The following is a 69,585-nucleotide window of genomic DNA, read 5'->3' on the forward strand; positions in this document are numbered from 1 at the left end:
CAAGGCACACGGCATCCCAGGAGAACCCTTAGGGTATCGCGACACCTCCCTGATGCCGCCCGCCCTGTCACGTTTCAATCCCAGGAAGCTGCTTCTTGACCAGTCAGGGCCTCCAGGGGCACTGGGCATCCACCAGTGATGACTCAGTCCAGCCCTGACTTCCTCACCCCCCACCCCGTGCCCTCCTGCCCCTGTGTCCAGGTGGCACCCAAGCACAAGAGTGAGGCCTTGAGCCTGGCATTCCCTGAGCGTCTTCTGCACTCCAGTTTGGGAAGAAGACCCCTGAGCAATGAGCAACTTCACTTTTATTAACAAGATACCACAACAGAGGCCAGGTGTCATTTAGGAATAAACACATTCAGAGAAAGCCTCTGGGTCACACAGAGGGTTGGTCATCTGGAAAAGAGGAATGAAAGCAAATATTTATCTGCAAACAGAATTTTAAAGAATACGTACCTAAAGGTCACAAATCGCCTGAGATTAAGTTGAGTAAAACTAGAAAAGTGAGATAGCCAATTCATTGCTAAGTAAATATTACCACTAGAATCAGTTTCTTCAGTGTGTCTTTCAGGTCCTGGTTCCTCATGCTGTAGATGAGGGGGTTCACTGCTGTAGGTACTACTACATATAAAACTGCCAGCAGCAGGTCCACGGATGGGGAGGAGATGGAGGGGGGCTTCAGGTAGACAACCATGGCAGTGCTGACAAACAGGGAGAGCACGGCCAGGTGAGGGAGGCACGTGGAAAAGGCTTTGTGCCGGCCCTCCTCAGAGGGGATCTTCAACACTGCCCTGAAGATCTGCACATAGGAAAAAACAGGTCAGCGGGTGGTGAACAATTGCACTGTGCATCACTTGTTTCGTAGACATTATTAATAATTATTTTAATTATTATTTTCCTGTCTTAATAAACTGTCTTTAACTGAACTCACAGGCTTCACTTTCCCGTTTCTCTCCCCCATCCCAGAGAGGGAGGGGGGAGGGTGGGCAAACATCAGTGTGGTGTTAGCTGCTGGCTGGGTTAAACCACAACAGATGCTCTTTGAAATCTTCCTCCTTAACTACACCATGAAAGCTCCCCAAATAGCTCTACAAGTCTTGAAGAAACTGTGGGAGAAATATGGCTGCTTAGGACTTTCTCCGTTTTAATGAAATCCATGGTGTATTTTAGTGCTGAGTCAATGAAACTTGGGTACTGAGAGGAGAATGATGCAACTGCTTGAGAAAGTAAAGTCAGGAGGAAAAGTTGAAGTGACTTGGAGTATTAATGGGCCCCATTGAGGGCTGTTACTAACAAAGTCTCCCCAGGGACTTGTTAGGGCAGATAATTGGAGGCCATGATTGCAGACAGGCAAAGCGCTGTGCTGAGAAAAGTCTTGGTTGGTTTTGGTGAAGCAGAAGGGCCAAGGCCTGACCCCAGCCACTGGGAGGGGAGATCCTGCACCCCCACGTCTGGCTCAGGGCTCTTCTTGGGGTCTGTATGATGTGGTGGGCAGTGTGATGCCACGGGAAGAACTTCATCATGACACCTCCCCACCCCTGCACAGGGTATCAAGGAAGCAAAGAGGCCCCATTGCAATGACTATATCTCGTCTCCTCAGAAGCTCTAGCCAAAGGGACAAAAATGTCAGGGCTGTTGGGGCCTTCCATTCTTGCCAGCACCCTCTGCCTTCTCTGCAGGCTTTCCTATGCTGTTCCACTCTTTGCACTATTTTCTTGAAGTCTGCAGACACCCATCTCTGTTCACCACCTTGCTCTCATCCCGGCATTTCCATCATTTCACCAATGTCTCATCAACCCTCACCAGCTGTTCCTTGAAACACAAAGCTAGAGTCTGATCATAGATACTCACCAGCATCTTCCAAGGCCTGGGCCTGCTGCTGGCCTTGCAGCTTCTTGGCTAGACACAGCCAAGCCTTGTGCCTCCTGCTGTGCAGTCCTGGCCTCAACAGAAGGGACAGCCCAACCCTTCTGCGGGCCTTCTTTCTGTCTGGGTCCTCCTGGGGATGGAGGCAGAGGGGATCCCACAGGCAGCATGCCAAGCAGGGGCCTTCTGCTGGCCTAGCAGGGCCACTGGCAGATGTCAGCCCCAAAGTGCCGATCCCAGGGAGAAGCCAAGGCTGACCTGCCACCTCCAGACACAAGGGACCTCACAGTCCCTTTGCGTGACACGTTCCTGCTGCTGCCCTATCAGCTGCAGAGATAGAAGTGACCTCCCAGTCACTGCCCCAGTCACATTCCTCCTGGTGGGGCAGGAGTTCCTGAGGCTGAGCTGACCTCTCTCTAGTCCCCTGGGGACTTGGTTTTCAATTTCTCGGTTGAAGTTTAAGCAAAGTTATAGTGGCAGGGTTCCAGAGCAACTAGGGCTCACCTTTCTGGGTTAGAGAGTGAAGAAAACTTCTGAAGTGACCTCACAGTCACTGCCCCAGTCACATTCCTCCTGCTGGGGCAGGAGATCCTGAGGCAGAGCTGAGCTCATCAGAGCATTCCCACCCATCTCGTCCTTGTGGCCCACAAGCTGATCAGATCCATGGCCCCTCACATCCATCTCTGAATGCCATGTGACTGCACCACCATCTCACGGTTCCTGCCCTGCCCCAAGGGGCCAAGAACCTAACATTAAGGGTTAGGAGAGGGGCTGAAGGTGAGGAGGTTAATGCACAAGAGGACAGGGTTTGGATGTTAGTTGTTCATGTATGGCATTAGGGAATATGGCGAACATTTCTGGGTGAGAGCTTAAGCAACTATTGAGTGGGAGGGTTTGGTGTTGTGCTTGGGGTGTCAGGTCTGTGGTTAGGGTATGTGCAAGCTCTTTGGTTTAGCCTTTTGTTTAGGTCTGCAAGAAGAGTTGGGTTAAATAGAGCATGTTAATGCTAATGTTAAGGGCAGGGATCAGAGTGAGCAATAGAGTAAAGGTAATGGAAATGGTGTTATGGACTTATTTTGGCCTCAAGGGATATTGTGGTCAAAAATTAGAGCACTGGATTCCTGTCAGGGTGTGGAGTGGCATTTAGATTTAGGTATTAATGTTACAGGTTAAAATAGGACAAGGGCCTCACATGACTGCTTTAAGTCAGCTTTATGGTGGGATCAACATTACCTGAGCATTCTTACCTCTCCAAAATCATTAGCTTCTGCTGGCCAGGCTCCTCTTCCCGCTCCCAGATCTCACATCTCTCCTGGCCAGGCTTCTCCTGACTTCCCCATATCAGTCATCTTCTTAGGGGCAGCTTTCTGATGGCTTTCATGAACTCAGAGTATCTGTCTCACCTCTGTGGGCTACTCTGCTCCTGAGAAAGAATGAGCTCCCAAGCCAGCACGGAGAAGGACACAAAGGCTGTAGGAGCACCCTGCACAATGTGCCCAGCAGCTCTGCACCACCACAAAAGCAGCCCTGAAGGATGAGTTCAGGCAAAAGCTCAAAACTTTGACATGACAACACCTATTCAAGATCTCTTCCCCTATGGGGCCTACCCAGTACTTAGGAAGAGAGGATCTCACAAACTGTGTGCAGAGCAGATGCATCTGGTGGCCTATCATGGAGACCAGCAGATGTGAGCCTAAAGGCACAGATCCCAGCCAGGAGCCAAGGGATGACCTGTCAGCTGCCTCAAAAAAATCACCTCACAGGCCACTTAACAGCCATTAGCTTCCTACTGGACTTGGAGCTTCTAAGGCACCACTGCCCTCGTAATACCACACCTACAAAACACCCCCTTTTTGGCCCAGAATCTGCCCAGGTAGAAGTGATCTGGTTGTGATCCTTCCAGCCCATGGCACAGCTCCTGGGCTCCCAGCCTCTCTGACACACAGGAGCCAGTGCCGTGCCAGTTCTGGGAGGTGCTAGGGCAGGAGGGACCTTGCAGTGAAATCACTCGCCAGACTCCTTTGCTGGGGCTGCTGCGTGCCCTGGGGCTGCAGAGCTCTCCTCTGCCTGCTCACAGCAGATTGAGCCCTTGAGCTGTGGTGAGTCCACCTTGGAGGAGATCCCCCCTTAGGAGGGAAGTGCTGCAGCGCAGGCCAGCTGTGCCACTGCCGTGCCCACTGCCTGTCCCTGCCTGCAGTCCCAGCACAGCCCCACAGCAGCACTGGCACCAAGCTACAGGAGCAGCCGGGCCTGACCCCACCAGCAGGGCTCAGCACCAGAGGGGGGCAGTGGCAAGAGAGCAGCTCGGCATGCCCCAAGCGCTGGTGCTCCCTGGCCGTGCTGCTGGGATGGGACTCTTTTCCTCTGCAGCCCTGCACATGGCACTGCCCCTGCAGAGCCAGAGCAGCTCTCACAGGAAGGATGTCAGACATGGAAGGCAGTGCAGGCTCCTTTCTTTTATTTAAATTCACAGAGGGCCTGGCTCCTCATATACAGAACCTCTGAGCTATACTCGAAAGGTACATACTGTAGAAGAAATGAGATGAATCGTATCATTTTAATGGGCAACTTTAACCGCATTAAAACTAAGAAAGTCCTGTAATGAAAACACTCATAAATACACAAACACACAGAAAAATAATTATATATATAATATTAGTTGTTCTTGTAGTCATTGACATTATTAGTCATCTGCAGAGGTAGAATGGAAATTTATTGCTTCCGAAACACATCTAGTCATCAATTTCCACAACGCATGTTTGAGCTCCTGGTTCCTCATGCTGTAGATGAGGGGGTTCACTGCTGGAGGCACCAGCGAGTACAGAAATGACACCACCAGGTCCAGGGATGGGGAAGAGATGGAGGGGGGCTTCAGGTAGGCAAACATGGCAGTGCTGATAAACAGGGAGACCACGGCCAGGTGAGGGAGGCACATTGAAAAGGCTTTGTGCTGGCCCTGCTCAGAGGGCATCCTCAGCACAGCCATGAAGATCTGAATATAGGAGAAAACAATGAAAACAAAACAGCCAAAAGCTAAAGAAACACTACACACAAGTGCCCCAAGTTCCCTGAGGTAGGCATCTGAGCAGGAGAGCTTGAGGATCTGGGGGATTTCACAGAAGAACTGGTCCACAGCATTGCCTTGGCAGAGGGGCAGGGAAAATGTAGTGGCCGTGTGCAGGACAGCATGGAGAAAGCCACTGCCCCAGGCAGCTGCTGCCATCTGGGCACAAGCTCTGCTGCCCACGAGGCTCCCGTAGTGCAGGGGCTTGCAGATGGCCACGTAGCGGTCATAGGACATGACAGTGAGAAGGGAATACTCTGCTCCAAGCAAGAAAGCAATGAAAAAGAGTTGGGCAGCACATCCTAGATAGGAGATGACCCTATTGTCCCAGAGGGCATTGGCCATGGCTTTGGGGAGAGTGGTGGAGATGCAGCCCAGGTCGAGGAGGGCGAGGTTGAGGAGGAAGAAGTACATGGGGGTGTGGAGGCGGTGGTCGCAGGCTACGGCGGTGAGGATGAGGCCGTTGCCCAGGAGGGCAGCCAGGTAGATGCCCAGGAAGAGCCCGAAGTGCAGGAGCTGCAGCTCCCGCGTGTCTGCGAATGCCAGCAGGAGGAACTCGCTCACAGAGCTGCTGTTGGCCATTTGCTGTCTTTAGAGACAGTTCTCTGTTGAAGAAAGAAGGCAGAACAATGTTAGAAGAGGCTTCTCTGAAGAAAAACTATTGCAAGCCTTAGAGCACCTCCAGCTCAAGACTCTCTCTTTGCAGGAGAACCTTTCTTCAGCTCTCCTGCTTGAGCTGCGGCTGGTGCTCTCTGAGAGTGGCACTGGGAGCAGGGGCTACTGTGGGCTCCACAGGAGTCCTTCCTGCAGTGCAGCAGGAGGGAAGCAGGAACATGGGGGAAACTCAAGTTCAGTCCACTGGTCAGACCACGAGCTTTGCAGTGTTGTTTCAAAGAATGTATCCAACCACAGTGTAGAACAAGGGGCATTTATTTGCTTTATTTTCTGGTAGCTACGCCTGTACTGTTTAGGAGGAAAAATCTACTCGGTGTTCCCCTGAGAAGAAACTACAGACAGCTGAAAACAGAGCCTCAGACCAAGTGCAGCTGGACAGAATCCTCACCTTGTCTCTTGGTGCCTGAGCAGGATCTCAGCTTTTCCCTCCTAGCCAGGGCTGCAGAGGCCTCACTCCAGCTGCCCACAGGCAGCCATCCAGCAGCATGGACATGGCCTTAGCACAGAGGTGCCTCCTCCTTGGGGCACCTGGATAACACAAGGATGCCACGAGAGAGCTGCATCCTGCTGGAGAGAAGCCCGAAGACCAGGAAGATGCCCCACAGAGATAGATATTTGCAAGCTGGGGTGTACCAATATCCAGTTTCCATCCCCTGCAATTTCTGGAGGAGGCTTGGCCATCCCACTCTTGGTTGACCAGGAGCAGCTGGGTTATGACATTCCAAGGGGCTTCTGCCAGACTTCCTCATCTCGCCGTGCAACCCAGCAGGACTCCCAAAGCCTACTGCATTGCCCACTGCCCTCCCAGGAACAAGACCCAGCAGGAGACCCTTCCAGGACGTGCAGCTACATGGCCCTGCAGCCAGAGATGTACCTTGTCAAGGGCTGTGCAGATTTCTCCTGCAGGCAGCTCTCAGCATCCTCCCACTGCCAAATGCCTCCAAGCCCTCTCTCCTTCTCTCCTGTCCCCGTGCCACCTGCGGTCAGAGCCCCCAGCCCTGCTGCGCTGTGCACAGGAGCTGCTCCTGGGCACAGCTGTCTCTCTGCACCAGGGCCCTCTTGCCACGACCTCTCTCTGTCCCACGAGCCCGGCCCAGCTCAGCACCAGACGCCCAGCCCAAGGCATTGGAATCCCCCCTCGGGGGGCTTTCGTGAAGAGCCCACGAAGCTCAGGCACTGAGAGACATTTGAAGACATCTCTCAACAAGTCCAAGTCAGAGGCAAGTTTTCTGCAGTGTCCCCCTGAGGGCCAGCCCTGACACAGCCTCCCTTGGAGCTCGTTAGAGCAGAGCATTGGAGGCACTGAGGACAACTACAGAAAGACAATGTGAAGGTGACCCTGATGTCACTTTTCCAAACTGGATGTGTTTCACCAAGCACAAGGGCCAGGCCTTGACCCCCAGCCCCTGGGAAGGGAGATCCTTTCCCTTCACACACTGCTCAGGGCTCTTCGTGGGGCAGGAGGAGATGGGGATGTGCATGGCCAAGTGCAAGAGAATGGTACGAGCCCTGCCTGGTTCATGGGTGGGGGCGAGGAGGCAATGAGGCCCTGGTGCTTTACCGAGAAGCTGTCTCCTCGTAGGCCTCAGTGGCAGAGACAACGGCCAGAGCCATGGACACAAAGACCTGGGTCCTGTTGGGACTTGCAGCCTTGGTAGAGGACTTGATCCTCTCCACAGCAGACTGTCCTAAGGACTCCCACACCTGTACCTATTTTCCTGCTGATTGTAGACCCTTGTCCGTGTGGTATCTCACCGGATCTGAGCTGAGTCTGATAACTCCGATTGTCTTGGTGGCCATGCTCCTCGTAAGGCAGCTCTGTAGGAAGCTGGCCTGGTTCCTGGTGAGCAGGCACCACTGATCGTATGGCATCCCTCGTGGTGCCCAGGCCCTCCTCCTCCTGGGCCAGCACTGACGTAGCCTTTTTTGGAGCTCGTTAGAGCAGAACACTGGAGGCAGTGAGGACAAGGAGACAAAGGAAAAGTGAATGTGACAGTGATGTGTAGGAAAACCGGATGTGTTTCACCAAGCAGAAGGGCCCAGAGATGGAAAACCAGGTAAGGGGCAGTGGTGACAGCACCCGAGAAGCGCAGCAGTGATGGAACCAGAGCTGGCCTCAGCATACAACAATGCAACACCACACACCGCCTCTGTTGCTGTGAAGGACTGTGATGACAGATGGAGCCCAAATTCATGGACTGACTGAACTCAACAGACATTTTAGAGGGATGGCTTTTCCACTATTTGAGCAGACCCATCAGTGAGCATGATATTCTGGGATCTTCTGGGAGTTTATCAGACAGAAAGGCCTCTTCAGCATTAGTCACCTCCTCCTCTGGCGACATTTCCAAGTCCCTGCCCTCTGGACAGTCCATGATCACTTCCAAGACTCCAAGACTGGGGTTTCCTATTGGAGCCTGCTGCGTAATCAGTGCAGCCCGCTCACTCTGTGGAGCATAAGGTGCGTGATGTGTAGAAGGGGCCCTCCCTTGGAACTTCCAACCCAGTGCCAGCCGTCAGAGTGCCAAGAGGAGCTGTGCTTCAGTATGAACCAATTCCAAAGCAGCCCCAACCCCTTCATATGTTGCCAACATCACTTTTCAGGCAAAGTATAGTGGGCCTTGCATCCTCACTATCCCTGACTCCACAACCCTAGGGGTCAACCTCACATCTCCCCTGGTACTTTCTGCCAGAGCCTCCAGGCAGGGCGATTCTCCTGAGGTGCCGTGTAGAGCACAAGTTTTACATCCTGTCCTGCTCCGACTGGCCCAAGAGCTACAGCAGGAACTATCTTCCATTGAATTTGTTCAAAGGATTGTCATTGTTCTGGGCCTGTAGTGGGTTTACGTGGCAAGGTTTTGGTAGCGGGGGAGCCATAGCGGTGGCTTCTATGAGAAGAATCCAGAAGCTGCCCCATGTCAGATGAGGGCCCCGACACTGGCCAGACCTGAGCCAATAAGTGATGTTGTTTGCGCCTCTGTGAGAGCATATTTAAGAAAGGGGAAAAACTGCTGTGGAATAGCATCTGGGAGAGAGAGAGGAGTGAGAAACAGCTTTGCAGACACCAAGGTCAGTGAAGAAGGAGGGGGAGAGGTGCTCCAGGAGCCGGAGCAGAAGTCCTCTGTGGCCTGTGGTGAGGTCCATGATGAAGCAGGCCGACAGCCTATGGTGTACCACAGTGGAGCAGGTATGCTGTGCACCGGTGTCCACTAGAGCCTTATATCTTCTGTGGGTCTCATGTGCCAGGCCATGGAATCCTCAAAGTCCAATAAGCCCGATTGTCCCTACCCTCCCTGTGGCTGGAGGCCAGGTGCCTCTAGTCCTGCACATAGTATTCATTCATCAGGTTAGATGAGGCCCTGAGCAACCGGATCTAGTGGGTGGTGACCCTGCCTATGACAGGGGGTTTGAAACTTGAAGATCTTTGAGGTCCCTTCCAACACAAACCATTCTATGATTCTATGACTACTCTGTCTGGCGGACTGCCTGATAGAAACTGGAACAGCAATTTTCTCAGAAGAACCCCTTTTTGTGATTGCATTTCCTTGCAATTCATGGACTTGTGCCTCTAGGATGGAGGTAGATTTTCCATCCCATTTTCTCATGTCCTCTCCGTGGCAGAACCACATGTTGGCACATGGTGTGTACCCACTCATTTCTCTTTCTTGAGCAACGTTCTTTTACTTACACCCGGCTGCTTACATATTGGTTTCTACAGGTAGGGAGAAAGATGCATTCTCTTGTTCTTCCTGGACCTCTTGAGAAAGTTTATCCACAGCTCAAATACAGGCCCATGAGGAAGAAGAGAGACTTTCTTCATACTGCCAGAGTTGGCTAGCTGATTCATCCACTCTGGGTTTCTCTTGGCCTTTCCAAGTCATTTCTGCCAATGAGTTGGCATATGAGGATGGTGCAGTCTATACAAACTTCCACCACATGGGTCATGTACACTTTACTTCATCAGGATCTTTGGATAGTTGTTCATTGGCTAGATTTTTATATATCACCTCCAGCATGACTAATTCCATCAGGCACCAGATACCCAACTCCATTGTCGTCCGCTTGCCTGGTTGACATACAAGATCTTCCTTCAGGGGTTACCTTTCCTTCACACCTGACAGGAGTATGTTCCTTCTGCCCATTTTCCAATTGTTTGTCAGTCACCCCTTCCCTAGAGGGGGATCCCAGCTGCTTTGCATCCCTGCCCTCTAATTCCAGGCTATTGGCCCCTTTCTCCCAGCAGCCAGGTGGCAATGTGCTCACTTAGATGGTGGCTGAAATCTTTCCACAAATCTCCTAGCTCACCCTGGAATAGAGATGCTGTGGTTACTGATGTTGTTATGATCTCTTTCTCTTTGCCCTCCTGCTTCCACGATGGCCCAACTTTACCGTAACATTCCACGTCTTCTTCCTCCTGTCTTGTCTGGGTAGGAGTTTCTTTCCTTTTTAAAAACCCTGACTTTCACATTCATTGTTTTCTCTTGCATATAGGAGCAATCAATAGTGGCACAGGTTGGTTCTCTGGCCCAGCCCTGAAGCCCATCACAGCCGTTGGAGTGGCTGCAGGGCCTGTTGCAGGAGTTGCTGGGGCTGCAGGGCCCATCACAGGACTTGTTCAGGCTGCATGGCCTGTTGCAGGGGTTTGGAGTGGTTGCACGGCCCATTGTAGGAGTTGCTGTGGCTGCAAGGCCATTAAGAGGAGTTGCAGCGGCTGTGGGTCCTGTCGCAAGGGTTGGAGTGGCACTGACTGCAGCTCAGTAAGCACAGACCAAGTTGCACATTGCGGTGATTTGTGTCTCTTTGGAATTGCCAGGCTGATGACAACCCTTTTTCAAGCATTTCACCATTTTTTCTAGAATTCTGCACTTGTTCAGGAATGAAGTTCCAAAGCACTGGAGGTGCCCACTGATCAAGGTGCCTGCTCATATCCTCCCACAATCCCTGCAACACTTAACTCTCCTGCCTTGGGGCAGATCTCTGGAGGGCATTATTAATAAGTTGGTTAATGTTAAACAAAGCCTGAAACAAATTCAGGATACATCACAATGGGAACATGCAGGTTTGACCATCCCAAGGATATTCAAAGCTTTGAAGAGTTAGTGTAAGTATCCTGGAGGAGAAGGAGGAGATGAAGGAGAAAGGGAGAGTGAAGAAGTGGGCAAAGGTGTCCCCCCATTGCCCTCTTGGTGTCCTTATCTACCAGCTCTGGGGGCTGAGTACCAGGGGAACAAATGGTCCAGCTGATAAAGACTGAGGCAAAGAAGTCATTAAGTAACTCAGCCTTTTCCTCATCACTTCTAACTAGGCTTCCTCCCACGTCCAATAAAGGTTGAAGACACTTCTTAATCTTCCTTTTAAATTTTTTATTTATTTATTAATAAAAACTTTTTTATTGTCTTAGAAACTAATAGCCAGACTGAGCTAGAGTAGAGCTTTAGCCCTTCTAACTTTGCCTTGCACAGCCTCACAACATTTAGGACACCGCTCCAGACAAACTGACAGCATGCCTGAGAAGGAAGCACAGAAGAGGTGGAACCTTGCAGCCCTCCATCCCCTGCCCTTCTGTGACTCTGTGCTGCAGTTCCATTCAGCTGGTTACTCCTGTATTATCCAAACTTCCCTGCAGCTCCTGATGCTGCTGTCTTGTCAAATATAGCACAGTTACGGTGAGTCATCTGCACACAGACATTAACAGCTGACAGAATGGAGTGTCTGTCTAGGGGCAAATTGAGAAACTACATGAATTTGCCTACAGAAACCTCTTGACAGCCACAGGAGGAGTGAGGTTGTGCAATGGAGGAAGAGGAACCCCACACATCAGGGCAGACTGGGACCCTGCTGAGTGAGCAGTGCCCAGGAGATGGAGGGCCTGGGCACCACGAGGGATGCCATACGAGCAGTGGTGCTGCTCCCCAGGAACCAGGACACCTTCCTACAGAGCTGCCTTACGAGGAGCATGGCCACCAAGAAGATCTGAGGTATCAGACTCAGCTCAGATCTGCTGTGACACCACAGGGACAAGGGTCTACAGCCATCAGGGAAAGATGTGCAGCTTTGAGAGTGCCTAGGTTAGCCTGGTGTGGAGAGCAGCAAGGGCTGTGACAAGGCAGCAAGTCCCAACAGGACCCAGGTCTTTGTGTCCATGGCTCTGGCTGTTGTCTCTGCCACTGAGGCCCAGGAGGAGACAGCTTATCGTGAAAGCACCAGGGCCTCATTGCCTCCTCGCCCCCACCCAGGAACCAGGCAGGGCTCGTACCATTCTCCTGCACTTGGCCATGCACATCCCCATCTCCTACTGCCCCACGAAGAGCCCTGAGCAAGGTGTGACAGGAACAGATCTCCCTTCCAGGGTTCCAGGGGACAAGGCCTGGTCCTTTTCTTCAGTGGAACACATCCAGTTTTCCTACACATCAGGGTCACCTTCACATTGCCTTTGTCTCCTTGTCCTCACTGCCTCCAATGCTCTGCTCTAACGAGCTCCAAGGGAGGCTGTGTCAGTGCTGGCCCTCAGGGGGACACTGCAGGAAACTTGCCTCTGACTTGGACTTGTTGAGAGATGTCTTCAATTGTCTCCCAGTGCCTGAGCTTCATGGGCTCCTCACCAAAGCTCCCCGAGGGGGGATTACAATACCTTGGGCTAGGCTGGGCTCGTGGGACAGAGAGAGCTCGTGGCAAGAGGGCCCTGGTGCAGAGAGACAGCTGTGCCCAGGAGCAGCTCCTGTGCACAGCGCAGCAGGGCTGGGGGCTCTGACCGCAGCTGGCACGGGGAGAGGAGAGAAGGAGAGAGGGCTTGGAGGCAGTGAGGAGCGCAGCAACAGAGGGCAGCGTGTGGCAGGACAGATCTGCAGGCTCTTGGCACCATGAGTCTCTGGCAGCAGGGCCATGCAGGTGGGGTTGCCAGAGGGGTCTTCTACAGCTGGCACATCCGATGCCTGACAGCATTTGTTGGGATAGTTGTCTCTCTGTTTCTCCAGCAAAGTGTAGAAGAAGTTATAGAGAATGGCATAAGAGGAAATTTCCAGAGGAGGACTGAGGCTTGGTTTATCTGAAAGGAAAAGATTTTTTGGACTTTGTTCTTTCATATTCCTGCAGTGGAGGGGAATCTGAATAAATCTGAGCACACAGCTTGTGGGATGGAACCTGTGAGCGTGTATGGGTAGGAGACGTGGGGACACAGAAGCGGCTCCCAGCAGGGACACGGGCAGGCAGCAGGGACATGGGCAGGCGGTCAGAGGGAGCTGCTGCCAGAAATGCTGTGCGAGGGAGGGCTCAGACACCTCCCTGCCAGCCCCTGCAGGGCAAGGATTCGCCTTCCCTGGGACACCCCCTGCTCTCCTCTGCCACCAGCACAGCCTCTGCCCTCAAGCCCCCGCTGTCCCCAGCAGGAGCTGCCTCCTCTGCAGGCAGAGCTGCAGCCCAGGAGGGTGTGCTGAGTGTCCGTCTGTCCCTCCCTGGCCTCGCCTCCCCTGGCAGCAGCACGCTGCCATTCCTCCTGGCTTCTCCACCTGGCCGTGCTGCTGCTGCTCTTGTTCCCAGGCTGCCTGGGGATGGGGGTTTCACCTGCCCATGGAGTGAGCCCTTGGGGTGCTTGGGGGAAGGGGAGTACGGGGACAGGGTGAGGGGTCTGGAGATGGGCACTTGGAGCCTGGATTCCTCTGCTCTCAGCAGCATCCAGGTTTTTTTGAGGTGCACTTCTGAGTGCAACTGCCCTGTAGATCAAAGAAATGCCCGCAGAGGGCAGCTGATAGCAGGACTGATGGACTTAGGGCCTTAACACTCTAAAGGACTCTGGGTTGTGCAGTGCCTTTGTCTCTGAGTATCCAGAGGGTCTTACTTGGAGTGCAGGACTGATGCCTGGACTTCTGACTTAAAAGCAGCCTTCAGGTGTCTTGGGGCAGCTAGAATAAAAAATACAACAACAACAAAAAAATCCCAACAGCACTCCTGAGCAGTTGGTTTGAATGTTAGCCAAACTGGGGCAAATGTCTTTGGTATTAGGAGTAAAGTAAAGCTGAGATAACACCAAATTCCTCTTTATGTCTGGCTGTAGGACAGGACTGACTCTTCCATTGCCCACAGCAAAGTCTCCTGCTCCCAGGGACACCCTAAGGCAGGACCAAGTAGAACTCAGGAAAGGGACCTGCCATATGCCTGCCTGGATGTGGAGAATCATTTGGGGAGGTTTAAATGAGAAATGGTAGGAGTTTTCCTCTGCTAAGTCGGTTGTACATTATGAATGTCTTCCTATTCTTTGAGCAGAACCCAATGCCTCTAAACAGCAGATGTCCAACAGAAGCTCCATCACCGAGTTCCTCCTGCTGGCATTCGCAGACACGCGCGAGCTGCAGCTCCTGCACTTCGGGCTCTTCCTGGGCATCTACCTGGCTGCCCTCCTGGGCAACGGCCTCATCCTCACCGCCGTCGCCTGCGACCACCGCCTCCACACCCCCATGTACTTCTTCCTCCTCAACCTCGCCCTCCTCGACCTGGGCTGCATCTCCACCACTCTGCCCAAAGCCATGGCCAATGCCCTCTGGGACACCAGGGCCATCTCCTACCAAGGGTGTGCTGCACAGGTCTTTTTCTTTCTCTTCTTTATATCAGCAGAATATTTTACTCTTACTGTCATGTCCTACGACCGCTACGTTGCCATCTGCAAGCCCCTGCACTACGGGAGCCTCGTGGGCAGCAGAGCTTGTGCCCAGATGGCAGCAGCTGCCTGGGGCAGTGGCTTTCTCAATGCTGTCCTGCACACGGCCACTACATTTTCCCTGCCCCTCTGCCAAGGCAATGCTGTGGACCAGTTCTTCTGTGAAATCCCCCAGATCCTCAAGCTCTCCTGCTCAGAGTCATTTCTCAGGGAGGTTGGGCTTATTGTAGTTAGTGTCTGTTTAGTATTTGGCTGTTTTGTTTTCATTGTGCTGTCCTATGTGCAGATCTTCAGGGCAGTGCTGAGGATGCCCTCTGAGCAGGGCCGGCACAAAGCCTTTTCCACGTGCCTCCCTCACCTGGCCGTGATCTCCCTGTTTGTCAGCACTGCCGTGTTTGCCTACCTGAAGCCCCCCTCCATCTCCTCCCCATCCCTGGACCTGGTTGTGGCAGTTCTGTACTCTGTGGTTCCTGCTGCCATGAATCCCCTCATCTACAGCATGAGAAACAAGGAGCTCAAGGATGCATTGAGGAAACTCTTTGGATACATGCTTCTTCATCAATAATAATGGGCACAAGGTCCTAACAGGACACTTTATTTTTTTCTTTTTTTTTTTTTTCTTTACTGAGTAAGTGTTAGGACAGTCTTACTTTACTTTTATACTATTTTATGAACCTTGCGATTTTCATTCAGAAATGATCTATTTAATATCCTGTGATCTATTTAAAATCCTATGTTTTTATCATTCTATTTTATTTTTCAACCAACTATCTCATGTACTTATGGAAGTGGGCTTCCAGTTTAGATAAAGACAAAAAAGAATCGAGAAGAAATTACCTGGTCTGAGAAGATCTGAGTTATCAGACTCACCTCAGATGGGGTGAGACACCACATGGACAAGGGCTGCAGCCAGCAGAGAAAGATGTGCAGGTGCGGGAGTCCCTAGGACAGCCTGGTGTGGAAAGTATGAAGGTTTCTACCAAGGCTGAAAGTCCCAACAGGACCCAGGGCTTTATGTCCATGGCTCTGGCTGTTTTCTCTGCCCCTGAGGCCCAGGAGGAGACAGCTTATCGGTAAAGCACCAGGGCCTCATTGCCTCCTCGCCCCCACCCATGAACCAGGCAGGGCTCGTACCATTCTCCTGCACTTGGCCATGCCCATCCCCATCTCCTCCTGCCCCACGAAGAGCCCTGAGCAGTGTGTGAAGGGAAAGGATCTCCCTTCCCAGGGGCTGGGGGTCAAGGCCTGGCCCTTGTGCTTGGTGAAACACATCCAGATTTCCTACACATCAGGGTCACCTTCACACTGCCTTTGTCTCCTTGTCCTCACTGCCTCCAATGCTCTGCTCTAACGAGCTCCAAGGGAGGCTGTGTCAGTGCTGGCCCTCAGGGGGACACTGCAGGAAACTTGCCTCTGACTTGGACTTGTTGAGAGATGGCTTCAATTGTCTCTCAGTGCCTGAGGTTCGTGGGCTCCTCACCAAAGCCCCCCGAGGGGGGATTCCAATGCCTTGGGCTGGGCATGTGGTGCTGAGCTGGGCCAGGCTCGTGGGACAGAGAGAGGTCGTGGCAAGAGGGCCCTGGTGCAGAGAGACAGCTGTGCCCAGGAGCAGCTCCTGTGCACAGCGCAGCAGGGCTGGGGGCTCTGACCGCAGCTGGCACGGGGAGAGGAGAGAAGGAGAGAGGGCTTGGAGGCAGTTGGCAGTGGGAGGATGCTGAGAGCTGCCTGCAGGAGAAATCTGCACAGCCCTTGACAAGGTACGTCTCTGGCTGCAGGGCCATGCAGCTGCACGTCCTGGAAGGGTCTCCTGCTGGGTCTTGTTCCTGGGAGGGCAGTGGGCAGTGCAGTAGGCTTTGAGAGTCCTGCTGGATGGCACTGCGAGGTAAGGAAGTCTGGCAGAAGCCCCTTGGAGTGTCAGAACCCAGCTGCCCCTCGTCAGCCAAGAGTGGGGTGGCCAAGCCTCCTCCAGAAATTGCAGGGGATGCAGACTGGATATTGGGACACCCCAGCTTGCAAATATCCAGCTATGTCTTTGGGGCATCCTCCTGGTCTGCAGGCTGCTCGCCAGCAGGATGCAGCTCTCTCGTGGCATCCTTGTATTATCCAGGTTCCCCAAGGAGGAGACACCTCCATGCTAAGGCCATGCCCATGCTGCTGGATGGCTGCCTGTGGGCAGCTGGAGTGAGGCCTCTGCCGCCCTGGATAGGAGGGAAGAGCTGAGATCCTGCTTACAACCAACAGACCATGTGAGGATTCTGCCCAGCTGCACTTGGACTGGGACTTCTCTGCTCTCAGCTGTCTCCAGTTTCTTCTCAGGGAAACACCTGAGCGGGATGGTCCTGCAGCTCACAGAGGGGTGATACAGGGCAGCTGGGAACAGGAGTGTTCAGCAGTGGCATCTGCAGCTCTGTTCTGCATTGGGGTGCATTGTTTGAAACAGGACTGCAAATTTCATTGACCTGATAAATTGACTGGACTTGAGTTTCCCCCATGTTCCCACCTCCCTCCTGCTGCACAGCAGGAAGGACTCCTCTGGAGCCCACAGCAGCCCCTGCTCCCAGTGCCACTCTCAGCCAGCACCAGCCGCAGCTCAAGGAAGAGAGCTGCAGAAAGGTTCTCCTGCAAAAAGAAAGGCTCAGGCTGGGGGATCCTCTAAGAGACAGAATAGGTTTTCATCAGACAAATCTGTTTGAACTTTCTTCTGCCTTTTCCTCTTTAACAGAAAAGCATGTGTAAAGACAGAAAATGCCGAACAGCAGCTCTGTGAGCGAGTTCCTCCTGCTGGCATTCGCAGACACGCGCGAGCTGCAGCTCCTGCACTTCGGGCTCTTCCTGGGCATCTACCTGGCTGCCCTCCTGGGCAACGGCCTCATCCTCACCGCCGTAGCCTGCGACCACCGCCTCCACACCCCCATGTACTTCTTCCTCCTCAACCTCGCCCTCCTCGACCTGGGCTGCATCTCCACCACTCTCCCCAAAGCCATGGCCAATGCCCTCTGGGACAATAGGATCATCTCCTATCTAGGATGTGCTGCCCAACTCTTTTTCGTTGCTTTCTTGGTTGGAGCGGAGTATTCCCTTCTCACTGTCATGTCCTATGACCGCTACGTTGCCATCTGCAAGCCCCTGCACTACGGGAGCCTCGTGGGCAGCAGAGCTTGTGCCCAGATGGCAGCAGCTGCCTGGGGCAGTGGCTTTCTCAGTGCTGTCCTGCACACGGCCACTACATTTTCCCTGCCCCTCTGCCAAGGCAATGCTGTGGACCAGCTCTTCTGTGAAATCCCCCAGATCCTCAAGCTCTCCTGCTCAGACGCCTACCTAAAGGAAGTTGGGGCACTTGTGTGTAGTGTTTCTTTAGCTTTTGGCTGTTTTGTTTTCATTGTTTTCTCCTATATTCAGATCTTTAAGGCCGTGCTGAGGATGCCCTCTGAGCAGGGCCGGCACAAAGCCTTTTCCACGTGCCTCCCTCACCTGGCCGTGGTCTCCCTGTTTATAAGCACTGGCATGTTTGCCTACCTGAAGCCCCCCTCCATCTCCTCTCCATCAATGGATCTTATTGTGGCAGTTCTCTATTCAGTTGTTCCTTCATCAGTGAACCCCCTCATCTACAGCATGAGGAACCAGGAGCTCAAGGATGCAGTAAGGAAACTCTTTGGATACATGCTTCTTCGGAATCCATAATGACTTTGATTTCCCTGATTATTTCAGACACCGTGAGGAGACTGTTTTTGTTATTATATTTCTTTATAAATATTTTCTCCAAGTTGTTTTGGTTTAAATAATGTTAACCTTAACCTGTAATGTGATATTTTTTTGGTCTACAGTGACCCAATCATCAAAACTACCTGAAGAAGTGGGCTTATCATGTAGATAAACACAATAAAAAAACCATCAGAACTGCATTGGTCTCAGTTGCTGTGTCCTCCTATTTCCTCTGGAGCTTGGGGAGCAGCCCCTGCACGCAGGAGGGGCTCAGGGCCCCTGCTGCTTCCCTGGAGCCATGGCCATGGCCAGCAGCAGGACGTGGCCTTTTCACTGCTGCTCTCTTTTGCCTTCCAGTGTGTTCCTCCTGTGCTCTTGTATCTGTGTTAGTCTTGAGGTCTCATGTACCTTGGTGACAGTCCTGTTCTTTCTGCAGTGACATCCCTGTGGCTGCAGGCAGCAGCAGGCACTGTGCAGCCCTGGGTCACAGCCGGCCTCCCTGCTAGCAGTGCAGTAACAAGAGGGGCTGCTCAGGGTAAACCCAGTCTTGGACTCATCTGCATGGGACTGTGCCCCCTGCAGTGGGGCTGATGGCAGAGATTCCTGGAGAGGAATCTGGAGCTGGCAGTAGATGTCAGGGGATCTGCAGGGACAATGTGCTCCGTGGGTAGTGATTAGGACCTCTTAAAATGAGTGACCATCCAAGGAAGAATCTTTTAGGGGGAAAAGCGAATCTGAGGTGTCCAGGGGCTAAGGAGGGCTCTGCAACACCAGGGGAGGCCGTGAAGAGCCAGCAGGTGAAGGCCCATAAGACTGCATAATAATTGGCGAGGCCTTATTTAAAGCCTTGATGAAGATACAATATTTCATCAGCTCTGCAGCCTGCCCCCGAGAAATTTCTACCCTCTCTTGGAAAGATGACCCCTTTATTTATTGCTGAGCACCACGTTACTGAGTTCCACCTGGAAGGCAGGGCTAGGCAGTGGGGATGGCAGGAGGAAGACTTGTGTGAAGACTATGAAAAACATGGAAATTCAGGGCTTTAGCAGATCCTTAAAGTCCTGCCTGGGTCCCCAGATGGAAAGCAATGTATGTCTGTGGGTGGAGGAGGAGGAGGCGAGTCCCAGGACAGGGGCAGGGCTGAAGGGCCGTGCGCGAAGCTGGGCTGATGGAGAAGTGTCCACCTTGCGTGTGTGCCTCAGCCTGGGAGAAGGGGCCTGCCCGCGGTGCGGGATGGCTGGGCTGTGCTCAGCCAGGCCCCAGGAGCTGACCTTGCTCTCTTCCTCCGCGCCACTCCCCACACGGGGCAGGCCCTCAGGAAACACCCCTGAGCCTGGAGATGCACCAACCTGCTGCGGTGAGGTGCCACTACTGCAGGGGAAGAGGGGAGGGTTGGAGAGACACGTGGGGCCTGCGGGAAGAGTGGTGTGGCCTGGGGAAGCGAGGGCCTGGGAAAAGTTACCCTGGATCCATAGGAGCCATTCTGGAAAGAAAACTTGTAGGCAGGAACAGCACATTTCTGGAGGTGCAGAGCTGCTGGGCACATTGTGCAGGGTGCTCTGATGGACTTTTGTGTCCTTTTCCATCGGGTCTTCAGTGCCATTTTTCTCAGAAATAGAGTAGCCAACAGAGGTGTGATGGATACGCTCAGATCATGAAAGCCAGCACTAACGTGCCCCTAAGAAGATGACTGATATGGAGAGGTCAGGAGAAGCATGGACAGGAGAGATGTGAGATTTGAGGAGGGAATAGGGGCTTGGCCAGCAGAAACTAAGGATTTTGTAGAGGTAAGAAGGTTCAGGTTATGCTGATGCTGCTGTAACCGTGACTTAAAACAGTCACACGAAGCCCTTCACCGGCTTCAACCAGTAAACTTAATTCGCAAACCTAAATGCTACTCCACACCATAACAGCGATCTACTACTCTAATGCTTGACCTCAAAGAAACCCTTGAAGCCAAAATACTTTCCCTTACCCTTACACTTTTCCTTACCTTGATCCCTCCCCTTAACACTAGATTTAAATGCTTTATTTAACCCTAGACTTCTTGGCAGAACTAAACAATAACCTAAATCACAAAGCTTGGTCATACCCTAACCACAGACCTTGACACTGTAAGCAGAAAACCAAACCTGCCCATGAAATATTTGATTAAATTGTAACCCAGAAAAGTGAGCCTAGGTCCTTAATCAAAACCTGAACACCAAACAGAGAAAGCACTTGTTCCTGTGTATTAACCTCCCCACATTCACACACTTTTTAACCCTTAACGTAAGGTGCTTGGCCCCTTGGGGCAGGGCAGAAAGAGTGAGGTTGTTGTGCAGTCCCATGGCATTCAGAGATGGATGTGAGGGGCCGTGGATCTGATCAGCTTGTGGGCCACAAGGAGGAGATGGGTGGGAATGCTCTGATGAGCTCAGCTCTGCCTCAGGATCTCCTGCCCCAGCAGGAGGAATGGGACTGGGGCAGTGACTGGGAGGTCACTTCTGTCTCTGCAGCTGATAGGGCAGCAGCAGGAACGTGTCACGCAAAGGGACTGTGAGGTGCCTTGTGTCTGGAGGTGGCAGGTCAGCCTTGGCTTCTCCCTGGGATCGGCACTTTGGGGCTGACATCTGCCAGTGGCCCTTCTAGGCCAGCAGAAGGCCCCTGCTTGGCATGCTGCCTGTGGGATCCCCTCTGCCTCCATCCCCAGGAGGACCCAGACAGAAAGAAGGCCCGCACAGGGCTTGTCCTGTCCCTTCTGCTTGAGTCCAGGACTGGAGAGCAGGAGGCACAAGGCTTGGCTGTGTCTAGCCAAGAAGCTGCAAGGCCAGCAGCAGGCCCAGGGCTTGGGAGATGCTGGTGAGGTGACTTCTGTGTGCATGGCTGACAGGCCGCAAGGACGTTCTTCTCATGGCATCACACTGCCCACCACATCATACAGACCCCAAGAAGAGCCCTGAGCCAGACGGGGGGGTGCAGGATCTCCCCTCCCAGGGGCTGGGGTCAGGCCTTGGCCCTTCTGCTTCACCAAAACCAACCAAGACTTTTCTCAGCACAGCGCTTTGCCTGGCTGGAATCATGGCCTCCAATGATCTGCCTTAACAAGTCCCTGGGGAGGCTTTGTTAGGAACAGCCCTCAGTGGGGCCCATTAATACTCCAAGTCACTTCAACTTTTCCTCGTGACTTTACCTTCTCAAGTGGTTACATCATTCTCCTCTCAGTACCTGAGCTTCATAGACTGAGCACCAAAATGCAACATGCAACTCACTAAAATGCACAATGTCCTAAGCAGCCATATCTCTCCCATAATTTTCTTCAAGTCTTCAAGACTTGTTCAGCTAATTGGAGAGCTTTCATGGTGTAGTTAAGGAGGAAGATTTCAAGAAGCACATGAAAAAAATCTTTTCTCATCTTAAAGGATGTGTTTAGTTGAATTTCGGTTTGGAGCATTATTCTCTAATTGATATTGATCCAGGGTGTCTCCTTTGGAGACCTGCATAAGGAGGAAAAGCAGACTCTTGAGGTCTGACACTGCATGGAGAACCTTGCTCCTCACCACCCCAGCCCTGACATTTCTCTCTTTGGCGCTTGCATCACTTCTCCTTCCACCAGACTTTGGCCCAGAAGTCTGCAGCTGGATGTTACAGCTCCTTTGCACCAGCTCCCTCCTGCTTGCCTTAGAGACCTGGATGCACACAGGCGCAGAAGGGTTTCTCCTTATTTCAAACCAAACAACAGGAAAACATGCAGCAATCTTCCAAAAGCAAAGCAAGCTCCTCATCCTGTGTGCCTCCTGTGAGGTTTATGTTCCCAAAAGGATGACTGGACCAGAAGTCTTTTATACTGATAGACCGGAAATTATAAGTGTTAGGATTAGAATTAATCCATATGATATTAATTCAATGATAAATGATGATGAGCTTTCTAAGGACACAGTTGGACAGACTGCAGATAGCTGGGCAAGCTTCAACTCCCTGAAGCTCAAAGCAGCACCTGGGTTGGTGAGGGCGGTCTGAGTGATCCAGGAGGAAGGGGAGGGCAAGTCAGGAGAACCATGGGAAGTGCATAGGTCCAGACAGGCAGCTGGAAAGGGGACATTCAACACGGACTGTTTAATCAAGCTGGGTGGATGTACCTGGAAGGTGAGGGAGCACACCATGATAGACAAAGCGATGACAATGCAAGTACAGGTGAACACCAGTATTTCTTTTTCTGTGATGAATATACATCCTGAAAATGCCTATTTCTTCATGAGAGATACTACACTGTGTGACATTTTACGGAAGGGATTGAATCATTGGAGGTAATGAGTAGTTGCTTTATGACTTAGGTACTGAAGAAAATACTGGGTACTGAGGCAGAGCTTTGCTGTCTTACCATAAGCAACCAGTGCCGAGGTCTTCAAAGTAGTTTACTCACATTTGAAATATTTCCTTGAAATCCCATTTACTGGTTCTGCTTTCAATGAAATCATTAGGCCTCCAGCGGCTCTGGTGCATTTAGAGTAATTCCCTGGTATGGAAGCTGTCTGAAAGGACCTGCAGGAGACCAGAGCCCGTTGGTGGATAAGGTGGGGACAGATGATGTTTCCCGGGCACCTCCACTGCCAGCAGTGCTCTTTCTCCTTGAAACTGCAGCCCAGCCCAGCAGAGGAAACCCCGTCAAGGCAAATTCTTTCTTCAACGGTTTCTTGGGATAGACCTAAATTTGAAATGGCCTTTGGGATCCCAAGAGACTCTCCCTCCTTCCAAGTAAACACCTATATATCCATTTACCGTCCTAGGTCATTTGTGGAAAACTCAGCCTGAAAGACTCAAGAGCAGGACACTTAAAATGCTAAGGGAGAACCCATCAGCTTGCCCCACTTTGGGGAATCATCCCCTTCCAAGCACGGTTTAGAAAGTCAAAATGTGAAATGACCCGTCAGGTCAATGCGCAGAGTAAGGGAAAGTCACACATATTGTGCTGGAGTAGCAGAAGGCAAAAAGCACTGCTGTGCCTCAGAGTAATCAAGGAGACCTAATCCAGTTCATCTGTGAGATAAAGGAAAGTGAAGGACGCTGAGTTGTGTCCTAACATGAAGAAGGATGTACATCACTGGTGAAGGAGCTGTCTTTTTGTGCCATCACCAATGCAAATTACACAAGAACTACATCCAATAAAGGTAACCTGTCCCACCCTGGCCCTGTCACACCACGGGGCAGCGGAGGGATCTTTTTCAGTTTCAGCCTCTTTTCCAGACAGGCTTTGCCCTCTCCCTGTGCACCACGGGGCAGAGCCTGGCCCTGGACGCTCCGTGAGCGCCGTGCAGATTGTGGCAGGCTGCGGTGAGGGGACGAATGCCCTGGGCCCCCTTCCTGCTCTGCCCAGGCCAGCAAGGGCCCCGAGCGGCCTCGTGTCCCCTGCCCCTGCAGCTCTGGGCTCCCTTCCCCAGCCCTGGCTCTGCAGCACCAAGCCCTGCTGGGAGCCCTCCCCTGCATGCTGCCACCGCTCCCTGACGCTGCTGGTGCCCTCTGCCGGGCACTGCCCAGCCCAGCCCAGCCCCTGCCCACCTCTCCCCACCTCCCGGACCTCTCCCCAGCCCAGCAGCCCAGGCTGGGCTGGCCCCAGGGCAGTGCCCACCGCAGGCTGCTGCAGGGCTCTGGGCACGGCCAGCACAGCCCCAGCCCCTCGCAAGGCACCGCAGCTGCTGGCACAAAGGCGGCTCTGGGCCTCCCCAGCAGCCCCCGCGCTGGGGCCAGCCACGGCTCAGGAGATGGAGGGCCGTGAAGCTGCAGGAGCCCTGCTCTCCTGCCTGGGACATCCCCAGCACAGAGTGCCTGTGCCCCGCAGGGCCAGCCCCGCTCCCCAGGCCAGCACAAGAGGCCTGGCCCACGCACAGAGCAGCTCCAGATTCCTCTCCAGGATGCCATTTGCCATCAGGCCCAGCACAAGTGGGACAATCCCAGGCCAGTCAAGGCCAGTTACTGTTTGCTGGGCCATAGGCAAGCAAGAAGGCAGCTCCCAGTCCAGCCCTTTTCCTTCACTGATCACTCTGGGGTTCTGATCCATTCTGAGGCCCAGAAAAGCAAGAGGTCTGTTCAGGAAGCAGCTCCTTGGGTGTATTCCTGAAACCAGGTTTGCAAGAGGCATGCAGAGATATTGAAGAGATGCCAATGTAGGGATAACAGGACTGTCAGCAACACACATGAGATCTCAGGGCTTATCCAAATACAAGAAGCACAATGTGGAAGCCAGAAGAGAGCAGCAGTGAAAAGGCCACATCCTGCTGCTGGCCATGGCCATGGCTCCAGGGAAGCAGCAGCCCCGACCCGAAGGCAGCAGAGAGGCAGAGCCCAGCAGGCAGTGAGGGGCAGCCGCGAGGGCCAGCGGGGCTGCTCCTCCCTGTGGCAGCTGGGCTCTGGGCCCTGAGCCCCTCCTGCGTGCTGGGGCTGCTCCCCCACCTCCAGAAAAGATGGGAAGGGATGGAAGCTGGGACCAATGAATTTCTGCTCGACTCTGTTTTGTCTTCATCTAAACGGGAAGCCCACTTCCATAAGTACATGAGATACTTGGTTCAAAAATAAAATAGAATGATAAACACATATGATAGTAAATAGATCATTACTGAATGAAAATCACAAGGTTCAGAAAATAGTATAAAAGTAAAGTAAGGCTGTTCTAACACTTATTCAGAAAACAAGAGAAAAAAAAAAATGCGTTCTGTTAGGACTTTGCGCCCATTATTAATGATGAAGAAATGTATCCAAAGAGTTTCCTCAATGCATCCTTGAGCTCCTTGTTTCTCATGCTGTAGATGAGGGGGTTCATGGCAGCAGGGACCACAGAGTACAGAACTGCCACAACCAGGTCCAGGGATGGGGAGGAGATGGAGGGGGGCTTCAGGTAGGCAAACATGCCAGTACTGATAAATAGGGAGACTACGGCCAGGTGAGGGAGGCACGTGGAAAAGGCTTTGTGCCGGCCCTGCTCAGAGGGGATCTTCATCACGACCCTGAAAATCTGCACATAGGACACCACAATGAAAACAAAACAGCCAAATGCTAAACAGACACTAACTACAATAAGCCCAACCTCCCTGAGGAATGACTCTGAGCAGGAGAGCTTGAGGATTTGAGGAAGCTCACAGAAGAACTGATCAAGCTCATTACCTTGGCAGAGGGGCAGAGAAAATGCAGTGGCCGTGTGCAGGACAGCACTGAGAAAGCCACTGCCCCAGGCAGCTGCTGCCATCTGGGCACAAGCTCTGCTGCCCACGAGGCTCCCGTAGTGCAGGGGCTTGCAGATGGCAGCGTAGCGGTCGTAGGACATGACAGTAAGAGTATAATATTCTGCTGATATGAAGAAGAGAAAGAAAAAGACCTGTGCAGCACAGCCTTGATAGGAGATGGCCCTGGTGTCCCAGAGGCCATGGCCATGGCCAGGGCATTGGCCATGGCTTTGGGGAGAGTGGTGGAGATGCAGCCCAGGTCGAGGAGGGCGAGGTTGAGGAGGAAGAAGTACATAGGGGTGTGGAGGCGGTGGTCGCAGGCTACGGCGGTGAGGATGAGGCCGTTGCCCAGGAGGGCAGCCAGGTAGATGCCCAGGAAGAGCCCGAAGTGCAGGAGCTGCAGCTCGCGCGTGTCTGCGAATGCCAGCAGGAGGAACTCGCTCACAGAGCTGATGTTGGCCATTTCCTGCCCTTCATCAAGGGCACTGCAAAGAAGAAAAAATACAGACTGTTAGGGTAATTTTCCGTGAGCAATACTCATTTCTTTTCTCATTAAAGCCTTCACATTGTCTTTCTTTCAGGGTTACCTTTGTGTCTCTCCCTGGTTGTAGCCCTGCTTTGTGCTTCCTGAGTGTCCCGTACTTAGCAGCCACCTCAGCCCATCAGCCCCCAACGCGCCACCTCTGCTCCACTGCAGTGGTAAATGTTGTTGCTGTGGCGGAAACCTCAGCCAGAGGTCACGTCCAGAAGGGCTGCTCTGTCCACCCCCTGGTGCCCAGCTGCTGCCGGCTTGCAACACTCAGGTGTGGGATGGCTGCACTCAGAGGTTGTGCTAAAAAATTACATCTCCTTGTCTGCAGGTCCTAAAGAACAGCACAGAAAAACCCTGGTGCAGTCTCTAAGTAGGGGATAAGGGAGAATATCCCCTCTAAGGGAGGGGATATTCTGAGGTTCGTCACTAACCCGCTTAGGTCTCAGTTCAATGCAGTGGAAGCTCAGTCACCTGTGCAAATACAACCACTCAACACAGAGCCTGCCCCAGAATCAGAGCAGGAAAAACAGGCACAGACTGCAGAAAGTGCCTTCTTTTTCGAGGCAGCCCCTGCCCCCCCCTTCCTCTGCCCAAGGCTGCCCTGCAGCAATTTCTCCTCTGCACTGCACAAGCCACGAGAGACGTCCTGGCAGCTCCTGGCCAGGCAGAGATGTCCCGGACCCAGGAGCCCCTTCCAGGAACCTCCCCTGCACTGTCCTGCAGCCAGAGACTTACCGTGTGCAGGGCTGTGAAGGTTTCTCCTGCACTGAGCTCTCCTCTGCTCGCACCCTGCAGGCTGCCTGGAATCCCTTTCTGCCTGGGTGCCTGCGTCAGAGCCCCCAGCCCTGCTGCGCTGTGCACAGGAGCTGCTCCTGGGCACAGCTGTCTCTCTGCACCAGGGCCCTCTTGCCACGACCTCTCTCTGTCCCAGGAGCCCGGCCCAGCTCAGCACCAGGCGCCCAGCCCAAGGCATTGGAATCCCCCCTCGGGGGGCTCTGCTGAGGAGCCCACGAACCTCAGGCACTGAGAGACAATTGAAGACATCTCTCCAGAAGTCCAAGTCAGAGGCAAGTTTCCTGCAGTGTCCCCCTGAGGGCCAGCACTGACACAGCCTCCCTTGGAGCTCGTTAGAGCAGAGCATTGGAGGCAGTGAGGACAAGGAGACAAAGGCAGTGTGAATGTGACCCTGATGTGTAGGAAAACTGGATGTGTTTCACCAAGCACAAGGGCCAGGCCTTGACCGTCGGCCCCTGGGAAGGGAGATCCTTTCCCTTCACACACTGCTCAGGGCTCTTCGTGGGGCAGGAGGAGATGGGGATGTGCATGGCCAAGTGCAGGAGAATGGTACGAGCCCTGCCTGGTTCCTGGGTGGGGGCGAGGAGGCAATGAGGCCCTGGTGCTTTACCGATAAGCTGTCTCCTCCTAGGCCTCAGTGGCAGAGAGAACAGCCAGAGCCATGGACACAAAGCTCTGGGTCCCGTTGGGACTTTCAGCCTTGTCACAGCCCTTGCTGCTCTCCACACTAGGCTGTCCTAGGGACTTCCAGACCTGTACCTGTTTTCTTGCTGGCTGCAGACCCTTGTCCATGTGGTATCTCACAGGATCAGAGCTGAGTCTCATAACTCAGATATCCTTGGTGGCCATGCTCCTTGTAAGACAGCTCTGTAGGAAGCTGGCCTGGTTCCTGGGGAGCAGCACCACTGCTCGTATGGCATCCCTCGTGGTGCCCAGGCCCTCCTCCTCCTGGGCACTGCTCACTCAGCAGGGTCCCAGTCTGCCCTGATGTGTGGGGTTATTGTTCTTCTGGTGCAGGACTGGGCTCTTCTCCTTGTAAATGCCACGATGTTTCCGTAGGCAAAATCCTGCAGTTTCTCAAGGTTCTCCCACATGGATGCTGCATTCTGTCAGCTGTTAACATCTGCAGGCAGACAGTTCAACCTTCGTGTGATTGTGCTTTCTCTGACAAGACAGAGGCATGAGGAGCTGCAGGAAGGTTTGGATAACACAGGAGTAACCAGCTGAATGGAATCGCAGCACAGAGTCAGAGAAGGGCAGGGGATGGAAGGCTGCCAGGTTCCACCTCCTCTGTGCTTCCTTCTCATGCATGCTGTCAGTTTGTCTGGAGCTGTGTCCTGAATGTTATGGGACTGTGCAGGTCAAAGTTAGAAGGGCCAAAGCGCTGCTAGAGCTCAATCTGTCTACTACTGTCAAAGACAATTAAAACCGTTTATATAAACACTTTAATAAAGGAGGATTAAGAAGACTCATCATCCTTTAATGGATGTGGGGGTAAACCTGGTGACAAGAGAAGAGGTAAAGGCTGAGGCACTTAATGTCTTCTTTGCCTCAATCTGTAGCAGCAAGACCAGTTGTTCCCCTGGACTTTTCCTCCTCCTCATGGTGAGTGCCAACATTCCAAAGTGAATTCTGTGGCACCTTTTTCTCTCCTGCTCTTTCCTACTACCAAAGAAAGCTCCATCAGGGCGGAAACCACTCCTGAAGTAGGCATCCCAGTCCATCAGGCTCCTTGCGGCCTGTCAGCCAAGCAGACAGAAGTCACCTCACCTGCATCTTCCAAGCCCTGGGCCTGCTGCTGGCCTTGCAGCTTCTTGGCTAGACACAGCCAAGCCTTGTGCCTCCTGCTGTCCAGTGCTGGCCTCAAGCAGAAGGGACAGGACAAGCCCTCTGCGGGCCTTCTTTCTGTCTGGGTCGTCCTGGGGATGGAGGCAGAAGGGATCCCACAGGCAGCATGCCAAGCAGGGACCTTCTGCTGGCCTAGCAGGGCCACTGGCAGATGTCAGCCCCAAAGTGCACATCCCAGGGAGAAGCCAAGGCTGACCTGCCACCTCCAGACACAAGGGACCTCACAGTCCCTTTGCGTGACACGTTCCTGCTGCTGCCCTATCAGCTGCAGAGACAGAAGTGACCTCCCAGTCCCTGCCCCAGTCACATTCCTCCTGCTGGGGCAGGACATCCTAAGGCAGAGCTGACCTAGGGGAGACGTAGCTGACCTACAGAGCCCCCTCGGTACCTGTTTTTCACTTTCTGGGTTGGAGATTAAGCAAAGTTTTAGTGGGAGTGTTTGGTGTTCTGCTTGTGGTGTCAGGTCTGTGGTTAAGGTATGGGCAAGATCTGTGGTTTAGGGTTTTATTTAGGTCTCCCAAGAAGTCTAGGGTTAAATAGACCATTCTAATGCTAGTGTTAAGGGAAGGCAGTAAGTTAGCAAGAGAGAAAATGGATTCCTGTCAGAGTGTTGTAGTAGCATTTAGGTTTAGGGATTAAATTCCTGGTTCAAGTAAGGTAAGGGCCATACATGACTGTTTTAAGTCAGTGTTACTGCAGCATCAACATTACATGACCCCTCATACCTCCATGAAATCATTAATTTCTGTTGGCCAAGCTCTTATTCCCACCCCAAAATCTCAAATCTCTCTTGTCCAGGCTGCTCCTGACCTCCCCATATCTTATTGGGATCAGCTTTCTGATGACATTCTTGATCCCAGAGTATCTGTCTCACCTCTGTTGGCTACTCTATTCTTGAGACAGAAGTGGCATTGTAGTCAGGAGGGAAAAGGGCATGAATGTCTGTAGGATCATCCTCCACAATGTGCCCATCAGCTCTGCACCTCCACAAAACTGCGCTTCCTACCTACAAGTTTTGTTTCCAGAATAGTTTGTATGGTCCAGGGTTCCTTTTTCCAGGCCCTCACGCATGGTTTTGTTTCGGATGTGCAGCGATGGGATAAGGAAAGCCAAGGCACAGATAGAATTGAGATTGGGAGGGGAAGCAACGAATAACAGGAAGAGATTCTAGAGATACATCAGAAATGAAAGGCCAAGGAGAGTGTTCCCCCTCTGATGGATGAGAAGGGTGAACTGGTAATGACATCCATGGAGAAGGCTGAGGGACTCAACAACTTCCAGTCAGTCTTCACTGCCAGTCAGGCTTCCCAAGTCTTTCATTTCCCTGAACCCAGAGATGGAGGCTGGGGGTCAAAGTCCCACCTGCTGTAAGTGAAGAGAGAGCTTGGGAACACCAGATGAAACTCCACAAGTACAGGTCTATGGGGCATGATGATTTGCATCCCAGGGTGCTGAGGGAACCGGCTGATGTAGTTGCCAAGCCTCTCTCCATCATATTTGAAGAGTCCTGGCAGTCGGGTGAAGTCCCTGGTCCATCAGGGTGGAAAGCACACCTGAAGCAGGCATCCCAAGCCATCAGGCTCCCTGCGGCCTGTCAGCCAAGCAGACGGAAGTCACCTCAGCAGCATCTTCCAAGGCCTGGGCCTGCTGCTGGCCTTGAGATGCACCATATCTTTTTAATGGGCAACAATATCATAATTAAAGATATGAAAAGCCTGTAATAAAGATACAAAAAAAAAAAATAGTTTTTCCTGTAACTAATGACATTATGAGTCATATGCAGAAGGAGACTGGAAACTTCTTGCCTTTGGAACACATCCAGTCATCAGTTTCCACACAGCATGCCTGAGCTCTTTGTTCCGCATGCTGTAGGCGAGGGGGTTCAGTGCTGGAGGCAACATCGAATAAAGAAATGACATGATAAGGTCCAGGGATGGGGAAGAAATAGAGGGAGGATTTAGGTGAGCAACTGTGGCAGTGCTGACAGAGAGGGAGACCACAGCCAGGTGAGGGAGGCACGTGGAAAAGGCTTTGTGTCGGCATTGCTCAGAGGGCATCCTCAGCAAGGCCCTGAAGATCTGCACATAGGACAACACAATGAAAAGAAAACAAACTAATGAGAAATAAACACTAAACAAGAGTGTCCTATCATGGAGACCAGCAGATGTGAGCCTAAAGGCACAGATGCCAGCCAGGAGTCAAGGGATGACCTGTCAGCTGCTTCAGAAAAAAGTCACCTCACAGGCCACTTAACAGCCATTAGCTTCCTACTGGACTTGCAGCTTCTAAGGCAACACTGATCTCGTAATACCACACCTACAAAACACCCCCTTTTTGGCCCAGAATCTGCCCAGGTAGAAGTGATCTGGTTGTGATCCTTCCAGCCCATGGCACAGCTCCTGGGCTCCCAGCCTCTCTGGCACACAGGAGCCAGTGCCGTGCCAGTTCTGGGAGGTGCTAGGGCAGGAGGGACCTTGCAGTCAAATCACTCGCCAGACTCCTCGGCTGGGGCTGCTGCGTGCCCTGGGGCTGCAGAGCTCTCCTCTGCCTGCTCACAGCAGACTGAGCCCTTGAGCTGTGGTCAGTCCACCTTGGAGGAGATCCCCCCTTAGGAGGGAAGTGCTGCAGCGCAGGCCGGCTGTGCCACTGCCGTGCCCACTGCCTGTCCCTGCCTGCAGTCCCAGCACAGCCCCACAGCAGCACTGGCACCAAGCTACAGGAGCAGCCGGGCCTGACCCCACCAGCAGGGCTCAGCACCAGAGGGGGGCAGTGGCAAGAGAGCAGCTCGGCATGCCCCAAGCGCTGGTGCTCCCTGGCCGTGCTGCTGGGATGGGACTCTTTTCCTCTGCAGCCCTGCACATGGCACTGCCCCTGCAGAGCCAGAGCTGCTCTCAGAGGAAGGATGTCAGATGAGGAAGGCAGTGCAGGCTCCTTCACTTTGTTTAAGTTCACAAAGAGACGTTTCTCCTCGTGTACAGAGTCTCAGTATATACATTCAACACGTACATAATGAAATGGAAGTGGAACAACGGGCTCCTTTCTTTTATTTGAATTCACAGAGGGCCTGGCTCCTCATAAACAGAATCTCTGAGCTACACTTGACAGGTACATACAGTAAAAGAAATGAGATGAATCATATCATTTTAATGGGCAACTTTAGCCGTATTAAAACAAAGAGAGTCCTGTAATAAAACACTCATAAATAAACACACACAAAAATAATTATATACATAATATTAGTTGTTCTTGCAGTCATTGGCATTATTAGTCATCTGCAGACGTAGAACGGAAATTTATTGCTTCCGAAACACATCTAGTCATTAATTTCCAGAGCGCATGCTTGAGCTCCTGGTTCCTCATGCTGTAGATGAGGGGGTTCACTACTGGAGGCACCACTGAGTACAGAAAAGACACCACCAGGTCCAGGGATGGGGGAGAGATGGAGGGGGGCTTCAGGTAGGCAAACATGCCAGTACTGATAAATAGAGAGATCACGGCCAGGTGAGGGAGGCACGTGGAAAAGGCTTTGTGCCGGCCCTGCTCAGAGGGTATCCTCAGCACAGCTCTGAAGATCTGCACATAGGACACCACAATGAAAACAAAACAACCAAATAATGAAGAAACATTAAACACAAGTGCCCCAACTTCCCTGAGGTAGGCATCTGAGCAGGAGAGCTTGAGGATCTGGGGGATTTCACAGAAGAACTGGTCCACAGCATTGCCTTGGCAGAGGGGCAGGGAAAATGTAGTGGCCGTGTGCAGGACAGCATTGAGAAAGCCACTGCCCCAGGCAGCTGCTGCCATCTGGGCACAAGCTCTGCTGCCCACGAGGCTCCCGTAGCCCAGGGGCTTGCAGATGGCAACATAACGGTCATAGGCTGTGATGGTGAGAACATAAAATTCTGCTGTAATCAAGAAGAGAAAGAAAAAGACCTGTGCAGCACACCCTTGATAGGAGATAGGCTTGCCCAGCTCAGCACCAGACGCCCAGACCAAGGCATTGGAATCCCCCCTCGGGGGGCTTTGGTGACGAGCCCACGAACCTCAGGCACTGAGAGACAATTGAAGACATCTCTCAACAAGTCCAAGTCAGAGGCAAGTTTCCTGCAGTGTCCCCCTGAGGGCCAGCACTGACACAGCCTCCCTTGGAGCTCGTTAGAGCAGAGCATTGGAGGCAGTGAGGACAAGGAGACAAAGGCAATGTCAAGGTGACCCTGATGTGTAGGAAAAGTTGGATGTGTTTCACCAAGCACAAGGGTCAGGCCTTGACTCCCAGCCCCTGGGAAGGGAGATCCTTTCCCTTCACACACTGCTCAGGGCTCTTCGTGGGGCAGGAGGAGATGGGGATGGGCATGGCCAAGTGCAGGAGAATGGTACGAGCCCTGCCTGGTTCATGGGTGGGGGCGAGGAGGCAATGAGGCCCTGGTGCTTTACCGAGAAGCTGTCTCCTCCTAGGCCTCAGTGGCAGAGACAACAGCCAGAGCCATGGACACAAAGCCCTGGGTCCTGTTGGGAATCTCAGCCTTGTCACAGCCTTTGCTCCTCTCCACACTAGGCTGTCCTAGGGACTTCCAGAGCTTCACCTTTTTTTCTGCCTGCTCTAGATCCTTGTCCGTGTGGTATCTCAAAGGATCTGAGCTGAGTCTGATAACTCAGATCTCCTTGGTGGCCATGCTCTGGTGACTCTCATGCAACTGGTGACAAGGAAATATTACTCCCACCTACAAAATGGCTGGAAGAAGGATCTGGGGAACTACAGGCCTGTCAGTCTGACCAGTGACGGGGACGTTCATGGAGCAGATTATCTTCAGTACCATCATGCAACACTTATAAGACAACCAGGTAATCAGGTGCAGTCAGGAGGGCTTTATCAAAGTCAGGTCCTACTTGACAAATCTAAACTCCTTCTGTGACAAAGTGATACACTCAGTGGATGACGTAATGGCTGTGGATGTGGTTTACCTAGACCTCAGTAAGGATTCTGAAACTGTTTCCTACAGCGTTCTCCCAGAGGAACTGGCTGCTCGAGGCTTGGATGGGTATCTGCTTCCTTGGATTAAAAGCTGTCTGGGTGGCTGGGCCCAAAGAGTTGTGGGACATGGAGCTAAATGGAGTTGGAGGCCGTTCTCTAGTGGTGACCCCCAGGGCTCAGTTCTGGGGCCAGTTCCCTGGAATATTCTCATCAATGATCTGGACAAGGGGATTAAGTGCACCCTCAGTAAGTTTGCAGACAACACCAAGTTAGAAGCGAGTGTTGGTCTGCTCGACGGTAGGTGGGCTCTGCAGAGGGTCCTAGATAGGCTGGACTCATGGGCCAAGGCCAAATCTATGAAGTTCAACAAGGCCAAGTGCTGGGTCTTGCTTTTGGAGCACGACAACCCCATGCAATGCTGGGGAATGGCGGGTGGAATGTTGCCCATGGGAAAGGGACTTGGGGGTATTGGTGGACAGTCGGCTGAATAGGAGCCAGCAGGGTGCTCAGGTGGCCAAGCAGGCCAACAGCATCCGGGCTTGTACCAGGAATGGTGTGGTCAGCAGGAGTAGGGAAGTGATTGTCCCTCTCTACTCAGCCCTGGTGAGGCCACACGTCAGGTATTGTGTTTAGCTGTGGGGCCCCCAGCATAAGAAGGACACGGATCTATTCGAATGAATCCAGAGGAGGGCGACGAGGATGATCAAGGGGCTGGAGCACCTCTCCTCTGAAGACAGGCTGTGGGATTTGGTGTTGTTCAGCCTAGAGAAAAGAAGGCTCTGGGGAGACCTTATGGCGGCCTTCTAATACCTAAAGGGGGCTGTAGGAAAGCTGGGGAGGGACTCTTCATCAACTAGCGTAGTGATAGGACTAGGGGAAATGGTTTTCAATTGAAAGAGGGTAGGTTTAGATTAGATATTCGAAAGAAGTTCTTTACTCAGAGGGTGGTGAGGCACTGGAACAGGCTGCCCAGAGATGTTGTGGATCCCCCTTCACTGGAAGTTTTGAAGGCCATGTTGGATGGGGCTTTCAGCAAGCTGGTCTAGTGGAAGGTGTCTCTGCCCACGGCAGAGGGGTTGGAATTTTAGGATCTTTAAGGTCCTTTCCTACCCAAACTACTCTGTGATTCGCTGATTCTGTAAATCCAAAACAGAGCAGAGCAGAGGGGGACAATCACCAGCCTCCACCTCCTGGCCACTTCTCTCTTGATGCAGCCCAGGATGCAGTTGGCCTTCTGGGCTAGAAGCGCTCCCTGCTGGCTCATGTTGAGCATTTCATCCAGCAGAACCCCCAAGTCCTTCTCTGCAGGGCTGCTCTCAATGAGTTCTTCTCCCAGCCTATCCCCATGTCTGGGATTTCCCCGGCCCACGTGCAGCACCTTGCACTTGGACCTGTTGACCCTCCTTAGGTTCACGTGGGCACAAATTTCAAGCTTGTCCAGGACCCTTTGGATGGCATCCCTTCCTCTGTTGCATCAACTACACCTCTCAGCTTGGTGTCATCTGCACACTTGCTGAGGGTACACTCTACCCCGCTATCTGTGTCACTGATAAAGATATTAAACAGTACCACTCCCAGGATAGACCCTGAGGGACACCACTCATCACCAGCCTCCACTTGGACATAGAGCCGTTGACCATCGCTCTCTGGGTGTGACCTTCAAGCCCACTCCTTATCCACTCAATGGTCCACCCATCAAAGGTGTATCTCTCTAATTTGGAGACCAGGATGTCGTGTGGGACCATGTCAGAGGTCTTACAGAAGTCCAAGTAGACGACATCGGTCGGTCTTTGCTTGTCGTCTGATGTGGTCACTCCATTGTAGAAAGAAACCAGACTGGTCCGGCACAACCTACCCTTTGGTGAAGCCATGCTGGCTGTCTCTGATCACCTCCTTGTCTTCCATGTGCCTTAACATTGATTCCGGGAGGATCTTTTCCATGGTCTTGCCAGGCACTGAGGTGAGGCTCACCATTCTGTAGTTCCCTGGGTCCTCCTTTCTACCCTTCATCAAAAGGGGAGTGATGTTTCCCTTTTCCCAGTCACTAGGGACTTCACCCGACTGCCAGGACTCTTCAAATATGATGGAGAGAGGCTTGGCAACTACATCAGCCAGTTCCCTCAGGACCCTGGGATGCAAGTCATCAGGCCCCATAGACTTGTACTTGCTGAGTTTCATCAGGTGGTCTCGAACCTGCTCTTCACTTACAGCAGGTGGCACTTTGACCCCCAGCCTCCATCTCTGGGTTCAGGGAAATGAAAGACTTGGGAAGCCTGACTGGCAGGGAAGACTGAGGAGAAGACATTGCTGAGTCCCTCAGCCTTCTCCATGGCTGTCATTACCAGTTCACCCTTCTCATCCATCAGAGGGGGAACACTCTCCTTGCCCTTTCTTTTCTGAGCAATGTATCTGTAGAATCTCTTCCTGTTATTCCGTTCATCCCATGACAAGCACAGTTCCATCTGCGCCTTGGCTTTCATTATTCCATCTCTACACATCCAAAACTGAAGCATGCATGAGGGCCAGGGAAAAGGAACCCTGGATCCGTAGAAGCCATTTGGGAAACAAAAGTTTTAGGTAGGAAGTGTGATTCTGTGGAGGTGCAGAGCTGATGGGCCCATTGTTCAGGATGATCCTAAAGACCTTTGTGTCTTTTTTGCTCCTGCCAACAACACCACTCCTTCTCAGGAATAAAGTAGACAAAAGAGGTGAGACAGATACTCTGAGATCAGGAATGTCATCCGAAAGCTGATCCCAATAAGATATGGGGAGGTCAGGAGCAGCCTGGACAAGAGAGATGTGAGATTTTGGGGTGGGAAGAAGAGCTTGGCCAGCAGAAATTAATGATTTCATGGAGGTATGAGGGTTCATGTAATGTTGATGCTGCAGTAACACTGACTTAAAACAGTCATGTATGGCCCTTACCTTACTTGAACCAGGAAATTTAATCCCTAAACCTAAATGCCACTCCAACACTCTGACAGGAATCCATTTTCTCTCTTGCTAACCCTAATGCCTTCCCTTAACACTAGCATTAAAACGGTCTATTTAACCCTAGACTCCTTGGCAGACCTAAAAATACCCTAAACCACAGATCTTGCCCATACCTTAACCACAGACCTGACACCACAAGCAGAACACCAAACACTCCCACTAAAACTTTGCTTCATCTCCAACCCAGAAAGTGAAAAACAGGTACCGAGGGGGCACTCTAGGTGAGCTCTGCCTCAGGATCTCCTGCCCCAGCAGGAGGAATGTGATTGGGGCAGTGACTGGGAGGTCACTTCTGTCTCTGCAGCTGATAGGGCAGCAGCAGGAACGTGTCACGCAAAGGGACTGTGAGGTGCCTTGTGTCTGGAGGTGGCAGGTCACCCTTGGCTTCTCCCTGGGATGTGCACTTTGGGGCTGACATCTGCCAGTGGCCCTGCTAGGCCAGCAGAAGGCCCCTGCTTGGCATGCTGCCTGTGGGATCCCCTCTGCCTCCATCCCCAGGAGGACCCAGACACAAAGAAGGCCCGCAGAGGGCTTGTCCTGTCCCTTCTGCTTGAGTCCAGGACTGGACAGCAGGAGGCACAAGGCTTGGCTGTGTCTAGCCAAGAAGCTGCAAGGCCAGCAGCAGGCCCAGGCCTTGGAAGATGCTGGTGAGGTGACTTCTGTCTGCTTGGCTGACAGGCCGCAAGGAGCCTGATGGGTTGGGATGCCTGCTTCAGGAGTAGTTTCTACCCTGATGGAGCTTTGTTTTGTTGTGCAGATGAGCAGGAGAGAAAAAACTGCCACAAAGTGCAGCTTGGAAGGTTGGCACTGGCCATGAGGAAGAAGAAATGTCCAGGGGAACAACTGGTCTTGCTGCTAGAGCCTGAGGCAAAGAAGACATTAAGTGCCTCAGCCTTCACCTCATCTCTTGTCACCAGGTTTCCTCCCACAGACAATAAAAGATGATGAAGCTCCTGAATCCTCCATTATTAGAGTGTTTCTATAAAGAGTTTTTATTGTCTTTGACAGTAATAGATGGATTGATATCCAGCTGGGCTTTAACCCATCTGTATACTTCCCTGCACAGCTCCATAACTTTTAGGACACAGCTCCAGACAGAATAAAACCATGCATGAGAAGGAAGCACAGAAGAGGTGGAACCTGGCAGCCTTCCGTCCCCTGCCCTTCTCTGACTCTGTGCTGCGATTCCATTCAGCTGGTTACTCCTGTATTATCCAAACTTCCCTGCAGCTCCTGGTGCTGCTGTCTTGTCAGAGATAGCACAAACACAGAAAGGTGGAACTGTCTGCCTGCAGACATGAACACCTGTCAGAACGGAGCATCAGATTGGGGGAACCTTGAGAAACTGCAGGATTTTGCCTACAGAAACCTCTTGACCTTTACAAGGAGAAGAGCCCAGTCCTGCAGCAGAGGAAGAGGAACCCCACACATCAGGGCAGACTGGGACCCTGCTGAGGGAGCAGTGCCCAGGAGGAGGAGGGCCTGGGCACCACGAGTGGTCTCACACGAGCTACTCAGCTAAGACCCCATATGACAGCACACGGACAAGGGTCTACAGCCAGCAGCGAAAGAGGTGCATGTCTGGGAGACGCTACGATACTCTGGTAATCAGAGGAGCAAGGAAATAGGCAAGGCTGAAAGTCCCAACAAACCGAGATCTTTGTGTCCAAAGCAATGGCTTTTGTCTCTGTCACTGAGGCCTAGGAAGAGACAGCGTATTGCTAAAGAACCAGGACCTCCTCATCCCCACTGATTAACCAGGCAGGGGTCGTACCATTCTCCTGCACTTGCCCATGCACATCCCCATCTCCTCCTGCCCCACGAAGAGCTCTGAGCAGTGTGTGAAGGGAAAGGATCTCCCTTCCCAGGGGCTGGGGGTCAAGGCCTGGCCCTTGTGCTTGATGACACACATCCAGTTTTCCTACACATCAGTGCCACGTTCACACTGCCTTTGTCTCCTTGTCCTCACTGCCTCCAATGCTCTCCTCTAACGAGCTTCAAGGGAGACTGTGTCAGTGCTGGCCCTCAGGGGGACACTGCAGGAAACTTGCCTCTGACTTGGACTTGTTGAGAGATGTCTTCAATTGTCTCTCAGTGCCTGAGGTTCGTGGGCTCCTCAGCAGAGCCCCCCGAGGGGGGATTCCAATGCCTTGGGCTGGGCGCCTGGTGCTGAGCTGGGCCGGGCTCGTGGGACAGAGAGAGGTCGTGGCAAGAGGGCCCTGGAGCAGAGAGACAGCTGTGCCCAGGAGCAGCTCCTGTGCACAGCGCAGCAGGGCTGGGGGCTCTGACCGCAGGTGGCACGGACAGAGGAGAGAAGGAGAGAGGGCTTGGAGGCATTTGGCAGTGGGAGGATGCTGAGAGCTGCCTGCAGGAGAAATCTGCACATCCCTTGACAAGGTACGTCTCTGGCTGCAGGGCCATGCAGCTGCACGTCCTGGAAGGGTCTCCTGCTGGGTCTTGTTGCTGGGAGGGCAGTGGGCAATGCAGTAGGCTTTGGGAGTCCTGCTGGATGGCACTGCGAGGTGAGGAAGTCTGGCAGAAGCCCCTCGGAGTGCCCGAAGCCAGGTGCCCCCAGTCAGCCCAGAACACCCTGCCCTGCCTGGCCAGGCCGGGCTCTCTGCCAGCTGCCCTGGAGCTCCTGCAGCCATGGAAAGAAGATAAGCTCCCAAGCTCCCTCTGGCTTGCTGTGGCCCTTCTTTCTCAGCAGAATTCTCCTGTTTCTTCTCAGGGAAACACCTCAATCTTATGATAGCGCAGCTCAGAGAGGGGTGACACAAGGCAGCTGAGAACAGGACTGGTGGACAGAAGGGCTCTTCTTGGTCTTCACTAATGGACACTCCCATAAAATATCAGCAGGAGTGTCCAGGAAATGTGAGGGCATTCAACCCTCCAATACCTATCCTAAGCATTACAGGGCCTACTGGGATAAAATACAGCAAACAAAATCCCTACAGCTCAGCTCTGCGTTCAGATGACGTGTTTTCAAGAACCGACAAGTCGAATGGAGTTGAGTTTCCCCCATGTTCCTGCTCCCCTCCTGCTGCACAGCAGGAAGGACTCCTCTGGAGCCCACAGCAGCCCCTGCTCCCAGAGCCACCCTCAGCCAGCACCAGCCGCAGCTCAAGCAGGGGAGATGCAGAAAGGTTCTCCTGCAAAGAGAGAAGCTTGGGCTGGGGGTGCTCTAAGACTTGCAATAGGTTTTTCTGAGATAATTATGTTCTAACCTTTTTCTGCCTATTCCTCTTCAACAGACAGCAGTGTCCAAATTCAGGACATGGCCAACAGCAGCTCTGTGAGCGACTTCCTCCTGCTGGCATTCGCAGACACGCGCGAGCTGCAGCTCCTGCACTTCGGCCTCTTCCTGGGCATCTACCTGGCTGCCCTCCTGGGCAACGGCCTCATCCTCACCGCCGTAGCCTGCGACCACCGCCTCCACACCCCCATGTACTTCTTCCTCCTCAACCTCGCCCTCCTCGACCTGGGCTGCATCTCCACCACTCTGCCCAAAGCCATGGCCAATGCCCTCTGGGACACCAGGGCCATCTCCTATCAAGGGTGTGCTGCACAGGTCTTTTTCTTTCTCTTCTTCATATCAGCAGAATATTTTACTCTTACTGTCATGTCCTATGACCGCTACGCTGCCATCGGCAAGCCCCTGCACTACAGGAGCCTCGTGGGCAGCAGAGCTTGTGCCCAGATGGCAGCAGCTGCCTGGGGCAGTGGCTTTCTCAGTGCTGTCCTGCACACGGCCACTACATTTTCCCTGCCCCTCTGCCAAGGCAATGCTGTGGACCAGTTCTTCTGTGAAATCCCCCAGATCCTCAAGCTCTCTTGCTCAGGTTCAGACTACCTAAAGGAAGTTAGACTTCTGGTGGTTAGTGCATGTTTAGCATTTGGCTGCTTTGTTTTCATAGTGCTGTCCTATGTGCAGATCTTCAGGGCAGTGCTTAGGATGCCCTCTGAGCAGGGCCGGCACAAAGCCTTTTCCATGTGCCTCCCTCACCTGGCCGTGGTCTCCCTGTTTGTCAGCACTGCCGTGTTTGCCCACCTGAGGCCCCCATCCATCTCCTCCCCATTCTTGGACATGGTGGTGTCATTTCTGTACTCGGTGGTGCCTCCAGCACTGAACCCCCTCATCTACAGCATGAGGAACCAGGACCTCAAGGAGGCAGTGAAGAAACTCTTTGCACACATGCTTTTGTGAACCATTAATGTTCACTTGAGTTCCAGGTTTATTTCAGAAACAGGAAAATATTTTTTATTATTTCTCTTTATGAATATATTCTCCAAGTTGTGGTTTTCGTTTAAATAATGTTATTCTTAACATTCTGCCCGTTATATTTTCTAACTTACTTTAACCGAATCGTCACATGTACTTATAAAACTGGGCTTCATGTGTAGATAAATACAGTAAAGAAGCCAGGAGATATTCATTGTTATCAGCTGCCGTCTCTTCCCATGTCCTGTGCAGCTGGGGGAGCAGCCCCAGCACACAGGAGGGGCTCAGGGCCCAGAGCGCAGCTGCCACAGGGAGGAGCAGCCCCGCTGGCCCTCGCGGCTGCCCCTCAATGCCCGCTGGGCTCTGCCTCTCTGCTGCCTTCGGGTCGGGGCTGCTGCTTCCCTGGAGCCATGGCCATGGCCAGCAGCAGGACGTGGCCTTTCCACTGCTGCTCTCTTCTGGCTTCCACATTGTGCTTCTTGTATTTGGATAAGCCCTGAGAGCTCATGTATGTTGGTGACAGTCCTGTTACCTCTACATTGGCATCTCTTCAATATCTCTGCATGCCTCTTGCAAACCTGGTTTCAGGAATACAGCCAAGGAGCTGCTTCCTGAACAGACCTCTTGCTTTTCTGGGCCTCACAATGGATCAGAACCCCAGAGTGATCAGTGAAGGACCAAGGGCTGGACCGGGAGCCGCCTTCTTTGCTGTCCATGGCTCAGCAAACAATAACTGGCCTTGTCAGGTCTGGTACTGTCCAAGTGGTGCTGGGTCTGGTGGCCAATGGCATCCTGGAGAGGAATCTGGAGGTGCTCTGTGCCTGGGCCAGGCCTCTTGTGCTGGCCTGGGGAGCGGGACTGGCCCTGCGGGGCACAGGCACTCTGTGCTGGGGATGTCCCAGGCAGGAGAGCAGGGCTCCTGCAGCTTCACGGCCCTCCATCTCCTGAGCCGTGGCTGGCCCCAGCGCGGGGGCTGCTGGGGAGGCCCAGAGCCGCCTTTGTGCCAGCAGCTGCAGTGCCTTGCGAGGGGCTGGGGCTGTGCTGCCCGTGCCCAGAGCCCTGCAGCAGCCTGCGGTGGGCACTGGCCTGGGGCCAGCCCAGCCTGCGCTGCTGGGCTGGGGAGAGGTCCGGGAGGTGGGGAGAGGTGGGCAGGGGCTGGGCTGGGCTGGGCAGTGCCCGGCAGAGGGCAGCAGCAGCGTCAGGGAGCGGTGGCAGCATGCAGGGGAGGGCTCCCAGCAGGGCTTGGTGCTGCAGAGCCAGGGCTGGGGAAGGGAGCCCAGAGCTGCAGGGGCAGGGGACACGAGGCCGCTCGGGGCCCTTGCTGGCCTGGGCAGAGCAGGAAGGGGGCCCAGGGCATTCGTCCCCTCACCGCAGCCTGCCACGACCTGCACGGCGCTCACGGAGCATCCAGGGCCAGGCTGTTTCCTGTGGTGTGCAGGGAGAGGGCAAAGCCTCTCTGAAAAAGAGGCTGAAACTGAAAAAGGTCCCTCCGCTGCCCCGTGGTGTGACAGGGCCAGGGTGGGACAGCTTACCTTTATTTGATGTAGTTCTGGTGTAATTTGCGTTGGTGATGGCACAAAAAGACAGTTCCTTCAGCAGTGATGTACATCCTTCTTCATGTTAGGACACAATTCAACATCCTTCACTCTGCTTTATCTCGCTGATGAACTGGATTAGGTCTCCTTGAGTAGTCTGAGGCACAATGCAATGCTTTTTGCCTTCTTTCCCTACAGCACAATAGTCATGACTTTCCCTTACTCTGCGTATTGACCTGAGGGGTCATTTCACATTTTTCTCTTTCAAAACCTTAGTTTGACAGGGACTATTTCAAAAGTGGGACAAGCTGATGGGTTCTGCCTCAGCCATTTGAAGCGTGCTATACTTGGTTTTTTCAGTTGGAATTTGCTAAAGATGACCCAGGAAGGTAAACGGATGTTCAAGTGTCTCATAAGAATAAGGGAGAGTATCATGGGTTTCCAATGGCCATTTCAGATTTAGGTCAGTCCCAGGAACCCACTGAACTAGGGTGTTGTCTTTGAAGGGGTTTCCTGTGCTGGGCTTTTTAGTAATAGAAGATGAAATAATACAATATTGCTTAATATGTTACATTTGCGATGTACTGTTCCGAGGCTGCGCTTGGAAGATACAAAATATACGTGCAAGGGTAGCATGAGAGAATGCACCGATTCATGAGGAGGAGTAAGGAGGATTAAAAGAATGCTCAATTTGCAAGACATCTAGGTAACTGGGGCTTCTTGTACCCTGGGAACTGGATCAAACCAACCTTGTGGTTTGGACTGAGACCGAGGGCTCAGAGAGCATGCGTGAGAAGGAAAGGTTAAAAAGTTCAGCTCTGATGAAGACATCTTACTTCATCCCGACGACCACCCGGACGACCACCAGAGAGTGGTACGCAAGCGCAGAAGGACTGATAAGATAATTAGCATACGAAGCGAGGCTAGGCGGAGCGAGGAAATGAATATGCATAGATGAGTTGTGAAACCTTATGCATATGTAATATCTTAGGATATAAAAGAGAACTAAGAGAACAAATTGGACAAAGTCAGATTTGGGCAGGCATGCACCTAACTTCCGGCACCTAATGAAGCACCTTCATATAATCACTTTCTGGATTATGTGTGTTCATGAACGCTAACAGGCTGGGCTGCAGTTACAGGGACAAAGACCACTGCTGGCAGGGGAGGTGCCCTGGGAACTCCACCTGGCTACATACGAATCCTCCAAAGGGCTCTGGTCTCTTGCATGTCCTGCTTGCTTATTGTCTGACAGCAAAGCTCTGCCTGAATACCCAGTAATTACTTTAGTACTTAAGTAGCAGAGCAACTCCCCTTACTCTTTGATCATTCAGACCGCTCTCACCAACCCAGTTGCTGCTTTGAGTTTCAGTGAGTTCCAGCTCGCCCATCTCTCAGCAGACTGTCTAATGGTTTCCTTAGCAAGAAACTCAACATTAATCATTGAATTAGTATGATATGGATTAATATTAACACTATTATTTTAAATTTCCTATTAATCAGTGTAAAATCTATCATGTACAGTCATCCTTTTGGGAAGGTAAACATCACTGCAGGCAACAAAATGAGGAACATGAACATTGTGGGTTTTTTTTTTGAAAATTGCAGCATGGTTTCCTATTCTTTGCTTTTCAATAGGAAAAACCCTGCTCTTCCTACACTAAGCAGGGATCCAAAGGAGAAACCCTAGACCAATACCTATAGGAGAATGATGCTCCAAAATGAAATGCAACAAAATTCAGCCTTTAAAATGAGGAAAGAGTTCTATTAGATGCTCTTTGAAATCTTCCTCCTTAACTACACCATGAAAGCTCTGCAATTACCTGCACAAGTCCTGAACACTTGAAGAAAACTGTGGGAGAGATATGGCTCCTTAGGACTTTCTCTCTTTTAATGAGTTCCATGGTGTATTTTGGTGCTCAGTCTATGAAGCTCAGGTACTGAGAGGAGAATGATGTAACCGCTTGAGAAGGTAAAGTCAGAAGGAAAACCTGAAGTGACTTGGAGTATTCATGGCCCCACTGAGGGCTGTTCCTAACAAAGCCTCCCCAGGGACTTGTTAGGGCAGATCATTGGAGGCCATGATTACAGACAGGCAAAGCGCTGTGCTGAGAAAAGTCTTGGTTGGTTTTGGTGAAGCAGAAGGGCCAAGGCCTGACCCCAGCCACTGGGAGGGGAGATCCTGCACCCCCCCGTCTGGCTCAGGGCTCTTCTTGGGGTCTGTATGATGTGGTGGGCAGTGTGATGCCACGGGAAGAACCTCATTAGGACACCTCCCCACCCCTGCACAGGGTATCAAGGAAGCAGTGAGGCCCCATTGCAATGACTATATTTCGTCTCCTCAGAATCTCTAGCCAAAGGGACAAAAACGTCAGGGCTGTTGGGGCCTTCCATTCCTGCCGGCACCCTCTGCCTTCTCCTCTGCAGGCTTTCCTATGCTGTGCCACACTTTGCCCTATTTCCTTGAAGTCTGCAGACACCCATCTCTGTTCACCACCTTGCTCTCATCCAGGACTTTCCATCAATTCACCCATGTCTCATCAACCCTCACCAGCTGTTCCTTGAAACACAAAGCTAGAGTTTGATCACAGATGCTCACCAGCATCTCCCAAGCCAGGGGCCTGCTCCTGGCTTTGAAGCTTCTTGGCTAGACACAGCCAAGCCTTGTGCCTCCTGCTGTCCAGTCCTGGACTCAAGCAGAAGGGACAGGACAAGCCCTCTGTGGGCCTTCTTTCTGTCTGGGTCGTCCTGGGGATGGAGGCAGAGGGGATCCCACAGTCAGCATGCCAAGCAGGGGCCTTCTGCTGGCCTAGCAGGGCCACTGGCAGATGTCAGCCCCAAAGTGCACATCCCAGGGAGAAGCCAAGGCTGACCTGCCACCTCCAGACACAAGGCACCTCACAGTCCCTTTGCGTGACACGTTCCTGCTGCTGCCCTATCAGCTGCAGAGACAGAAGTGACCTCCCAGTCACTGCCCCAGTCCCATTCCTCCTGCTGGGGCAGGAGATCCTGAGGCAGAGCTGAGCTCAGCAGAGCATTCCCACCCATCTCCTCCTTGTGGCCCACAAACCGACCAGATCCATGGCCCCTCACACTCATCTCTGAATGCCATGCGACTGCACAGCAACCTCACAGTTCCTGCCATGCCGCAAGGGGCCAAGCACCTAAAGTTTTGGGTCAGGTGAGAGGCTGAAAGTGAGGAGGTTAATGCACAGGAAAGAAGGCTTTGTCTGGTTACTTTTTACATTTGGATTTAGGGACCAGGGCTCACCTTTCTGGGTTAGAGTTTAAGCAAATATTGTGTGGGGAGGTTTGATGTTCTGCTTGGGGTGTCATGTCTGTCGTTAGGGGATGGGCAGGCTTTGTGGTTTAGGTTTTTGTTTAGGCTTTTGTTTGTTGTTTAACCCTTGAAGTCTAGGGTTAAATAGAGCAATTACAAGCTAGTGCTAAGAGCAGGGATCAAGGTAAGCAAGAGAGTAAAGGTAAGGGAAAGAGGCTATGGGCTGAGTTTTGGCTTCAGTGCATACTTTGAGGTCAGGCAGAAGAGTAGTGGATTCCTGTCGGGGTGTGGGGTAGCATTTCGATTTGTGAATTAAGGTATCACAGTATCACAGATTTCTAGGTTGGAAGAGACCTCAAGATCATCGAGTCCAACCTCCGACCTAACACTAAGTACTCCACTAAACCATATCGCTAAGCTCTACATCTAAACGTCTTTTAAAGACCTCCAGGGATGGTGACTCCACCACCTCCCTGGGCAGCCCATTCCAATGCTTAATAACCCTTTCGGTAAAGAAGTACTTCCTAACATCCAACCTAAAACTCCCCTGTCGCAACTTTCGCCCATTCCCCCACGTCCTGTCACCAGGCACGTGGGAGAACAGACCAACCCCCACCTCTTTACAGCCTCCTTTAAGGTAACTGTAGAGAGCGATAAGGTCGCCCCTGAGCCTCCTCTTCTCCAGGCTGAACAAGCCCAGCTCCCTCAGCCGCTCCTCGTAAGACTTGTACTCCAGACCCCTCACCAGCTTGGTCGCCCTTCTCTGGACTCGCTCGAGCACGTCCATGTCCTTCCTGTAGCGAGGGGCCAGAAATGAACACAGTACTCGAGGTGCGGCCTCACCAGAGCCGAGTACAGGGGCACAATCACTTGCCTAGACCTGCTGGCCACACTGCTTCTTATGCAGGCCAGGATGCTGTTGGCCTTCTTGGCCACCTGGGCACACTGCTGGCTCATATTCAGCCGACTATCAACCAATACTCCCAGGTCCCTCTCAGCCAGGCAGCTTTCCAGCCACTCATCTCCCAGCCTGTAGCTCTGCTTGGGGTTGTTGCAGCCCAGGTGCAGGACCCGGCACTTGGCCTTGTTGAACTTCATACAGTTGACCTCAGCCCATCGCTCCAGCCTATCCAGATCCTCCTGCAGAGCCTTCCTGCCCTCGAGCAGATCGACACACGCACTTAGCTTGGTGTCATCTGCAAACTTACTGAGGGTGCACTGGACGCCCTCATCCAGATCATCGATAAAGATATTAAAGAGGACTGGCCCCAGCACTGAGCCCTGGGGGACACCACTAGTGACCGGCCTCCAACCAGATTTGACTCCATTCACCACAACTCTCTGGGCCCGGCTATCCAGCCAGTTTCTAACCCAGCGAAGCGTACGCCAGTCCAAGCCCCGAGCAGCCACTTTCTTGAGGAGAATGTTGTGGGGAACGGTGTCAAAAGCCTTACTGAGGTCAAGGTAAACCACATCCACAGCCTTTCCCTCATCCACCAAGCGCGTCACTTGGTCATAGAAGGAGATCAGGTTCGTCAAGCAGGACCTGCCTTTCATAAACCCATGCTGACTGGGCCTGATCGCCTGCTTGCCCTGCAAGTGCCGCGTGATGACCCTCAAGATAATCTGCTCCATGAGCTTTCCTGGCACTGAGGTCAAACTGACAGGCCTATAGTTCCCTGGGTCTGCCCTGCGGCCCTTCTTATAGATGGGCGTCACATTGGCTAGCCGCCAGTCAACTGGGACCTCCCCCGATAGCCAGGACTAAGGTTACTTAAGGTTACTAAGGTTACTGATTGAACCTGGGGAAGGGCCTAACATGACTCTTTTAAGTCACCATTACAGCAACATCAGCATAACCTGAACCCTCTTACCTCTACAAATTCCTTAATTTCTGCTGGCCAAGTCCCTATTCCCTCCCCCAAATCTCACATCTCTCCTGTCCATGCTTCTCCTGACCACCCCATATCAGTCATCTCATTGGGATCAGCTTTCTGATGGCTTTCATGATCTCAGAGTTAAGGTTTAGGAGAGGGTTTAAGGTGAGGAGATTAATGCACAGGAACAGGGGCTTTGGGTTAGAGATTAAGCAACTGTTTAGTGGGAGGGTTTGGTGTTCTGCTTGGGGTGTCAGGTCTGTGGTTAGGCTATGGTAAACTTTGTGCTTTAGGGTTTGCTTTAGCACTGGTAAGAAGTTCTCCAGGATTAAAAAGAGCATTTTAATGCTAGTGTAAAGGGAAGGGATCAGGGTGAGCAAGAGAGCAAGTGTAAAGGTAAGGGGCTGAGTTTTGGCTTCACGGGATTGTTTGAGGTCAGGCATTAGAGTAGTGAATTCCTGTCAGCGTGTGGAGCAGCATTTAGGTTTAGGGATTGTCCTGGTTCCAGTTAGGACAGAGTTAATTTTCCTCCTAGTAGCTGGTAGGGTGCTATGTTTTGGATTAGGATGAGAAGAGCGCGGATAACATGCTGATGTTTTAATTGTTGCAGAGCAGTGTTTACACCAGGCCAAGGACTTTTCAGCTTCTCGCTCTGTCCTGCCAGCGAGCAGGCTGGGGGTGCAGCAGGAGCTGGGAGGGGACAGACCCAGGACAGCTGACCCAAACTGGCCACAGGGGTATTCCATACCATCTGACGTCATGCTAAACAATATATAGGGGTGGCTGGCCGGGATGGGGGGCCGGCTGCTCGGGGATAGGCTGGGCGTCAGTCAGCGGGTGGTGAGCAATTGCATTGTGCATCACTTGTTTCTTACACATTATTATTAGTAATAGTATTATCATTATCACTATTATCATTATTGTTATTATTATTTTCCTGTCTTAATAAACTGTCTTTATCTCAACTCACCGGCTTCACTTTCCCGTTTCTCTCCCCCATCCCAGAGAGGGAGGGGGGAGGGTGAGCGAACGGCTGTGTGGTGTTTAGCTGCCAGCCGGGTTAAACCACAACAGCCCTTTTGGCGCCCAACGTGGGGTTCGAAGGGTTGAGATATAGACAGATTTGACCTGAGTGTATTAAACTAAAATTGGTATAAGTATTGGACCTGCTTAATAGTTGCTAGTCAAGATGGTGATTGCCTTATTCTCCAGTCTGCTGTGCCTGTTTTCCAAATTGAGTTTTATAGCGCGTTTCTTTCTGTATGTGCTCCCTGTTGCACTGTTTATCCTTTCCGGGCCCTGGTTTAAGATCGTTATGGTACTGTGCGGTGTAACAATGGCTTATGAAATGATGAGATTTCTGGTCACGACTTTAACCTGGTATTTGTACTCAGCACTGACGTTGACTCTATACTTTGGAAACCATATCTTGGAAACTATTAGCAATTACACCTATTGCCTGTTTTCGTTAGGGAGCCAATCTGTGAAGGGGACAGGGGAAGACATGTTTCCCTCCCTGTTCACTCTCCCTTTCTCCTTCACCACCACCCTCTTATCCCCCGAGCTAGTTACGGTGGTTCTCCGAGATGTTGAATATCCTTGGGATACTCAGACCAGCCTGCTCTTGTTGTTATGTCTCCTGAATGCGCTTCAGGTTTTGTTGAGGGTTAAACAACTACTTAGGAATCTCATCCGGAGATCTGTCTTGAGGCGGGATAGTTGCGAGTGGCAGGGAGTGTGGGAGGATATGGGCAGGTTTCTAGAGCAGTGGGCACCTCCAGTGTTTTGGACATTCACCCCTGAACAACTGCAAAATCCTAAAAAGCTGGCAGAATGCTTGAAAAAAAGGTGTCGTGACTCTGGCAGTTCCAAAGTGACACAAATCACTGTAGCGTGCTGGGGTCTGGCTTGTGCCTATCGAGCTGCAATTGATGCTACTATCAACCTAGCTCCAGATCCTGCAGCCGCTCCAGTTCCAACTCCAACTTCCAGCAGGCAGTCCTTTAAACACAGAAACGAAGATTCTGACCAGGACTAGAGGGGCCCTGCCTCCAGCCAGGGGGAGGAAAGGGACAATCGAGTTTATTAGACTGTGTGGATTCGATGGCCTGTCACGTCAGACGCACAGAAGTATAAGGCTTTAGTAGACACCAGTGCACAATGTACTCTAATGCCATCAAGCTATAAAGGGGCAGAGCCCATCTGTATTCATGGTGTGACGGGGGGATCCCAGCAGTTAACTGTATTGGAGGCTGAGGTGAGTCTAACCGGGAATGAGTGGCAAAAGCAAATTAGAAGCAAATCCTTAGAGGAGGATATTTCAAGGACCCAAAAGGGTTCCGCTGGGCTTTTGGCATAGCTGCCTTGGAGACAGAGGACATTAAACAGTTGTCTACCTTGCCTGGTCTCTCAGAGGACCCTTCTGTTGTGGGGTTGCTGAGGGTTGAAGAACAGCAAGTGCCGATCGCTACCACAACTGTGCACCGGCGGCAATATCGCACCAACCGAGACTCCCTGAGTCCCATCCATAAGCTAATTCATCAACTGGAGAGCCAAGGAGTGATCAGCAAGGCTCATTCACCTTTTAATAGTCCAATATGGCCAGTGCGAAAGTCTAATGGTGAGTGGAGACTAACAGTGGACTATCGTGGCCTGAACGAAGTCACGCCACCACTGAGTGCTGCAGTGCCGGACATGCTAGAACTCCCGTATGAACTGGAGTCAAAGGCAGCCAAGTGGTATGCCACAATTGATATCGCTAATGCATTTTTCTCCATCCCTCTAGCAGCACAGTGCAGGCCACAGTTTGCTTTCACTTGGAGGGGAGTCCAATATACTTGGAATCGGCTGCCCCAGGGGTGGAAACACAGCCCTACCATTTGCCATGGACTGATCCAGTCTGCGCTGGAGCAGGGGGAAGCTCCTGAACACCTGCAGTACATCGATGACATCATTGTGTGGGGTGACACTGCAGAAGAAGTTTTCGAGAAAGGGAAGACAATAGTCCAAATCCTTCTGAAGGCCGGTTTTGCCATAAAACAGAATAAAGTTAAAGGACATGCACGAGAGATCCAGTTTTTAGGAATAAAATGGCAAGATGGATGTCGTCAAATCCCAATGAATGTGATCAACAAAATAACAGCTATGTCTCCACCAACTAGCAAAAAAGAAACACAAACTTTCCTAGGTGTTGTGGGGTTTTAGAGAATGCACATTCCAAATTACAGTCTGATTGTAAACCCGCTCTACCAAGTAACCCGCAAGAAGAATGCTTTTGAATGGGGCCCTGAGCAACGACAAGCCTTTGAACAAATTAAGCAGGAAATAGTTCATGCAGTAGCCCTCGGGCCAGTCCGAACAGGACCAGATGTAAAGATTGTGCTCTACACCGCAGCCGGGGAGAATGGTCCCACCTGGAGCCTCTGGCAGAAAGAACCTGGGGAAACTCGAGGTCGACCCCTGGGGTTTTGGACTCAGGGATACAGAGGATCTGAGGCCCGCTATACTCCAACCGAAAAGGAGATATTGGCAGCATATGAAGGAGTTCGATCTGCTTCGGAAGTGGTCGGTACTGAAGCGCAGCTCCTGCTGGCACCCCGACTGCCGGTACTAGGCTGGATGTTCAAAGGAAGGGTCCCCTCTACACATCATGCAACTGATGCTACATGGATCAAGTGGGTTGCACTGATTACTCAGCGGGTTCGAATAGGAAACCCCAGTCACCCAGGAATCTTGGAAGTGATTATGGACTGGCCAGAAGGCAAATGCTTTGGGATATCATCAGAGGAGGAGGTGGTCCGTGCTGAAGAAGCCCCACTGTACAACAAGCTACCAGAAAAAGAGAAGAAATATGCCCTGTTCACTGATGGGTCCTGTCGTATTGTGGGAAAGCATCGGAGATGGAAAGCTGCTGTATGGAGTCCTACATGACGAGTTGCAGAAGCTGCTGAGGGAGAAGGTGAATCGAGTCAGTTGGCAGAAGTGAAAGCCATTCAGCTGGCTTTAGATATTGCTGAACGAGAAAAGTGGCCAGTTCTCTATCTCTGTACTGATTCATGGATGGTAGCAAATGCCCTGTGGGGGTGGTTACAGCAATGGAAGCAGAACAACTGGCAGCGCAGGGGCAAACCCATCTGGGCTGCGGCATTGTGGCAAGATATTGCTGCCTGGGTAGAGAACCTGGTTGTAAAGGTACGCCATGTGGATGCTCATGTACCCAAGAATCGGGCTACTGAAGAACATCAAAACAACCAGCAGGTGGATCAGGCTGCTGAGATTGCAGTGGCTCAGGTGGACCTGGACTGGCAACATAAAGGTGAATTATTTATAGCCTGATGGGCCCATGACACCTCAGGACATCAAGGTAGAGATGCAACATACAGATGGGCTCGTGATCGAGGGGTGGTCCTGACCATGGACACTATAGCACAGGTTATTCATGATTGTGAAACATGTGCTGCAATCAAGCAAGCCAAACGGTCCAAGCCTCTTTGGTATGGAGGACGATGGCTGAAATATAAATATGGAGAGGCCTGGCAGATTGATTACATCACACTCCCTCAAACCTGCAACGGCAAGCGCCACGTACTTACAATGGTGGAAGCAACCACCGGATAGCTGGAAACATATCCTGTGCCCCATGCCACCGCCCGGAACACTATCCTGGGCCTTGAAAAGCAAGTCCTATGGCGACATGGCACCCCAGAGAGAATTGAGTCAGACAACGGGACTCATTTCCGAAACAACCTTATAGACACTTGGGCCAAAGAACATGGTATTGAGTGGGTGTATCACATCCCCTATCATGCACCAGCCTCTGGAAAAGTTGAACGATACAATGGACTGTTGAAGACTACACTGAAAGCAATGGGTGCTGGGACATTCAAAAATTGGGATACACATTTGGCAAAGGCCACCTGGTTAGTCAATACGAGGGGATCTGCCAACCGAGCTGGACCTGCCCAATCAAACCTGTTACACACTGTAGAAGGGGATAAAGTTCCTGTAGTGCACGTAAGAAACATGCTGGGTAAAACAGTCTGGGCTACTCCTGCCTCAGGAAAAGGCAAACCCATTCGTGGGATTGCTTTTGCTCAGGGACCTGGATGCACTTGGTGGGTAATGCAAAAGAATGGGGAGGTCCGGTGTGTACCTCAAGGGGATTTGATACTGGGTGAGAATAGCCCATGAGTTGAATTGTAGTATGTTAATTATTATATAATACTGTATGTCATCACTACCATGGTTGCTATATATCATAGATGAAAATGGTGATTAATTAGAATGTATTGGAAAGAGTGTAACCTGAGCATGACATAAATGGTATGGAATAAGGGGTGGATATCTGTCCTGGTTCCAGTTAGGACAGAGTTAATTTTTCCTCCTAGTAGCTGGTAGGGTGCTATATTTTGGATTAGGATGAGAAGAGCGCTGATAACATGCTGATGTTTTAATTGTTGCAGAGCAGTGCTTCCACCAGGCCAAGGACTTTTCAGCTTTTCGCTCTGTCCTGCCAGCGAGCAGGCTGGGGGTGCAGCAGGAGCTGGGAGGGGACAGACCCAGGACAGCTGACCCAAACTGGCCAAAGGGATATTCCATACCATCTGACGTCATGCTAAACAATATATAGGGGTGCCTAGCCGGGGTGGGGGGGCCAGTTGCTCAGGGATAGGCTGGGCATCGGTCAGCGGGTGGTGAGCAATTGCATTGTGCATCACTTGTTATGTACGGATTATTATTAGTAATATTATTATTATTATTATTGTTATTATTATATTCCTGCCTTAATAAACTGTCTTTATCTCAGCTCACAGGCTTCACTTTCCCTCTTCTCTCCCCATCCGAGAGAGGGAGGGGGGAGGGTGAGCGAACAGCTGTGTGGTGTTTAGCTGCCGGCTGGGTTAATCCACAACAAGCATAATTTGGTGGAGGTGCAGAGCTGATGGGCACATTTTGGAGGATGCTCCTAAAGACCTTTGTGCCCTTTTCCCTCCTGACAACAACGCCGCTTCTGTCTCAAGAATAGAGTTGCCAACAGAGGTGAGACAGATACTCTGGGATCAAGAATGTCATCACAAAGCTGATCCCAATAAGGTATGGGGAGGTCAGGAGCAGCCTGGACAAGAGAGATGTGAGATTTTGGGATGGGAAGAAGAGCTTGGCCAGCAGAAACTTAATATTTCGTAGAGCTAAGAGGGTTCATGTAATGTAGATGCTGTGGTAACACTGACTTAAAACAGTCATGTATGGCCCTTACATTACTTGAACCAGGAATTTTAATCCCTAAACCTAAATGCTACTACATCACTGTGACAGGAATCAGTTTTCTCTCTTGCTAACCCTAATGCCTTCCCTTAACACTAGCATTAAAATGCTCTCTTTAAACCTAGACTTCTTGGGAGACCTAAATAAAACCCTAAACCATAGAGCTTGTCCATACCTTAACCACAGACCTGACACCACAAGCAGAACACCAAACACTCCCACTAAAACTTTGCTTCATCTCTAACCCAGAAAGTGAAAAACATGTACTGAGTGGGCGCTGTAGGTCAGCTACGACTCCCCTAGGCGAGCTCTGCCTCAGGATCTCCTGCCCCAGCAGGAGGAATGGGACTGGGGCAGTGACTGGGAGGTCACTTCTGTCTCTGCAGCTGATAGGGCAGCAGCAGGAACGTGTCACGCAAAGGGACTGTGAGGTCCCTTGTGTCTGGAGGTGGCAGCTCACACTTGGCTTCTCCCTGGGATCTGCACTTTGGGGCTGACATCTGCCAGTGGCCCTGCTAGGCCAGCAGAAGGCCCCTGCTTGGCATGCTGCCTGTGGGATCCCCTCTGCCTCCATCCCCAGGAGGACCCAGACACAAAGAAGGCCCGCACAGGGCTTGTCCTGTCCCTTCTGCTTGAGGCCAGGACTGGACAGCAGGAGGCACAAGGCTTGGCTGTGTCTAGCCAAGAAGCTGCAAGACCAGCAGCAGGCCCAGGCCTTGGGAGATGCAGGTGAGGTGACTTCTGTCTGCTTGGCTGACAGGCCGCAAGGAGCCTGATGGGTTGGGATGCCTACTTCAGGAGTGGTTTCCACCCTGATGGAGCTTTCTTTGGTAGTAGGAAAGAGCAGGAGAGAAAAAACTGCCATAAAGTGCACCATGGAAGTGTAGCACTGGCCCCTTGGAAGGTTGTCACTGGCCACGAGCAGAAAGAAATGTCCCTCAAAGGGTCGTGCTGTGGTGCCAGAAATCACCCAAAAAGTGTCTGTAATCAGACCATGGCTTTGTGTTTTAAGGAACAGCTGATGAGGGTTGACGAGACATGGGTGAGATGATGGAAAGTCCTGGATGAGAGCAAGGTGGTGGACAGAGATGGTTGTTTGCAGACTTCAAGGAAATAGGGCAAAGTGTGGGACAGCATAGGAAAGCCTGTAGAGGAGAAGGCAGAGGGTGCTGGCAAGAATGGAAGGCCCCAACAGCCCTGACGTTTTTGTCCCTTTGGCTAGAGCTTCTGACGAGACGAGATATAGTCATTGCAATGGGGCCTCACTGCTTCCTTGATACCCTGTGCAGGGGTGGGGAGGTGTCCTAATGAGGTTCTTATGAACCTCCTCCTCCTAATGAGGAGAACCATGGGAAGTGCATAGGTCCAGACAGGCAGCTGGAAAGGGGACATTCAGAAGGGTCTGTGTAATCAAGTCAGGTTTTGAGCCTGGAAGATGAGGGAGTACACCATGATAGACAAAGCGATGACAATGCAAGTACAGGTGAACACCAGTATTTCTTCTCCTGCGATGAATATAAATCCTGAAAATTAACATTTCTTCATGATAGAAATTATCATTCACGTGAGACATTTAACGGAAGGGATTGAATCATTTGAGCTGATAAGTTGTTTTTATTAGCTTTATTAGTTAAGTACTAAAAAAAATTACTGGGTATTCAGGCAGAGCTTTGCTGTCTGACAATAAGCATAACCAGGGAAAACCTCCTGTGGCCCCGTTGCGTTTGGGGCACTTCCCTGGACCAGCAGATGTCAGAAAAGACCTACAGGAGACCGGAGCCCTTTGGGAAAATCAGGTGGAGCCAGGTAGAGTTCCCAGGGCACCTCCACTGCTAGCAGTGGTCTTTCTCTTTGAAATTGCAGCCCAGCCCAGCACAGGAAACCCTTTCAAAGACAAACCCCTTCTTCTGTGGGTTCCTGGGACTGCTCTAGATTTGAAATGGCTGTTGGAAACCCATGATATTCTTATTCCTACTTAACCCATGATACCCCTTATTCCTACGAGACACTTGAAAACTCATTTACATTCCTGGGTCATCTCTAGCAAACTCAGGCTGAAAAACTCAAGTATAGCACACTTCAAATGGCTGAGCCAGAACCCATCAGCTTGTCTCACTTTGGAAATGGTCCCCGTCCAACTAAGGTTTTGAAAGTGAAAAATGTGAAATGACCAGTCAGGTCAATGCGCAGAGGAAGGGAAAGTCACACATATTGTGCTGGAGTGTCAGAAGGCAAAAAGCACTGCACTGTGCCTCAGAGTAATCAAGGAGACCTAATCCAGTTCATCTGTGAGATAAAGCAGAGTGAAGGACGTTGAGTTGTGTCCTAACATGAAGAAGGATGTACATCACTGGTGAAGAAGCTGTCTTATTGTGCCAGCACCAATGCAAATTATACGAGAACTACATCAAATAAAGGTAAGCTGTCCCACCCTGGCCCTGTCACACCACGGGGCAGCGGAAGGGACCTTTTTCACTTTCAGCCTCTTTTTCAGAGAGGCTTTGCCCTCTCCCTGCGCATCATGGGGCAGAGCCTGGCCCTGGATGCTGCGTGAGCGCCATGCAGGTCGTGGCAGTCTGCGGTGAGGGGACGAATGCCCTGGGCCCCCTTCCTGCTCTGCCCAGGCCAGCAAGGGCCCCGAGCGGCCTCGTGTCCCCTGCCCCTGCAGCTCGGGGCTCCCTTCCCCAGCCCTGGCTCTGCAGCACCAAGCCCTGCTGGGAGCCCTCCCCTGCATGCTGCCACCGCTCCCTGACGCTGCTGGTGCTCTCTGCCGGGCACTGCCCAGCCCAGCCCAGCCCCTGCCCACCTCTCCCCACCTCCCGGACCTCTCCCCAGCCCAGCAGCCTAGGCTGGGCTGGCCCCAGGCCAGTGCCCACCGCAGGCTGCTGCAGGGCTCTGGGCACGGCCAGCACAGCCCCAGCCCCTTGCAAGGCACCGCAGCTGCTGGCACAAAGGCGGCTCTGGGCCTCCCCAGCAGCCCCCGCGCTGGGGCCAGCCACGGCTCAGGAGATGGAGGGCCGTGAAGCTGCAGGAGCCCTGCTCTGCTGCCTGGGACATCGCCAGCACAGAGTGCCTGTGCCCCGCAGGGCCAGCCCCGCTCCCCAGGCCAGCACAAGAGGCCTGGCCCAGGCACAGAGCAGATCCAGATTCCTCTCCAGGATGGCATTTTCCATCAGACCCAGCACCACTGGGAGAGTCCCAGGCCAGTCAAGGCCAGTTACTGTTTTCTGGGCCATAGGCAAGCAAGAAGGCAGCTCCCGGTCCAGCCCTTGGTCCTTCACCGATCACGCTGGGGTTCTGATCCATTGTGAGGCCCAGAAAAGCAAGAGGTCTGTTCAGGAAGCAGCTCCTTGGGTGTATTCCTGAAACCAGGTTTGCAAGAGGCGTGCAGAGACATTGAAGAGATGCCAGTGTAGAGATAAGAGGACTGTCACCAACATACATGAGATCTCAGGGCTTATCCAAATACAAGAAGCACAATGTGGAAGCCAGAAGAGAGCAGCAGTGAAAAGGCCACGTCCTGCTGCTGGCCATGGCCATGGCTCCAGGGAAGCAGCAGCCCCGACCCGAAGGCAGCAGAGAGGCAGAGCCCAGCGGGCAGTGAGGGGCAGCCGCGAGGGCCAGCGGGGCTGCTCCTCCCTGTGGCAGCTGGGCTCTGGGCCCTGAGCCCCTCCTGCGTGCTGGGGCTGCTCCCCCAGCTCCAGAAAAGATGGGAAGGGATGGAAGCTGAGACCAATGAATTTCTGCTCGACTCTGTTTTGTCTTTGTCTAAACGGGAAGCCCACTTCCAGAAGTACATGAGATACTTCGTTCAAAAATAAAATAGAGTGATACAAACATAGGATAGTAAATAGATCATTACTGAATGAAAATAACAAGGTTCAGAAAATAGTATAAAAGTAAAGTAAGGCTGTTCTAACACTTATTCAGAAAACAAGAGAAAAAAAAAATGCGTTCTGTTAGGACTTTGCGCCCATTATTAATGATGAAGAAATGTATCCAAAGAGTTTCCTCAATGCGTCCTTTAGCTCCTTGTTTCTCATGCTGTAGATGAGGGGATTCATGGCAGCAGGAACCACAGAGTACAGAACTGCCACAACCAGGTCCAGGGATGGGGAGGAGATGGAGGGGGGCTTCAGGTAGGCAAACATGCCAGTACTGATAAATAGGGAGACTACGGCCAGGTGAGGGAGGCACGTGGAAAAGGCTTTGTGCCGGCCCTGCTCAGAGGGGATCTTCATCACGACCCTGAAAATCTGCACATAGGACACCACAATGAAAACAAAACAACCAAATGCTAAACAGACACTAACTACAATAAGCCCAACCTCCCTGAGGAATGACTCTGAGCAGCAGAGCTTGAGGATTTGAGGAAGCTCACAGAAGAACTGATCAAGCTCATTACCTTGGCAGAGGGGCAGAGAAAATGCAGTGGCCGTGTGCAGGACAGCATTGAGAAAGCCACTGCCCCAGGCAGCTGCTGCCATCTGGGCACAAGCTCTGCTGCCCACGAGGCTCCCGTAGTGAAGGGGCTTGCAGATGGCAACGTAGCGGTCGTAGGACATGATAGTAAGAGTATAATATTCTGCAGATATGAAGAATAGAAAGACGAAGACCTGTGCAGCACACCCTTGATAGGAGATGGCCCTGGTGTCCCAGAGGGCATTGGCCATGGCTTTGGGCAGAGTGGTGGAGATGCAGCCCAGGTCGAGGAGGGCGAGGTTGAGGAGGAAGAAGTACATGGGGGTGTGGAGGCGGTGGTCGCAGGCTACGGCGGTGAGGATGAGGCCGTTGCCCAGGAGGGCAGCCAGGTAGATGCCCAGGAAGAGGCCGAAGTGCAGGAGCTGCAGCTCGCGCGTGTCTGCGAATGCCAGCAGGAGGAACTCGCTCACAGAGCTGATGTTGGCCATTTCCTGCCCTTCATCAAGGGCACTGCAAAGAAGAAAAAATACAGACTGTTAGGGTAATTTTCCGTGAGCAATACTCATTTCTTTTCTCATTAAAGCCTTCACATTGTCTTTCTTTCAGGGTTACCTTTGTGTCTCTCCCTGGTTGTAGCCCTGTTTTGTGCTTCCTGAGCGTCCCGTACTTAGCAGCCACCTCAGCCCATCAGCCCCCAACCCGCCACCTCTGCTCCACTGCAGCGGTAAATGTTGTTGCTGTGGCGGAAACCTCAGCCAGAGGTCACGTCCAGGAGGGCTGCTCTGTCCATCCCCTGGTGCCCAGCTGCTGCCGGCTTGCAGCACTCAGGTGTGGGATGGCTGCACTCAGAGGTTGTGCTAAAAAATTACATCTCCTTGTCTGCAGGTCCTAAAGAACAGCACAGAAAAACCCTTGTGTAGTCTCTAAGTAGGGGATAAGGGAGAATATCCCCTCTAAGGGAGGGGATATTCTGAGGTTCGTCACTAACCCGCTTAGGTCTCAGTTCAATGCAGTGGAAGCTCAGTCGCCTGTGCAAATCCAACCACTCAACACACAGCCTGCCCCAGAATCAGAGCAGGAAAAACAGGCACAGACTGCAGAAAGTGCCTTCTTTTTCGAGGCAGCCCCTGCCCCCCCCTTCCTCTGCCCAAGGCTGCCCTGCAGCAATTTCTCCTCTGCACTGCACAAGCCACGAGAGACATCCTGGCAGCTCCTGGCCAGGCAGAGATGTTCCGGACCCAGGAGCCCCTTCCAGGAACCTCCCCTGCACTGTCCTGCAGCCAGAGACTTACCGTGTGCAGGGCTGTGAAGGTTTCTCCTGCACTGAGCTCTCCTCCTCCCGCACCCTGCAGGCTGCCTGGAATCCCTTTCTGCCTGGGTGTCTGCGGTCAGAGCCCCCAGCCCTGCTGCGCTGTGCACAGGAGCTGCTCCTGGGCACAGCTGTCTCTCTGCACCAGGGCCCTCTTGCCACGAGCTCTCTCTGTCCCACGAGCCCGGCCCAGCTCAGCACCAGACACCCAGCCCAAGGCATTGGAATCCCCCCTCGGGGGGCTGTGGGGAGGAGCCCACGAACCTCAGGCACTGAGAGACAATTGAAGCCATCTCTGAAAAAGTCCAAGTCAGAGGCAAGTTTCCTGCAGTGTCCCCCTGAGGGCCAGCACTGACACAGCCTCCCTTGGAGCTCGTTAGAGCAGAGCATTGGAGGCAGTGAGGACAAGGAGACAAAGGCAGTGTGAAGGTGACCCTGATGTGTAGGAAAACTGGATGTGTTTCACCAAGCACAAGGGCCAGGCCTTGACCGCTGGCCCCTGGGAAGGGAGATCCTTTCCCTTCACACAGTGCTCAGGGCTCTTCGTGGGGCAGGAGGAGATGGGGATGTGCATGGGCAAGTGCTGGAGAATGGTACGAGCCCTGCCTGGTTCGTGGGTGGGGGCGAGGAGGCAATGAGGCCCTGGTGCTTTACGGATAAGCTGTCTCCTCCTAAGCCTCAGTGGCAGAGACAACAGCCAGAGCCATGGACACAAAGCCCTGGGTCCTGTTGGGACTCTCAGCCTTGTCACAGCCCTTGCTGCTCTCCACACTAGGCTGTCCTAGGGACTTCCAGACCTGTACCTGTTTTCTTGCTGGCTGCAGACCCTTGTCCATGTGGTATCTCACAGGATCTGACCTGAGTCTGATAACTCAGATTGTCTTAGTGGCCATGCTCCTCGTAAGGCATCTCTGTAGGAAGCTGGCCTGGTTCCTGGGGAGCAGCACCACTGCTCGTATGGCATCCCTCGTGGTGCCCAGGCCCTCCTCCTCCTGGGCACTGCTCACTCAGCAGGGTCCCAGCCTGCCCTGATGTGTGGGGTTATTGTTCTTCTGGTGCAGGACTGGGCTCTTCTCCTTGTAAATGCCACGATGTTTCCGTAGGCAAAATCCTGCAGTTTCTCAAGGTTCTCCCACATGGATGCTCCCTTCTGTCAGCTGGTAACATCTGCAGGCAGACAGTTCAACCTTCGTGTGATTGTGCTTTCTCTGACAAGACAGCGGCATGAGGAGCTGCAGGAAGGTTTGGATAACACAGGAGTAACCAGCTGAATGGAATTTCAGCAGAGAGTCAGAGAAGGGCAGGGGATGGAAGGCTGCCAGGTTCCACCTCCTCTGTTCTTCCTTCTCATGCATGCTGTCAGTTTGTCTGGAGCTGTGTCCTGAATGTTATGGGACTGTGCAGGTCAAAGTTAGAAGGGCCAAAGCGCTGCTAGAGCTCAATCTGTCTACTACTGTCAAAGACAATTAAAACCGTTTATATAAACACTTTAATAAAGGAGGATTACGAAGACTCATCATCCTTTAATGGATGTGGGGGTAAACCTGGTGACAAGAGATGAGGTAAAGGCTGAGGCACTTAATGTCTTCTTTGCCTCAGTCTCTAGCAGCAAGACCAGTTGTTCCCCTGGACTTTTCCTCCTCCTCATGGTGAGTGCCAACATTCCAAAGTGAATTCTGTGGCACCTTTTTCTCTCCTGCTCTTTCCTACTACCAAAGAAAGCTCCATCAGGGCGGAAACCACTCCTGAAGCAGGCATCCCAACCCATCAGGCTCCTTGCGGCCTGTCAGCCAAGCACACAGAAGTCACCTCAGCAGCATCTCCCAAGGCCTGGGCCTGCTGCTGGCCTTGCAGCTTCTTGGCTAGACACAGCCAAGCCTTGGGCCTCCTGCTGTCCAGTCCTGGACTCAAGCAGAAGGGACAGGACAAGCCCTCTGCGGGCCTTCTTTGTGTCTGGGTCCTCCTGGGGATGGAGGCAGAGGGGATCCCACAGGCAGCATGCCAAGCAGGGGCCTTCTGCTGGCCTAGCAGGGCCACTGGCAGATGTCAGCCCCAAAGTGCCCATCCCAGGGAGAAGCCAAGGCTGACCTGCCACCTCCAGACACAAGGCACCTCACAGTCCCTTTGCGTGACACGTTCCTGCTGCTGCCCTATCAGCTGCAGAGACAGAAGTGACCTCCCAGTCACTGCCCCAGTCACATTCCTCCTGCTGGGGCAGGAGATCCTGAGGCAGAGCTGACCTCTCTAGTCTCTTTGGGGCTAAGGCTCACTTTTCTGGGTTAGAAATTTAGCAAATGTGTTGGTCTGCTTGTGGTGTCAGGTCTGTGGTTAGGTTATGGGCAAGCTTTGTGGAATAGTTTTTTGTTCTACGTCTGCCTAGAAGTCTAGGTTTAATAGAGGATTGTAATGCGAGTGTTAAGGGCAGGAATTAGGGTGAGCACAAAAGTAAAGGCAAGGGTAAGGGCTATGGGCTGAGTTTTGCTTCATGGAATACTTTGAGTTCAAGCATTAAACTAGTGGATTCCTGTCAGGGTGTTGGAGTAGCATTTAGGTTTAGGGATTTAGGTTACTCTTTAAAATTGTGTAACGGCCTTACATCATTGTTTCAATTTAGTGTTAAAGCAGCATCAATGTTACGTGAAGCCTCTTGCCTCTACGAAATCATTGTAGAGGTTCGCTCGTCATTCCCCCTCCCTCTCTAGGATGGGGGGGGAGAATAAGAAAGAAATGAAAACTTGTGGGTTGACATAAATAGAAAAGGATTTATTAGGACAGGTAAAAAAGGATAATAATAACAATAATAATAATGTTACAAACAAGTGATGCACAATGCAATTGCTGACCACCCGCTGACTGATGCCCAGACTATCCCTGAGCAGCCAGCCCCCCCACCGCACCCAGCCCCCCTATATTAATTGTTCAGCATGACACCAGATGGTATGGAATACCTCTGTGGCCAGTTGGGGTCAGCTGTCCTGGGTCTGTCCCCTCCCAGCTCCTGCTGCACCCCGAGCCTGCTCGCTGGCAGGACAGAGCGAGAAGCTGAAAAGTCCTTGGCCTGGTGTAAACACTGCTCTGCAACAATTAAAACATCAGCATGTTATCAGCGCTCTTCTCATCCTAATCCAAAACATAGCACCCTACCAGCTACTAGGAGGAACATTAACTCTGTCATAACTGAAAACAGGACAAATGCTACACCTAACGGTCACAACCTGCCTGAGATTAACTTGAGTTAAACTAGAAAAGAGAGACAGACAGTTCCTTACTAAGTAAATACTACAACTAGAATCAGTTTCTTCAGTGTGGCTTTCAGCTCCTGGTTCCTCATGCTGTAGATGAGGGGGTTCACTGCTGGAGGCACCACCGAGTACAGAACTGCCACCATCAGGTCCAAAGATGGGGAGGAGATAGAGGGGGGCTTCAGGTTGGCAAATATGGCTGTGCTGATAAACAGGGAGATCACGGCCAGGTGAGGGAGGCACGTGGAAAAGGCTTTGTGCCGGCCCTGCTCAGAGGGCATCCTCAGCACGGCCCTCAAGATCTGCACATAGGACAGCACAATGAAAACAAAACAACCAAATGCTAAACATGCACTAACCACCAGAAGTCTAACTTCCTTTAGGTAGTCTGAACCTGAGCAGGAGAGCTTGAGGATCTGGGGGATCTCATAGAAGAACTGGTCCACAGCATTTCCTTGGCAGAGGGGCAGGGAAAATGTAGTGGCCGTGTGCAGGACAGCATGGAGAAAGCCACTGCCCCAGGCAGCTGCTGCCATCTGGGCACAAGCTCTGCTGCCCACGAGGCTCCCGTAGTGCAGAGGCTTGCAGATGGCAACATAGCGATCGTAGGACATGACAGTGAGAACATAAAATTCTGCTGATATAAAAAACAGAAAGGAAAAGACCTGTGCAGCACATCCCTGATAGGAGATGGCCCTGGTGTCCCCGAGGACATTGGCCATGGCTTTTGGGAGAGTGGTGGAGATGCAGCCCAGGTCGAGGAGGGCGAGGTTGAGGAGGAAGAAGTACATGGGGGTGTGGAGGCGGTGGTCGCAGGCTACGGCGGTGAGGATGAGGCCGTTGCCCAGGAGGGCAGCCAGGTAGATGCCCAGGAAGAGCCCGAAGTGCAGGAGCTGCAGCTCCTGCGTGTCTGCGAATGCCAGCAGGAGGAACTCGCTCACAGAGCTGCTGTTGGCCATTTCCTGACTCTGGACACAGCTGTCTGTTGAAGAGGATAAGGCAGAAAAAAGTTAGAGCAGACATCTCTGAGGAAAACCTATTGCAACTCTTAGAGCACCGCCAGCCCAAGACTCTCTCTTTGCAGGAGAACCTTTCTGCAGTTCTCCTGCTTGAGCTGCGGCTGGTGCTGGCTGAGAGTGGCACTGGGAGCAGGGGCTGCTGTGGGCTCCAGAGGAGTCCTTCCTGCTGTGCAGCAGGAGGGAGGCAGGAACATGGGAGAAACTCAAGTTCAGTCCACTGGTCCGACCACGAGCTTCGCAGTGTTGCTTCAAAGAATGTATCCAACGACTGTGTCGAACAAGGGACATATATTTTTTTCATTTTCTGGTAGCTACGCCTGTAATGTTTAGGAGGAACAATCTATTCGTTGTTCCCATGAGAAGAAACTACCGACAGCTGAGAGCAGAGAAGCCCCACACCAAGTGCATCTGGACAGGATCCTCACCTTGTCTTGCATGAGCAGGATCTCAGCTTTTCCCTCTTCACCAGGGCTGCAGAGGCCTCACTCCAGCTGCCCTCAGACAGCCATCCAGGAGCACGGACATGGTCTTAGCACGGAGGTGTCTCCTCCTCGGGGCACCTGGATAACACAAGGATGCCACGAGAGAGCAGCATCCTGCTGGAGAGCAGCCTGCAGACCAGAAGAACACCCCACAGACAGACAAGAATATGCACAAGCTGGACGTCCCAATATCACATCTCCATCCCCTTCATTGTCTGAAGAAGGCTTGGCCACGCACTCTTGGCTGACTGGAGGCAGCTGGATTACGACACTCCAAGGGGCTTGGGCTAAACTTCCTCACCTCGCAGTGCCATCCAGCAGGACTCCCAAAGCCTACTGCACTGCCCACTGCCCTCCCAGAAACAAGACCCAGCAGGAGACCCTTCCAGGACGTGCAGCTGCATGGCCCTGCAGCCAGAGACGTACCTTGTCAAGGGCTGTGCAGATTTCTCCTGCAGGCAGCTCCCAGCATCCTCCCACTGCCAAATGCCTCCAAGCCCTCTCTCCTTCTCTCCTGTCCCCGTGCCAGCTGCGGTCAGAGCCCCCAGCCCTGCTGCGCTGTGCACAGGAGCTGCTCCTGGGCACAGCTGTCTCTCTGTACCAGGGCCCTCTTGCCACGACCTCTCTCTGTCCCACGAGCCTGGCCCAGCTCAGCACCACATGCCCAGCCCAAGGCATTGGAATCCCCCCTCGGGGGGCTTTGGTGAGGAGCCCACGAACCTCAGGCACTGAGAGACAATTGAAGCCATCTCTCAACAAGTCCAAGTCAGAGGCAAGTTTCCTGCAGTGTCCCCCTGAGGGCCAGCACTGACACAGCCTCCCTTGGAGCTCGTTAGAGCAGAGCATTGGAGGCAGTGAGGACAAGGAGACAAAGGCAGTGTGAAGGTGACCCTGATGTGTAGGAAATCTGGATGTGTTTCACCAAGCACAAGGGCCAGGCCTTGACCCCCAGCCCCTGGGAAGGGAGATCCTTTCCCTTCACACACTGCTCAGGGCTCTTCGTGGGGCAGGAGGAGATGGGGATGGGCATGGCCAAGTGCAGGAGAATGGTACGAGCCCTGCCTGGTTCATGGGTGGGGGCGAGGAGGCAATGAGGCCCTGGTGCTTTACCGATAAGCTGTCTCCTCCTGGGCCTCAGGGGCAGAGAAAACAGCCAGAGCCATGGACATAAAGCCCTGGGTCCTGTTGGGACTTTCAGCCTTGGTAGAAACCTTCATACTTTCCACACCAGGCTGTCCTAGGGACTCCCGCACCTGCACATCTTTCTCTGCTGGCTGCAGCCCTTGTCCATGTGGTGTCTCACCCCATCTGAGGTGAGTCTGATAACTCAGATCTTCTCAGACCAGGTAATTTCTTCTCGATTCTTTTTTGTCTTTATCTAAACTGGAAGCCCACTTCCATAAGTACATGAGATAGTTGGTTGAAAAATAAAATAGAATGATAAAAACATAGGATTTTAAATAGATCACAGGATATTAAATAGATCATTTCTGAATGAAAATCGCAAGGTTCATAAAATAGTATAAAAGTAAAGTAAGACTGTCCTAACACTTACTCAGTAAAGAAAAAAAAAAAAAAGAAAAAAATAAAGTGTCCTGTTAGGACCTTGTGCCCATTATTATTGATGAAGAAGCATGTATCCAAAGAGTTTCCTCAATGCATCCTTGAGCTCCTTGTTTCTCATGCTGTAGATGAGGGGATTCATGGCAGCAGGAACCACAGAGTACAGAACTGCCACAACCAGGTCCAGGGATGGGGAGGAGATGGAGGGGGGCTTCAGGTAGGCAAACACGGCAGTGCTGACAAACAGGGAGATCACGGCCAGGTGAGGGAGGCACGTGGAAAAGGCTTTGTGCCGGCCCTGCTCAGAGGGCATCCTCAGCACTGCCCTGAAGATCTGCACATAGGACAGCACAATGAAAACAAAACAGCCAAATACTAAACAGACACTAACTACAATAAGCCCAACCTCCCTGAGAAATGACTCTGAGCAGGAGAGCTTGAGGATCTGGGGGATTTCACAGAAGAACTGGTCCACAGCATTGCCTTGGCAGAGGGGCAGGGAAAATGTAGTGGCCGTGTGCAGGACAGCATTGAGAAAGCCACTGCCCCAGGCAGCTGCTGCCATCTGGGCACAAGCTCTGCTGCCCACGAGGCTCCCGTAGTGCAGGGGCTTGCAGATGGCAACGTAGCGGTCGTAGGACATGACAGTAAGAGTAAAATATTCTGCTGATATAAAGAAGAGAAAGAAAAAGACCTGTGCAGCACACCCTTGGTAGGAGATGGCCCTGGTGTCCCAGAGGGCATTGGCCATGGCTTTGGGCAGAGTGGTGGAGATGCAGCCCAGGTCGAGGAGGGCGAGGTTGAGGAGGAAGAAGTACATGGGGGTGTGGAGGCGGTGGTCGCAGGCGACGGCGGTGAGGATGAGGCCGTTGCCCAGGAGGGCAGCCAGGTAGATGCCCAGGAAGAGCCCGAAGTGCAGGAGCTGCAGCTCGCGCGTGTCTGCGAATGCCAGTAGGAGGAACTCGGTGATGGAGCTTCTGTTGGACATCTGCTGTTTAGAGGCATTGGGTTCTGCTCAAAGAATAGGAAGACATTCATAATGTACAACCGACTTAGCAGAGGAAAACTCCTACCATTTCTCATTTAAACCTCCCCAAATGATTCTCCACATCCAGGCAGGCATATGGCAGGTCCCTTTCCTGAGTTCTACTTGGTCCTGCCTTAGGGTGTCCCTGGGAGCAGGAGACTTTGCTGTGGGCAATGGAAGAGTCAGTCCTGTCCTACAGCCAGACATAAAGAGGAATTTGGTGTTATCTCAGCTTTACTTTACTCCTAATACCAAAGACATTTGCCCCAGTTTGGCTAACATTCAAACCAACTGCTCAGGAGTGCTGTTGGGATTTTTTTGTTGTTGTTGTATTTTTTATTCTAGCTGCCCCAAGACACCTGAAGGCTGCTTTTAAGTCAGAAGTCCAGGCATCAGTCCTGCACTCCAAGTAAGACCCTCTGGATACTCAGAGACAAAGGCACTGCACAACCCAGAGTCCTTTAGAGTGTTAAGGCCCTAAGTCCATCAGTCCTGCTATCAGCTGCCCTCTGCGGGCATTTCTTTGATCTACAGGGCAGTTGCACTCAGAAGTGCACCTCAAAAAAACCTGGATGCTGCTGAGAGCAGAGGAATCCAGGCTCCAAGTGCCCATCTCCAGACCCCTCACCCTGTCCCCGTACTCCCCTTCCCCCAAGCACCCCAAGGGCTCACTCCATGGGCAGGTGAAACCCCCATCCCCAGGCAGCCTGGGAACAAGAGCAGCAGCAGCACGGCCAGGTGGAGAAGCCAGGAGGAATGGCAGCGTGCTGCTGCCAGGGGAGGCGAGGCCAGGGAGGGACAGACGGACACTCAGCACACCCTCCTGGGCTGCAGCTCTGCCTGCAGAGGAGGCAGCTCCTGCTGGGGACAGCGGGGGCTTGAGGGCAGAGGCTGTGCTGGTGGCAGAGGAGAGCAGATGGTGTCCCAGGGAAGGCGAATCCTTGCCCTGCAGGGGCTGGCAGGGAGGTGTCTGAGCCCTCCCTCGCACAGCATTTCTGGCAGCAGCTCCCTCTGACCGCCTGCCCATGTCCCTGCTGCCTGCCCGTGTCCCTGCTGGGAGCCGCTTCTGTGTCCCCACGTCTCCTACCCATACACGCTCACAGGTTCCATCCCACAAGCTGTGTGCTCAGATTTATTCAGATTCCCCTCCACTGCAGGAATATGAAAGAACAAAGTCCAAAAAATCTTTTCCTTTCAGATAAACCAAGCCTCAGTCCTCCTCTGGAAATTTCCTCTTATGCCATTCTCTATAACTTCTTCTACACTTTGCTGGAGAAACAGAGAGACAACTATCCCAACAAATGCTGTCAGTCATCGGATGTGCCAGCTGTAGAAGACCCCTCTGGCAACCCCACCTGCATGGCCCTGCTGCCAGAGACTCATGGTGCCAAGAGCCTGCAGATCTGTCCTGCCACACGCTGCCCTCTGTTGCTGCGCTCCTCACTGCCTCCAAGCCCTCTCTCCTTCTCTCCTCTCCCCGTGCCAGCTGCGGTCAGAGCCCCCAGCCCTGCTGCGCTGTGCACAGGAGCTGCTCCTGGGCACAGCTGTCTCTCTGCACCAGGGCCCTCTTGCCACGAGCTCTCTCTGTCCCACGAGCCCAGCCTAGCCCAAGGTATTGTAATCCCCCCTCGGGGAGCTTTGGTGAGGAGCCCATGAAGCTCAGGCACTGGGAGACAATTGAAGACATCTCTCAACAAGTCCAAGTCAGAGGCAAGTTTCCTGCAGTGTCCCCCTGAGGGCCAGCACTGACACAGCCTCCCTTGGAGCTCGTTAGAGCAGAGCATTGGAGGCAGTGAGGACAAGGAGACAAAGGCAATGTGAAGGTGACCCTGATGTGTAGGAAAACTGGATGTGTTCCACTGAAGAAAAGGACCAGGCCTTGTCCCCTGGAACCCTGGAAGGGAGATCTGTTCCTGTCACACCTTGCTCAGGGCTCTTCGTGGGGCAGTAGGAGATGGGGATGTGCATGGCCAAGTGCAGGAGAATGGTACGAGCCCTGCCTGGTTCCTGGGTGGGGGCGAGGAGGCAATGAGGCCCTGGTGCTTTCACGATAAGCTGTCTCCTCCTGGGCCTCAGTGGCAGAGACAACAGCCAGAGCCATGGACACAAAGACCTGGGTCCTGTTGGGACTTGCTGCCTTGTCACAGCCCTTGCTGCTCTCCACACCAGGCTAACCTAGGCACTCTCAAAGCTGCACATCTTTCCCTGATGGCTGTAGACCCTTGTCCCTGTGGTGTCACAGCAGATCTGAGCTGAGTCTGATACCTCAGATCTTCTTGGTGGCCATGCTCCTCGTAAGGCAGCTCTGTAGGAAGGTGTCCTGGTTCCTGGGGAGCAGCACCACTGCTCGTATGGCATCCCTCGTGGTGCCCAGGCCCTCCATCTCCTGGGCACTGCTCACTCAGCAGGGTCCCAGTCTGCCCTGATGTGTGGGGTTCCTCTTCCTCCATTGCACAACCTCACTCCTCCTGTGGCTGTCAAGAGGTTTCTGTAGGCAAATTCATGTAGTTTCTCAATTTGCCCCTAGACAGACACTCCATTCTGTCAGCTGTTAATGTCTGTGTGCAGATGACTCACCGTAATTGTGCTATATTTGACAAGACAGCAGCATCAGGAGCTGCAGGGAAGTTTGGATAATACAGGAGTAACCAGCTGAATGGAACTGCAGCACAGAGTCACAGAAGGGCAGGGGATGGAGGGCTGCAAGGTTCCACCTCTTCTGTGCTTCCTTCTCAGGCATGCTGTCAGTTTGTCTGGAGCGGTGTCCTAAATGTTGTGAGGCTGTGCAAGGCAAAGTTAGAAGGGCTAAAGCTCTACTCTAGCTCAGTCTGGCTATTAGTTTCTAAGACAATAAAAAAGTTTTTATTAATAAATAAATAAAAAATTTAAAAGGAAGATTAAGAAGTGTCTTCAACCTTTATTGGACGTGGGAGGAAGCCTAGTTAGAAGTGATGAGGAAAAGGCTGAGTTACTTAATGACTTCTTTGCCTCAGTCTTTATCAGCTGGACCATTTGTTCCCCTGGTACTCAGCCCCCAGAGCTGGTAGATAAGGAC

At 52.4% G+C, this 69,585-nt stretch overlaps 5 protein-coding genes and 1 pseudogene across 5 annotated transcripts; 2 read left to right on the plus strand and 4 right to left on the minus strand.

The window, feature by feature from the left end:
* Positions 1 to 4,549: 4,549 nt before the first annotated feature.
* Positions 4,550 to 5,512, minus strand: LOC136787677 (olfactory receptor 14A16-like). Its single transcript, XM_066984991.1, has one exon. It carries the CDS (start codon positions 5,510 to 5,512, stop codon positions 4,550 to 4,552), a length of 963 nt encoding a protein of 320 aa, XP_066841092.1.
* An 8,375-nt stretch (positions 5,513 to 13,887) lies between these two features.
* Positions 13,888 to 14,820, plus strand: LOC136787700 (olfactory receptor 14A16-like). Its single transcript, XM_066985014.1, has one exon. It carries the CDS (start codon positions 13,888 to 13,890, stop codon positions 14,818 to 14,820), a length of 933 nt encoding a protein of 310 aa, XP_066841115.1.
* Positions 14,821 to 17,000: 2,180 nt separating this feature from the next.
* LOC136787678 (olfactory receptor 14C36-like) lies at positions 17,001 to 17,936 on the plus strand. Its single transcript, XM_066984992.1, has one exon. The coding sequence runs from the start codon at positions 17,001 to 17,003 to the stop codon at positions 17,934 to 17,936; it is 936 nt and encodes a 311-aa protein (XP_066841093.1).
* A 6,709-nt stretch (positions 17,937 to 24,645) lies between these two features.
* LOC136787679 (olfactory receptor 14A16-like) lies at positions 24,646 to 25,613 on the minus strand (annotated as a pseudogene).
* A 5,976-nt stretch (positions 25,614 to 31,589) lies between these two features.
* Positions 31,590 to 58,376, minus strand: LOC136787680 (olfactory receptor 14A16-like). The gene is made up of 2 exons (XM_066984993.1): positions 57,872 to 58,376; positions 31,590 to 32,047 (listed from the first exon to the last, which is right to left on the minus strand). Exons 1-2 carry the CDS (start codon positions 58,374 to 58,376, stop codon positions 31,590 to 31,592), a joined length of 963 nt encoding a protein of 320 aa, XP_066841094.1.
* Positions 58,377 to 65,558: 7,182 nt separating this feature from the next.
* LOC136787681 (olfactory receptor 14A16-like) lies at positions 65,559 to 66,491 on the minus strand. The gene has a single exon (XM_066984995.1). It carries the CDS (start codon positions 66,489 to 66,491, stop codon positions 65,559 to 65,561), a length of 933 nt encoding a protein of 310 aa, XP_066841096.1.
* Positions 66,492 to 69,585: the final 3,094 nt, after the last annotated feature.

The sequence above is a fragment of the Anser cygnoides genome, chromosome 30 (assembly GCF_040182565.1).
Source record: "Anser cygnoides isolate HZ-2024a breed goose chromosome 30, Taihu_goose_T2T_genome, whole genome shotgun sequence".
NCBI classification, from domain to species: Eukaryota; Metazoa; Chordata; class Aves; order Anseriformes; family Anatidae; genus Anser; species Anser cygnoides.

Coding starts and splice junctions, on each gene's coding strand:
- LOC136787700 (XM_066985014.1), top strand. CDS start 13,888: ATGTCCAACAGAAGCTCCATCACCGAGTTCCTCCTGCTGGCATTCGCA.
- LOC136787681 (XM_066984995.1), bottom strand. CDS start 66,491: ATGTCCAACAGAAGCTCCATCACCGAGTTCCTCCTACTGGCATTCGCA.
- LOC136787677 (XM_066984991.1), bottom strand. CDS start 5,512: ATGGCCAACAGCAGCTCTGTGAGCGAGTTCCTCCTGCTGGCATTCGCA.
- LOC136787678 (XM_066984992.1), top strand. CDS start 17,001: ATGCCGAACAGCAGCTCTGTGAGCGAGTTCCTCCTGCTGGCATTCGCA.
- LOC136787680 (XM_066984993.1), bottom strand. CDS start 58,376: ATGGCCAACATCAGCTCTGTGAGCGAGTTCCTCCTGCTGGCATTCGCA. Junction 32,048..57,871: donor TTCTCTGCCCCTCTGCCAAG/GTAATGAGCTTG, acceptor CCCTCTGCCAAG/GCAATGCTGTGGACCAGTTC.